This window comes from Rhinatrema bivittatum, chromosome 9 (assembly GCF_901001135.1).
Source record: "Rhinatrema bivittatum chromosome 9, aRhiBiv1.1, whole genome shotgun sequence".
NCBI classification, from domain to species: domain Eukaryota; kingdom Metazoa; phylum Chordata; class Amphibia; order Gymnophiona; family Rhinatrematidae; genus Rhinatrema; species Rhinatrema bivittatum.
In genome coordinates, this window is record NC_042623.1 from 214425763 (window position 1) to 214497851 (window position 72089).

Here is a 72089-nt window from a genome sequence, read left to right on the forward strand (position 1 = left end):
GTTGTTCAGCGAGGCGCCGGAACCCTCGCTGAACGACCTCCTGCAGTCGATCTCCTGCCGGCGCCATTTTCCGTACGGAAAATGGCGCCGGCCATATGCGTATGGCCGGCGCCATTTTCCGTACGAAAACGATTCGCGGCGGGAAATCGCTCCCTGACCCCCGCTGGACCTCCAGGAACTTTTGGCAAGCTTGTGGGGGGCCTCCTGACCCCCACGAGACTTGCCAAAAGTCCAGCGGGGGTCCGGAAGGACCTCCTGCCGTCCAATCGTGTTCGTCTATGGCCGCCGCCATTTTTCGGCGCCATTTTGGAAAATGGCACCGGCTGAAGACAACAAGATTCAGGAGCAGGAGCCCGTTCGGACCGCTGCCGTTCCGGACCGCCGCTGGACCCGCAGGTTATTTAACTCATTTGGGGGGGGTTCGGGAGGGTGGGGGATTTAATTTAAAGGGTCGGGGGGTGGGTTTTAGGGGGTTTTAATGTGCCGGTTTTGCGATTTTTAGATTTTTCACGATTTTTCACGATTTTTCACGATATTTTACCCCCCCAAACGGCAACAATACGATTCCCTCCCCCTCCCAGCCGAAATCGATCGTTAAGACGATCGAGGACACGATTCACATCCCTAGTTTATAGTTTATTTGGTTTTTTATACCGTTACATCAGTCGTTTGACCATCACAACGGTGTACATTGACATAATTCAATACATACAGTTAACTATATTAAATACATCATTTTGGTTAGTTACCTAAATTCAATGACAACTTAAAATCTTAAAAGGTTTAAAATAATAAAACTTAAAAACTTAACTACTATACTATCAAAGAACGATAAGATTAAATAGTATACTAAACTTAACTTAACTGTGTAATAAAATATCGGTTTAAAACAATAATAAATCTTAACACATTATAGTATCACGGATATAATAGTTGCATACTGTTTGGATGTCATGCTTCTGTGTATGCACACGTAAAGAGCCATGTCTTTAATTCTGCTTTAAATTTCTTAGTGTCTGTCTGCTGTCTTAAAGTAACTGGTAATGTATTCCACAATTTAGGACCCGCGAAGGATATTGCTCTGTCCCGGACTGCGCTGAGTTTTGCAGATTTAACAGTTGGAATAGATAGAAGACCTTTATTACTGGAACGTTCTCTATGTGGTACATGTAAACGTATTGAAGAGTTCAACCAGTCAATGTTATTTCCATATAAAATTTTATGTAAAATACATGCAACTTTGTACTGTATGCGATAAGTTATGGGTAACCAATGTAGCGTAATCAGAACTGGGGTTATGTGCTTGCATTTTTTTGTTCCTGTCAAAACGCGCGCTGTGGCATTTTGCAATACTTGTAGGGGGCGAGTGGTGCTGTTTGGGAGACCGAGTAGTAAGGCGTTGCAATAGTCTAAACTCGAAAAGATTAGTGATTGTAAAACAGATCTAAAATCTGACAATGCCAGCAATGGTTTTAATTTTCTGAGAGTCAGTAATTTAAAGTATCCTTCTCTTACTTTTAATGTTATGTGTTTTTTCATTGCCAGTTCCATATCTATTGTTACTCCAAGATCTCTAACAAAAGTGCAAGGTTGAATCTTTATGGAATTTTTGTGCAAAATTGGGGATAGGTCTGCTGTTGTAGCTTTTCGTTCTAATAGTAATACTTCAGTTTTGTTGGTGTTCAGAATTAGTTTCAAGGGGACTAGTAATTGATTTATCATTTCTAGGTACATAGCTACAGTTTTTTTTGTTTGATCAATTATGTTATTAATAGGAACAAGAAACTGAATATCATCTGTGTAAATATGAAAGGTAAGGCCCAAACCTGGCAAGAAATGACATATAGGTAAGAGATAGATATTAAATAAGGTTGCGGATAAAGTGGAGCCCTGAGGTACACCCGTTTTTAAGGAGATGATGTTGGAAGATGAGTTTTTTATTTTTACTTGGAAGCTTCGATTAGATAAGAAAGAGGTAAACCAGTTTAAAACTAAGTTTTTTATGCCTATTTCTCTGAGGCGTGTTAATAAAATCCTATGATCAACTGTATCGAACGCAGCAGATAAATCTAATAGAACTAGAAAATAATTTTGACCAGAATCGAAGCCCCTTAAAATAGTATCAGATAGAGAGCTTAAAAGCAATTCAGTATTAAAATTTTTTCTAAATCCGAATTGTTTCGGAAATAAGATATTGTTAGTTTCCAAGTAGATATCTAGTTGTCGTTGGACTACTTTTTCTAGCAGTTTTGCTATAAAAGGTAGATTAGATATTGGTCTGTAATTATTTACTTGAGTGGGGTCTAACTTAGGGTTTTTTAATATTGGTTTAATTAGGGCATTCTTAAGTATGTCTGGATAGAGACCTTCTGATAATGATAGATTAATTATTTCTGCTATAGGTTTCGCTATAGTGTTTGCAATTGTTTTTAGAGTGGTTATAGGAATTTGATCAAGTGGGTGTTTTGCGATATTTAGCCTAGTGAGGAAATTGCTTCAAAGGAGGACCAAGTAATGTCCGCTTTTGATGGCATCACCACATTTTGATTGGTGTGAGCTGGGAGGGAGTTTATAAGTGTATCAATTTTATTTCGAAAAAATTGAGCAACTTCATTCGATCTATTTTCACTGAGTTCAGAAGTAATTTGGCAATTATCTTTAGTTAAATTCTTAACAATGGAAAATAAAAATTTTGGATTGTGGTAATATTGTTCCATTTTACTTTTAAAATAATCTTTTTTTGCTTTATCTATACTTTTTTTGTATCGGTTAAGTGCTATTCTATAGTTACCTAGAGTGTGGGGATTTTTATTCCGTCTCCATGTTATTTCTAGTTTTTTTTAAGGTTTTCTTTTCCTGTCTTAAATTATTTGTGTACCAGGGATTTTTTAGGCTAAGCGGTTTAAGTATATTATATTACTGCTTTAGAGCTCTGAAAGATAGCCAAAATGTTTTATATATTTGCATTGTTGGGGTGTCTTTGTGGGGACTGCTCAGACTGTAGCACTGAAGGGCAGGAAGTGTGGATTGATTGTTAGCAGTGCTATAAGAGAGGATTTATTAAAAAAAAAAAACCCCTCACTTAAGTATACAGAGGATCCTACAAAATCCCTAAAACTTGGTGGGGGTGTGGCAATTTATGTCCAGGAGGGTAAAAAGTCCAACAGGATAACTATCATACAAGAGACTAAATGCTCAGTAGAATCTCTATGGGTAGAAATCCCATGTGTGTTGGGTAAGAGTATAATGATAGGAGTATACTACCGTCCACCTGGACAAAATGGTCAGACAGATGATGAAATGCTTTGAGAAATCAGGGAAGCTAACCAATTTGGCAGTCCAGTAATAATGGGAGATTTCAATTACCACAATACACTGGTGCAGGATAAATGTTTAACCACCACAAGTTCTATGGTGTATTTTAATGACAATTCCAAGTGTCAAGGAATATCAATGTTTATACTGGCAACTCCATAAACTCAAATGGAAAACTTTAAGCAGGTCCCCCGACACGGTCCCGTGTTTCGCTGGGCTGCATCGGGGGGACCAAGGGTACGTTTAAATCTAAGGTATAAAAACAAATATAAATCAAATAGAGAATGGTGAAGACGGCTACATAGTGCAATCCAGTACGATCATTTACATACCTCTGAAAAGATACCCGGAGCACGCAGGCCCTCACAGGTGTAGGACATTTAAACATAGGAAAAGGCGCGAACGTGGCAGCTCTCGCGAGAGCTGTCAAAAACAGCAGGTCTCAGCGGATCCATCCAGGCAGCTCAATAGAACAAGTTCCACTCAATTTCTCTATTAAGACCATTAGGGAGCACCGTGTTTAACATAAAAATCCATCTCTGCTCCCTCCGACCGAAGACCTCGGGGTAGTCACCGCCCCGAAGGGGGCGGCGCACCACCTCGATGACCATGAAGGAGAGATCAGAGATGGCATGGCCACATTCAATCCAGTGGGAAACTAAATTTATATTTGTTTTTATACCTTAGATTTAAACGTACCCTTGGTCCCCCCCGATGCAGCCCAGCGAAACACGGGACCGTGTCGGGGGACCTGCTTAAAGTTTTCCATTTGAGTTTATGGAGTTGCCAGTATAAACATTGATATTCCTTGACACTTAGAATTGTCATTAAAATACACCATAGAACTTGTGGTGGTTAAACATTTATCCTGCACCAGTGTATTGTGGTACTTGCTTATGTGCAAGGTTTTGCTTCTTCTTCATTTAGATTTCAATTACCCCAATATTGACTGGGTAAATGTAACATCAGGACAAGCTAGAGACATAAAGTTCCTGAATGGAATAAATGACTGCTTCATGGAGCAATTGGTTCAGGAACCAATGAGAGAGGGAGCTATTTTAGATTTCATTCTTAGTGGAATACAGGATTTGCTGAGAGAGGTAACAGTGGTGGGGCCACTTAGCAATACTGATCATAAAATGATCAAATTTGAACTAATGACTGGAAGGGGGGCAATATGTAAATCTACAGCTCTAACACTAAATTTAAAAGCTAAAAGGTGCAGCTGCAAAGGTTAAAAGTGTACAGGAGGCGTGGACATTGTTTAAAAATACAGTTTTAGAAGCACTGTCAAGATGTAGTATTTGGGTAATTGCCAGGCTCTTGGGCCTGGTTTGGCCTCTGTTGGAAACAGGATGCTGGGCTTGATGGACCCTTGGTCTGACCCAGCATGGCAATTTCTTATGTTCTTATGTATTCCATGCATTAAGAAAGGTGGAAGGAAGGCAAAAAGATTGCCGGCATGGTTAAAAGGTGAGGTGAAAGAGGCTATTTTAGCCAAAAAAAAAATCCTTCAAAAATTGGAAGAAGGATCCATCTGAAGAAAATAGGAAAAAGCATAAGCATTGTCCAGTTAAGTGTAAAACATTGATAAGACAGGCGAAGAGAGAATTTGAAATGAAGTTGGTCGTAGAGGCAAAAACTCATAATAAAGATATCTGAAGCAAGAAACCTGTGAGGGAGTCAGTTGAACGGTTAGATGACCGAGGGGTTAAAGGGGCTCTTAGGGAAGATAAGGCCTTTGCAGAAAGACTAAATGGATTCTTTGCTTCTGTGTTTACTAATGAGGATGTTGGGGAGATACCAGTTCCGGAGATGGTTTTCAAGGGTGATGAGTCAGATGAACTGAACCAAATCACTGTAAACCTGGAAGATGTAGTAGGTCAGATTGACAAACTAAAGAGTAGCAAATCACTTGGACCAGATAGTATGCATCCTAATGTTCTGAAGGAACTAAAAAAATGAAATTTCAGATCTATTAGTTAAAATTAGTAACCTATCATTAAAATCATCCATTGTACCTGAAGACTGGAAGGTGGCCAATGATCTGGGAATCTATAGACCAGTAAGCCTGAATTCAGTGCTGGGAAAAATGGTAGAAACTATTCTAAAGATCAAAATCAGAGCATATAGAAGGACATGGTTTAATGGAACACAGTCAACATGGATTTACCCAAGAGAAGTCTTGCCTCACAAATCTGCTTCATTTTTTGAAGGGGTTAATAAACATGTGGATAAAGGTGAACCGGTATAGTGTATTTGGATTTTCAGAAGGCATTTGACAAAGTCCCTCATGAGAGGCTTCTAAGAAAACTAAAAAGTCATGGGATAGGAGGTGATGTTCTTTCGTGGATTACAAACTGGTTAAAATACAGGAAACAGAGGGTAGGATTAAATGGTCAATTTTCTCAGTGGAAAAGGGTAAACAGTGGATTGCCTCAGTGATCTGTACTTGGACCAGTGCTTTTCAATATAGAACATAAGAACATAAGAAATTGCCATGCTGGGTCAGACCAAGGGTCCATCAAGCCCAGCATCCTGTTTCCAACAGAGGCCAAAACCAGGCCACAAGAACCTGGCAATTACCCAAACACTAAGAAGATCCCATGCTACTGATGCAATTAATAGCAGTGGTTATTCCCTAAGTAAAATTGATTAATAGCCATTAATGGACTTTTCCTTCAAGAACTTATCCAAACCTTTTTTGAACCCAGCTACACTAACTGCACACTAACCACATCCTCTGGCAACAAATTCCAGAGCTTTATTGTGCGTTGATCTGGAAAGGAATACGATGAGTGTGGTTATCAGATTTGCAGATGATACAAAATTATTCAGAGTAGTTAAATTACAAGCAGATTGTGATACATTGCAGGAGGACCTTGCGAGACTGGAAGATTGGGCATCCAAATGGAAGATGAAATTTAATGTGGACAAGTGCAAGGTTTGCATATAGGGAAAAATAACTCTATAGTTACATGATGTTAGGTTTCATATTAGGAGCTACCACCCAGGAAAAAGATCTAGGCATCATAGTGGATAATACTTTGAAATCATCGGCTCAGTGTGCTGCAGCAGTCAAAAAAGCAAACAGAAGGTTAGGAATTATTAAGAAGGGATTGGTTAACAAAATGGAAGATGTTATAATGCCTCTTTATCGCTCCATGGTGAGACCACACCTTGAATACTGTGTACAATGCTGGTTGCTGCATCTCAAAAAAAAATATAGTTGCAATGGAGAAGGTACAGAGAAGGACGACTAAAATAATAAAGGGGATGGCACAGCTCCCCTAAGAGAAAAGGCAGGTTAGGCCTATTCAGCTTGGAGAAGAGACGGCTGAGGGGGGATATGATAGAGGTCTTAAAAATAATGAGAGGTCTTGAATGAGTAGATGTGAATCGGTTATTTACACTTTTGGATAATAGAAGGACTAGGGGGCATTCCATGAAGTTAGCAAGTAGCACATTTAAGACTAATCGGAGAAAATTCTTTTTCACTCAATGCACAATTAAGCTCTGGAATTTGTTGCCAGAGGATGTGTTAGTGCAATTAGTGTAGCAGTGTTTAAAAAAGGTTTGGATAAGTTCTTGGAGGAGAAGTCCATTAACTGCTATTAATCAAGTTGACTTAGGGAATGGCCTCTTCTATTACTGGCATTAGTAGCATGGAATCTTCTTAGTGTTTGGGTACTTGCCAGGTTCTTGTGGCCTGGTTTGGTCTGTGTTGGAAACAGGATGCTGGGCTTGATGAACCCTTTCTCTGACCCAGCATGGCAATTTCTTATGTTCTTATATAAGCTAAAATTATAGTAGCAAATATCAACTGTTTAATTCCCTCCCAGCCTACCCCTCTACCCACCCACCCCACAGTTTGTTCTTCTAATATAGTCTGGCTGGGATACATAATTGGAAACAAGATAATTTGGTAATTCTTTAGGTGTTCTCTATCAAATCAAATGAGCAAAATGAGGACTATCCAATGTAACAATTATGGAACCTTTATCTTGAGGCAAATCATCTGGAAAGTTAGGGCTTGCCTCATTTGTTCAGAACTCTCTTCCATGAAAAAGGACTTGGCTCACCCACTTTACAGTATTCAGGAATCATTTCCTCATTACCACAGAAAATTGAAAATCCCAGAAAAAAAGTGGTTTATAGTGGGCTCAGGTAAGCTCTAGTGATGGAGATTGAAGTAGTATCTGAAAGGAAAGAAGAAACCCAGTGCACACAGAAATTCCATAATACATAATACAACCAAAAAGAAAAAGCTAATTGTGCTGGGTGACTTAATCATCAGATACACTAATTTGGAAACTCTTTTTGAGGGAAACACTATAGTTAAAAGCCTTCCAGGATCATCAGCTGGTAGAAATGCTGTTAAGATAGTCAATGCAATCAAAGAAGAAAGCAAGGACTCTGAAGTTGATATTATCATCCATTTAGGAACTAATTACCTTGTTAGAAACAATATCCAAGTGGTACAGAGATTTCCAGACTCTGGCGAAGCAGATAAGTCACATGGCGAAGACTATTGCCTTTTCTGAAGTGTTACCTGTTCATGGAAAGAGGAAGGAGAGGCTAAGCTATATAGATAACTTCAATGCATGGCTCAAAATGTGGTGTAAAGAACAACGTTTTGGATATTTTGGGGGCTGGGGCCAAGTAAGGAACAGTAAAAGACTCTTTGTCAAAGATGCCTTACATCTATCCATGGCAGGAAAAAAGATCCTAACTAAGAATACATTCAAATCCTATGCGATAAGGGTGGGGGTGGCAGAAGGAAATTGGAATGTCACCCCCAAATCTCAAAGAAATAGGTGAAAGGGATAACAAAAGTCAGCTGAATAAGACACAAAAGAAGTCCAAAAAGAGCAGTAACCTGAAGGCGAAAAGCTGGAAAGTTATGATCACAAATGCTTGTAGTCTGGGCAATAAAATCCCAGACCTGTAGGCTCTAATGGTGGAATCAGATCTGGACATCATTGCAGTTATAGAAACATGGTTTATGGAGACACATGACTGGGATAGAGCCAACCCTGGCTATAATTTATTAAGGAAGAACAGAGAGGACAGGAAAGGAAGAGGTGTAGCACTTTATGTAGAAGCAATATCCAAGCGATTGAAATGCAAGGGATGTGGGGTAGGAAAGAAGCTTTATGAGCTATCTTAAAAAAATATATCAGTGTGGTCTATAGGCATCCAATTCAGACAGAAGAGCTGGACAGTGATCTGATCGAAGAGATTGAAAAGATGGGAAAGAAGGAAGAAGTGTTGCTTGTTGGAGATTTTAATCTGCTGAATGTAGACTGGAGTATCCCTTCTGTGGAATCTATGAGAAGTAGAGATCTAGTGGATGTCCTCCAAGGAGCTATGCTCAAACAAATGGTAATGGATCCCACAAGGGATGGTGTAATCCTGGACCTAGTGCTCACAAATGGAGATAATGTCTATAATGTCCGGACAGGTGCACACATGAGTACAAGTGATCGTCAGAAGGTATAGTTTAATATTGCGAATAAGATACAAAGAAGTCACATGAAGACTCGAGTTTTGAATTTCAAATATATGGACTAACAAAATGGGGATGTACCAGGAGGAAGAACTAGAAGATTGGGAGAAAATGGGTGAGGTGGAACAACAGTAGGCTAAATTAAAAGGAGCTGTTACAAAGGCAACAAATCTATATGTTAGAAAAGTAAACAAAAGTTCAAAGAAAAATAAACTAATTTGTTTCTCAAAGGAGATGGCTGCAAAAATAAAGGCATAAAGACAGAGTTCAGGAAGTATAAAGGATCCCAAAAAGAGGAACTCAGGGAACAATACCTGGTGAAAATGAGGGAGACGAAGAAAGAAATCAAAAACGCAAAAGGTGAAGCAGAAGGATTGCCCAAGAGATAAAGAGAGTAATAAAACATTTTTCAGATATATAAGAGAAAGAAGAAAAGCCAGGCGTGGTATAGTAAAATTGAAAGGTGATGAGAAGCAATGTCCTGAGACAAAGAAATGGCAGAAATATTAAACAAATACTTCAGTTCTGTGTTCACTAAAGAAGACTCTGGAGAAGGACCATTGCTAGTTGACAAGACCGTAGAAGGGAATGGGCTAGACACAACTCCTTTTACAGAAGTATGGGAAGAACTAGGAAAACTGAATGTGGACAAGTCCATGGGGCTGGATGAGGTACATCCCAGAATACTATGAGAACTCAGAGATGTGCTGGTGGGTCCACTAAATGACCTGTTCAATAGATCCATGGAAACTGGAGTGGTGCCACAAGATTGGAGAAGAGCAGTTGTGGTCCCGCTTCATAAGAGTGGAAGCAGAGAGGAGGCTGGAAATTACAGGCCAGTTAGCCTCACTTCGGTGGTGGGAAAATTAATGGAGATGCTGCTGAAACAAAGAACACTGAACTATCTACAATCTGGTAAGTTGCTGGACCTGAGCAGCATGGATTCATCAGAGGAAGGTCCTGTCAGACAAATCTGATTGATTTTTTTGATTAGGTGACTAGAGAATTGGATCGAGGAAGAATTCTTAATGTTATCTGTTTGGATTTCAGCAAAGGCTTTTATATCATTCCAGATAAGAGGCATGTGAACAAAATGAGAAGCTTCAGAATGAGCACCAAGATGGTGAAGTGGATTACAAACTGGTTGATAGGAGATAGCGTGTAATGGTAAATGGAACTTACTCTGAAGAAAGAGCCATGTTAAGTGGAGTGCAACAGGGATTGATATTGGGACCGGTTCTGTTTAATATCTTTGTGAGTGACATTGCAGAAGAGATAGAAGGTAAAGTTTGTCAATTTGCAGATGATACCAAGATTTGCATTAGAGTGGGCAAGCCTGAAGGAGTAGAGAGAATGAAAAGTGATTTACAAAGACTTGAAGAGTGGTCGAAAATTTGGCGGCTAGGATTCAATGCCAAGAAGTGCACAGTCATGCATCTGGGATGCAGTAATCCAAAAGACTGGTATGAGGGGGGGGGGGTGGGGGGGGGGGGGGGGGGGGGAGGCTAATGTGAATGGACCAGGTTCTTGGGGTGATAGTTTCTTGCAAACTGAAGATGGCGATGCAATGTGACAAGGCAATAGCTAAAGCCAGAAGAATGCTGGGCTGCATAGAGAGAGGAATAACCAATAAGAAAATGGAGGTGGTGATGCCCTTATACAGGTCCTTGGTGAGGCCTCACTTGGAGTATTATGTTCAGTTCTGGAGCCCTTATCTCAAAAGGGATAGAGGCAGGATGGAGGCGGTCCAGAGAAGGGCTACCAAAATGGTGTGGGGGTCAGTATCAGAAAATCTATGATGAGAGACTTGAGGATATGAATACCCTGGAAGAGAGGAGGTGCAGGGGTGGTATGATACAGACCTTAAGATATCTAAAATGTTTTAATGATGTGCAAACATCAAACCTTTTCCTTTGGAAAGAAATCAGTAGAACTAGGGGTCACAAAATGAAACTCCAAGGAAAACACCTCAGAACCAATGTCAGAAAATATTTCTTCATGGAAAAGGTAGTGGATGCCTGGAATGCCCTTCTGGAGAAGATGCTGAAAACTAAAACAGTGAAAGAATTCAAAAGGGCATGGGATAAATACTGTGGATCCCTAAAGGCTAAAAGATGGAAATGAAGAAACAAGTTCATGGAGTAACTTGATGGTGAGGCGGTTATTACCCTTAACCAATAAGCCTTGATACTGATGATGCAACTCCATAATTGCTCTCTACTTCAATGGCAGGGGGAAAAGGGAAATTGGATTTGTTCAGCAACTGAGGGCCCTGACTTTTATGCTCTGGGGAAACAAATTTGGGGGTAACTTGCTGATGCGGCAATTACTACCCTTAACCAATAAGACTGATACTTTGATGCAACTCAAATATTGCTCTCTGCTTCAACAGCAATCCATAACAGAGAATTGGATTCAACAGCAATCAGCGAGGGCTAGTGTGGGAAACTGATAAGCACAAGGGTAATGGGGAGTTGGATTCAAACAGCAACTAATGAGGGCCCTAACTTTTTTTTTCTTATTACATTTTTATTGGGTTCAAAAGCCCACATTACAGTGAGAAAGATAACATTTTAAAACAAGATATTACATCATATGTCACACTGAAACAATGAAACAAAAAGCTAAACATCCGCCAATTAAACATACTTCATTGGCTTGCAGAACCTTATCCCAGCAAAAATGGAACAATACTGTCAACCCAACCAGAACAATCCCCCCACTCCATCCTGCTACTGATCTAGGTCTGCAAATTATCCCACAATTGAAACATCTCTTAGATTAGTTTAGATGTCCGTACTCCCATCAGTAATAATAGGACCTATACACTGAGCAACAGCATTACTGGCTATCCTTAGATTTTCACCAGCTAACATAGGGCAACCAAACCTGTTTAAACTGCCTATAAGTTCTACTCTTGGCAGCTGTAATTTTAAATATACAATAGACTAGTTCCAGCTGTTTGATAACATCGACCAATCGTGGTACACTAGGTTCACGCCATTGTTTCACTATAGTACACTGAGCTGCAGTACAAACATGTCGTACTAATGCTCGCATAGAGGTGTCTCCTTGCAGAATAGGAGCACTGAGAAGCGCATGTTGGGGTAGAATAATTATAGGAGAGCGAAAGATACCCCGCAACCATTTAACCACCTCCTCTCCAAAAATACGGAGACATTTACAATCCCACCATAAGTGAAAAAAGGATCCTTTACCTAAGCATCCTTCCCAGCAAATTTTTGGTAAAGATGAATTCATCTTATGTAGATACTCAGAGATCATATACCAATGGTAAAGAACCTTGTAACCATTTTCCATGATATTTGCTGATTTCAGACCTGTTGCGCTGATGATGGACCCTTGGCCCGAGGTGGGGTTAATGCTAACCGCAGCGCAAGCCCTATGGGTCCCCACCGTTGGGTTGCAGAGCAGGCTAGAAGACGGAGGCCGACTGGAGCTTCACTAATACCAGCCCACATTCCCCTTAGGTTGAGCCCTTGGGTGCCAGGGCCAGCTGGACTTAGGCAGGCCTCCATGTGACGACTCCCAGTTGATGTAGACAAGGGTATGCCAGAAACTAGCAGAGGTATTGGAAGGCCGAGGATGGTCCGGATGAAGCAGGGTTCCAAAGACCCAGACACCAACAGAAACAGGAGAGCAAGGGGTGTCCAGGTAAAGATAGGCCGAAGCCTGAAAGACCAGGACCGTAGGATACAAGGAAAGTCCAAGGCAAGCTGGAGTCAGGGCAGGTCGCAGGAAGGCAGAGCTGAGGTCAGAGCCAGGAGATCAGATCAAGCGTAGTCCAGACGAAGCAGGGGTCAATACCAGAGAATCAGTCCAAGGGTACGTGGAACAAACGAAGGGACAAGAACCAGGAACAGGAGACAGGAACGATGAAAGAAACAGGAACCAGGAGCCAAGAACAAGCAACGAGCACATGAACAATCCTGGAGACCTGTTGCCTAGGCAGGGAACAAGTGGCTGGGCCCTGCCTTTTATACAGAGGCCCAGTGTTGTCATCATCTGGGGCCGCGGTCCCTTTAAGAGTGAGCGAGTTACGCGCATGCCTAAGCCAGAGCCCAGAGGAAGCAGGGCAGCGGCATCACTCCGCAGCCCATGTGGGGAGACCCGCCAGGTGCAAGGAGGAACTGCGCAGGAGTCAGAAGTGGCAGAGATGGCTGCAGATGCTCAGGGACAGAGGCGACTGCCCACCGCCACAAGCGAAGGTGAACGGGAGCTGGCAGCTGGATTCCTGGGGTGAGTAGGCCTGGGAGTGGGCCTAGCACAGCCGGGATGCGTAACAGTAACCCCCCCTTTACGCCCCCCTCTTGGAGGTCTGGGCTTGCCCGGATGGGCATGGTGGAACTGGAGGAGGAGTCCTTTGTCCAAGATGTTACTGGCTGGTTCCCAGGAGATTTCCTCTGGTCCGTAGCCTTCCCATGAGAGAAAGTATTCCCAACGATGACCTCTTCTCCGGACATCAAGTACTTCTTGAACCCGATAGGTAGTATCGGTCTCGGTGGAAACTGGAGATGGTGCAGGGGTTCTACATGATGGCTAAGAAAGTATCACTGGCTTGAGCAAAGACACATGGAAAGAATTATGAATACCCAAAGTGGGTGGTAATCGAAGTTGGTAGGTGACTGGTCCAACACGCCGGGACACAGGGAAAGGACCAATGTACCTAGGAGCAAACCTTTGAGAAGGTAGTTTTAGCTGGATGTAATGGGTACTCATCCAGACCTTTTGCTCTGGCTGGAATTCTGGGTCCAGGCAACGATGTGAGTTGGCAGCTTTCTTGGTTGAATGACTGCTTGATGAGGATGTTTATTCATCTGATTCCAGAGAACTTGCAGTGGTCTGAGCTGCCGGGGAAGGCACCAACAACGGAACTGGTAAGGGGAGCCGCAGTTGTTTGCTGTAGACTATGGAAAAAGGTGAAGCTCCGGTTGCTGCTGCCACACGGGAATTGTGTGAGAATTCTGCCCATGGTAAGAGCTCTGCCCAATTATCTAGTTGATCGTTGGAGTAAGACCACAGGAAATTTTTGAGAGCGTGATTGGTACGCTCGGCCTGGCTGTAGGCTTGCGGATGGTATGCAGTTGTTAGGCTGATGTTTATACCAAATTTCCTGCAGAGGGAGCGCCAGTAGTGAGCGATGAATTGAGGTCCTCTGTCTGAGGTGATATCTGTGGGCAAGCCATGGAGACAAAACACGTTTTGGAAAAAGAGACATGTGAGCTCTGGGGCCGAGGGCAAGGCAGGCAGAGGCACAATCTTGGAGAAGCAGTCTATGATGATCCAGATTACAGTGTTTCCCTTAGATGGCAGTAAGTCTACGACAAAATCCGTAGAAAGATGAGTCCACGGTTCTTCAGGTGCAGGCAATGGCTGGAGAAGGCCCCAAGGTCAGCCAACAGGAAGCTTCTGCTGGGCACAGGTGACACATGAATCCACATAGGCAGGGGTGTCAGAAACCATGGTGGACCACCAACAAAAACGTTTTAGTAGCCCTAAGATCCGGGCACGACCAGGGTGACCAGCAAATTTGGAGTTGTGCGCCCAGCATAGGACACTCTCTCGAAGCTGACGAGGCACAATGGTTTCTATGACTGGGATGGTGAAGGTGGTGGAAAGGCAGATGCAAGCAGGTTCTTCTTGAATGCCATCAAGGTCAAAAGAATGAGACAGGGTCTCCGTTCAGAGATTCTTCTCTGCCGGACAGTATCGGAGCTTGAAATCAAATTGAGAGAAGAATAAAGCCCAGCGGGCCTGGCGAGCATTGAGATGCTGGGCATGCCGAAGGTGTTCGAGGTTCTTGTTGTCGATATAGGTGGTAAATTTGTGCTGAGCGCCCTCCAACCAGGGGTGCCATTCCTCGAGGGCAAGCATAATGGCCAGCAATTCTCGGTCTCCAATGCTGTAATTTTGTTCTGTACTGGAGAACTTGTGGGAAAATAAGGAACAAGGAAGAAGAGTCTCTCGAGTGGAGTGCTGACTTAGAACTGTCCCAGCTCCAATTGCCAAGGCATCTACCTCGACGACGAAGGGGCGGCTTGGATTTGGGTGGCACAGACAAGATCCAGAAAAGAAGGCTTTCTTAAGGTCATGGAAGGCAGCCAAGGCTTCAGGGGACCAATTTTTAGTATCGCTGCCCTTCATAGTCATGGCCTTGAGAGGTGCGGCCAACACAGAGTAATTCGCCATGAAATGACGGTAGTAGTTGGTGAATCCGAGAAATCTTTGGAGTGCCTGTAGGCCCACTGGTTGAGGCCAGTCGCTGATACCCTTTAGTTTACTAGGGTCCATAGTAAATCCTCATTGGGAAATGATGTAACCCAAAAAAGGCAAACTGGACTTCTCGAATAAACATTTATCCAATTTGGCAAACAAGTGGTTTTCGCGAAGCCGTTGGAGCATGGTGCAGACATTGGTCCAATGGGAATCCAGGTCCTTTGAGAAGATAAGGATATCATCCAGATACACAATGACATTGGTGTATAAAAGGTCACAAAAGATCTTGTTGATCATTCGTTGAAATACTGCGGGAGCATTGCAGAGTCTGAAAGGCATGACGAGGTATTCATAATGCCTGGCTCTCGTGTTAAATGCTGTTTTTCAAACATCCTCTGGACGAATACAGACTAAATTGTAGGTGCCCCTCAGATCCTGCTTGGTAAAGATGGTAGCACCCTATAGGCTGTCAAATAATTCATAGATCAAAGGTAACAGGTATCTGTCCTTAGGGCGTGCGCGCTGCGCGGCCCTGCTTCAAGTACCTTCTTTGGCGCGAACCTCAGGGGAGTCCCCCTGTGATGATGAGTTAGCAAAGGTTTCCTAACAGATGGGATTCGCTCTCCGTACCTAGCTACTCTGCCTTCTCCTTGGACTACTCTATTTGGGGTACCTGCTCCTCGGGGGCCCATGTTCCTGGACTTGCTACCTGGACTTCTCTTCTGCCTGGAAGATACCGCTGCCTATACCATCAGTGAGTTACCATCTCATTCTCTCAGAGCTGTTCCCTGGAAACAGGTACTCGCTCCTCGAGGGCCTGCCTTTACTTCAGCTCCTGTGCTCCATACCGAGAGACCGCTGTGTTGAGTACTATACCAACGAGGCTCTAATCCTGAACCCTGCATATATTGCTTGTAATCATGATCTCAGTTACTCTCCACTACAGCATAGCCATTGTGGGATCGCTGTTCCAGAGCCTGAGGGACTACAAGCCCAGCCGGGCTACATTCCTGCTCACTACCGCTACCTCTGGTGGCTCCTCAATACTGTTTAATAAAAGATCTAACTATGTGTGTGTCCTAAAGCTGAGTCTGACCTGTGGCCCCTCATGGGACTTCCCCCACGTCCAGGGGTCCACCCAAATCCTTACAAACAATAACAGTTCCTGGATGTAATAAATGACTGCTTAATGGAGCAATTGGTTCAGGAACCAACAAAAGAGGGAGTTATTTTAGATTTAATTTTTAGTGGAATGCAGGATTTGGTGAGAGAGGTAACGGTTGGGGGGGGGGGGGGCCACTTGACAACAGTGATCATAATATGATCAAATTTAAACTAATAACTGGAAGGGGGACAATAAGCAAATCTGCAGCTCTAACACTGAACTTTCAAAAGGGAAACTTTGGTAAAATGAGAAAAATAGAAAAAAACTGAAAGGTTCAGCTGCAAAGGTTAAAAGTGTTCAACAGGCATGGACATTGTTTAAAAATACAATCCTAGAGGCGCAGTCCCTATGTATTCCACACATTAAGAAAGGTCAAAGGAAGGCAAAACGATTACCATCATGGTTAAAAGGTGAGGTGAAAGAGGCTATTTTAGCCAAAAAAAAATCCTTCAAAAATTGGAAGAAGGATCCATCTGAAGAAAATAGGATAAAACATAAGCATTGTCAAGTTAAGTGTAAAACATTGATAAGACAGGCAAAGAGAGAATTTGAAATTAAGTTGGCCATAGAGGCAAAAACTCATAATAAAAACGTTTTTAAATATATCCAAAGCAAGAAACCTATGAGGGAGCCGTTTGGAGCATTAGATGACTGAGGGGTTAAAGGGGCTCTTAGGGAAGATAAGGCCATTGCAGAAAGACTAAATTAATTCTTTGCTTTCATGTTTACTAATGAGGATGTTGGGGAGATACCAGTTACGGTGGTGGTTTTCAGGGGTGATGAGTCAGATGAACTGAACGAAATCAATGTGAACCTGGAAGATGTAGTAGGCCAGATTGACAAACTAAAGAGTAGCAAATCACATGGACCGGATGGTATGCATCCTAGGGTACTGAAGGAACTAAAAAATGAAATTTCTGATCTATTAGTTAAAATTTGTAAGCTATCATTAAAATCATCCATTGTACCTGAAGATTGGAGGGTGGCCAATGTAACCCCAATATTTAGAAAAGGCTCCAGGGCGATCCTGGTAACTATAGACCAGTGAGCCTGACTTCAGTGCTGGGAAAAATAGTGGAAACTATTCTCAAGAACATTGTTCACAGGTTTTACATGATCGCTCACATAAATATTTCTTTGTGGTATATATGGAAATGTAATGCTAATATTGGCTCTAAAAAATGGTTGGTTTAAAAATATTGTTGCTCACACAAAAACAAATTTGCACACACCTCGTCAATCCTTGGAGGGAGCATTGGAGGGCAGTAGTAGGAACCGAGTTGAGAGGTCAGATAAAAGATATGAGGGTAGCTGGTGTTAGCTTAGATATGAGAACTGATATGCTAAAGTAAGCAAAGCTCTGAGAGATTTTCAGAGAGGCTGAGTGAACTGCCTTGATGAATGGCACAACTGCTTACACATTTCAAACGTATGCTGACTCAGCCTTTGTGTGTGTGAATAAGTGTGCATGTGTGTTACTGTGTTTCCAATATAAATATGTATTTTTTCTGATTCAAAGAACTTTTAAACCTGCCCAGATATTTTAATGCTCAGGATAAATATTTTGTACTAGCTGTACCCTGCCACACGTTGCTGTGGCTGAGCCTGGTTAAGTTGAAAAAACAGAACAGAGCCAGGGGATATCTGTAATATGTTTAATTTTGCAATGCTTGTGGGTATACGACATTTTTTATTGTTCCATCGTTAGTGCAGATATACAAATTGTCAGGTTTGCCTACTCGTGAACATGCAACATACAATTGTCCATGTGAGAAGCAATCGGTTTGTAGATGTAAACCGCAGAGGTGTAAAGATTGTCCTTGAGCTTTGTTGATGGTTATTGCAAATGCCAATCTAATTGGGAATTGCAATCTTTTAAATTGAAATGGCATATCTGTTGGAATGATAGGGATGCGAGGAATGAGTACATCTTCACCTTTGAAAGGTCCTGTCAAGATTGTAGCTTCTATGATATTGGTCCTTAAATTTTTGATAGCAACACATCCCCTTTGTTTCTCCCAGAAATTTCATAGCCTTGCAGTATGGACACACATGTGTCATAGAGCCAATGAGAACATGCCGTATGAAAGTATAATCCTGATGTGGGTTGTATCAGAAAGCAAGTCGATTATAATGTTTGGTCAGTTGATGTGGGATCCATGGCTGACGTTGAGGTGCTGTCGGTGTTAGAGGGATTTCAGCCACTGTCAGCGTTTCATGGGCATGGTGTTGTGAACGAAGGAGATTGTGAGCAGCGGAACGTGCTTGCCGTGATCGCAAGCGTGCCTCTAGCAGTCTGGATGCACGTTGCTCGGCCGCTTCCTGCTGTCTTCCTACAGCTATTTTTTCCTTGTTGTGCTGTTTTTTTGCTGCCCATTCCTCCTCCGTGCGCCTAGTTCTAAGGCGTTGTGCATCTAGCGCAGCGCGAGTACGCTGACGTAAGTTAGATTTTCTGCGAGGCATCAATTTTGTGAATTGCAAGAGATGTATGAATGGTGTGTAAAAGGATCAAGGGAAATGGGACTGTAATGTCCGAAGAGCAAGAGAAATGCACAGGGCAAAAATTAATGCCTTCTTAGGTAAGAGGATCCAGACCTTAAAAAGCAGTTACGACGCTGTTAGATAAGAAATGAATTGGTGTGTACAAACGTGGTCAGTCAGTGGGAGGTTGTGATCCTTAGGGATAAAAATAGGGGAGTGCCTAATCCACCTAGTAATGTGTCTGTAGAGAAGTTTCTTTTGGAGGGCTAATCCGCTAGCTTTCAGAGATCAGTAAAGGTTATAGTTTGTGTGTTTTGTTTTTTTTACCCCAAATGAACAGCACCAGCAAAGAATAGTTTAAATATGCAAGCACACCTTCCTGGCCCCCTCCCCCCCCCCAACCCGGCGAAATAGAGCAACCCACGCTACAGCCCCCCTCTCTGGAGATGTGGAGAATGAGTGCCCCCCCCCCCGTGAAAAACGCGCGGCGGAAAATGAGAACGGTCCCCCACCGTGCTCCTCCCCGGCTACCTGTGTAAACTGCCAGCCGGTGGCGAGGGTGTGTGCTAGGGTTTGTTCTGCCGGCTGCCATGTCGCAAAACTTCACCGGTGAAAGTGGTGCATCAGGATTCCTGATCTAGTAAGGGCAAATGTCTGCTGAGGATATGGCGCCGACGGGCTCTTGCCCTTACTATGTCACATGATGTACTGACGTCATTGTTGTCTCCGTATAGCATAGTAAGGGCAAGGTTCGCCGGCGCCATTTTAGTTGCTGGCATCCGACGGCCCTACTGAATGCAATGTGTCCTGGACAGTTCCTGTGGTGCCGGCGGAGAAGCACGGACTTGTTTCAGGTGTAGTGTGTGATCGGAGTGCAGTGCGTGGGTGGGTGGAAGAGGGTACTTTGAATTAAAATCGTAGGGTGTGTGAAATGCGTGGCTTCCCAATGTAGCAGCCAGGAATTCGTGTTTTGGTGTGTTTTGGGAGGGTGGGTGAAGTAAGTGACATTGGCAGGCATGTGGGTGGGGGTGTGTGGTGTGATGAGTGTGGATTTCTGTGTGTTATGAGGGAGTGTGAATGAAAGACAATAGCCCTGTGTGGGGGTGGGGTGTGGTGTGTGAGTGTGTGTGAAAGGTGTAAGAGGTTGCACTTGCGCCGACGGCCACCAGATGTCGCTGTTTTGTGTAAGCAATTTTTTTTTTAATTTAAATTTTATTGAGTATTAAGAACAATACACAAAATGTGAGGTAACTTATCGCATACCTATGACACATCAGCTAAACAAATAAACACAGGTAAAGCAGATGCTAGTTAGTAGTAGGTAGAGTAAAACCTCATACCACTGATACAGCAGCATGCGATATCTAAGATTAATAATAACAAAACAGTAATCATGTTTCTAAATGCTCCAAAATATTTCCCTCTTACCCTCCCGCCCCCCTCCCCTGCCCCTTAAATAATATAATCAGTGCAAAATGTGGAATGTAAGTTAAATGTCTTCCCAGTAAGCCTTGGCTACCAGACAGCGCTTAAACATTGGAGAAGGTATAAAGATCCTAACAGTCTAACAGATATAAGAAGGCAAATATCGTCAAGTACAGAGTCAAGTGGTTTGACAATGATATCAGGCAAGGAAGCAGCATAATAAGAACAACAAGTGAACAACCAAGCAACACACGTTCACTGCGCCTAGTTGGCTAGGAGAGAGTATATTGTCGCCCTATGCATCATCCCCTGAAACCCTAAGCCACCCGAAATAGTTCCCCTCCCCAAGCCACCTGGGGTAAGCTAATTCTAGATGTGTCCTATAGAACCGTAGCCTTAAATAATTTCCAAGTCTGATTGTGTGAGGCCACCCGGTTATGCAAGATAGCTGTCAGAAAGTCCAATCTTTTATGAGCTTGTAGCCTACCGACCACTTCCCCTACGTCGGGTATGTGAGCCGATTTCCAGTGCTGAGCAATAGCTAGTCTGGCCGCCATCAGAGTGTATAAGCAAAGCCTTTGTTGCGAGTTATCTAGGCCTTCTATCGATACATTTAGCAACGCAACCTGAGGGGTTAGAGTAATTGAAGTTCCCAACATCTGGGTGAGCAATCTTTTGCCAGAAAGGCGATATAAGAGTACAGTGCACCAGATATGTATGTAAGAACCTGAGTGACCACAGAGTCTCCAACATTCAGAGGAGATGCACGGAAATATTTTATGCAATTTTGCAGGACATAAATGCCAGCGATAAAGCATCTTATAATTGTGCTCTTGTAATCTAGTAGATATCAAATTTCTGCTTGCCCTTATGAAAATGATGCTACGTAATGAGTTAGGCAAAGTCTCCCCGATATCATGCTCCCATTGTACAAAATGAGGCAGGGCAGGAGTTTCGCTGAAGGTGAGCATGGAGTAGAGCTTAGAGACTACCTTGGTCAGGGAATCTGCTCTGGAGCGTCTGGGCAAAATGCCTAATTTGCGCATATAAGAGATACTCATGCGATGGTAAGTGATATCTGTCTTCCAATTGAGACAAGTCAGGAAGTCACCTCCCTGCAACAGCTGACCCAAAGTATGTATACCTGCGTCTTGCCACTTCCACCGAGCAGGAGATTGATGCCCAGACACAAACTCTTTGGTGTGAAAGATAGCAGATTGATAAAAGTAAGCAAAGGAACCGACCATTCTACCCTTCCGTTTTTCCCATAAAGAAAGGGTAGTCTTAAGAGACCACGGTATACAGGTAACCTGCAGCCACGTAGTTCTGGGTTGCCAAGCTAGTGCCCCTACCGGCATCTTGCCTATTATCAATTGTGCTGCCTCAACCCATTGTTTAGAGGTATTGGTTCTGGCCAAATCTATAATGGCTTTGAGTTGGGCTGCAGCATAGTAAGCTTCTAAGTCCGGGACCCCCAGTCCCCCTTGTCTTTTATGTAGATATAATACACGCCTCGCTACTCTGGGTGGGCGACGTCTCCAAATGAAATAAAAAAAATTTTTTTGAGTCTTACGCAAATAGGGTGGTGGCAGCAAGACTGGCAAAACCATAAATAAATAGAGAAGTCTAGGGAGGACGTTCATTTTAATTATAGCAATCTGCCCCAACCATGAAAACGTACCTTTATACCAAGTGTCAAGATCTCTATCTATTTTTTTGGAGAGGGGAATGTAGTTAATATCAAAGAGATCCTGCACATTGGCATTCAAATATACCCCCAAGTATTTCAGCGCCTTCTTTGCCCAACGAAAGGGGAATCTGCTAGAAATAGCGTCCATGTCTGAAGGAGCCAGATTAATGTTTAATAATTCAGATTTTTCGAAATTAACCTTAAAACCTGACACTTTACTGTACTGGGTTATCTCCCTTTCCACTCCTGCCAGAGATTGAATAGGGTAGGTGAGCGTGAGCATGATATCGTCAGCAAACAAGGACAGTTTAAAACTTTGATCTTTCAGAGGCACCCCCAGTATGGAATCAGACATCCATATTCTAGCTGTAAACGGCTCCAGAAAGAGAGCAAATAAAAGGGGTGAAAGGGGGCACCTCTGGCGCGTGCCTCTTCCTATCCCAAAGCTTTCCCCATAGCCCCCATTCACTTTGACCATGGCTTGCGGGTTATTGTATAGTTGGGAAAGCCATTGCATAAAATACGGGCCAAACTTCATTTTAGCTAACGTGTGGAATAGGAACAGCCAATGGACCATATCGAACGCTTTTTCAGCGTCAATGGAGAGAAGCACGGTGGGAATATTTTCCTTTTTCACCCACCAAATTAGATCTATAATTTTCCGCACATTATCAGCAGCCATTCTTTGGGGGACAAACCCTACCTGATCAGAATGTACCAAACCAGGCAGGGCTTTATTTAGCCTCAAAGCTAAAATCCGAGCAAAAAGCTTCAGATCTTGATTTATAAGTAAAATTGGCCTGTATGAGCTACACAATGAGGGATCCCTCCCTGGTTTAGGGAGGACCATTATGCCAGCGGTGTTGGATTGAGCCAGCAGACACTCACCCTCTCTGATGGCGTTGAAAAACTCCGTTAGTAAAGGTATCAAGCATTCCGACAACTTTTTATAATATTCGCCTGGCAGCCCATCAAGACCAAGAGATTTATTATTTTTCAGGGCCTGAATCGCTTTGGACACTTCCTCCTCCATAACGGGCCCATCTAACATCTCTTGTTGTTCAGGAGATAGGGAGGGATTGTCCATTGTTTGCAAATAATCCATAGGGGTAGATTTTCAAAAACGGCGCGTTGGCGTACTTTTGTTGGCGCTCCAGGCGCAAACAAAAGTACGCGGGATTTTAGTAGATACGCGCGTAGCCGCGCGTATCCGCTAAAATCCTGGATCAGCGCGCGCAAGGCTACCGATTCCGTGTAGCCGGCGCGCGCTGAGCCGCACAGCCTACCTCCGTTCCCTCCAAGGCCGCTCCGAAATCGGAGCGGCCTCGGAGGGAATTCGCTAACGCTCTCCCCTCACCTTCCCCTCCATTCCTCTACCTAATCCACCCCCCCGGCCCTGTCTAAACCCCCCCTACCTTTGTTGGGGGATTTACGCCTCCCAGAGGGAGAAGTAAATCCCCGCGTGCCAGCGGGCCGCTGGCGTGCCTAGACACGACCAGGGGGGCGGTTCCGGAGGGCGCAGCCACGCCCCCGGACTGCCCCAGGCCGAAACCACGCCCCCGGGCCCGCCCCCGAAACGCCGCATCCCGCCCCGAAAACGGTGCGCCGCTCGGCCCCGCCCCCGACACGCCCCCCTCGGAAAACCCCGGGACTTACGCGAGTCCCGGGGCTCTGCGTGCGCCGGTAGGCCTATTGAACATAGGCGCACCGGCGAGCAGGGCTCTTAAAATCCGCCCCATAATTTCTTGGTTACCAATTTGAGTATTTGAACTATACAGAGATGAATAAAATTCAGTGAAGCAGCGCCTGATTTCAACTGGATCTAAGGTCATCTGACCTTTAGAATTTTTTATTTTTGGAATTATACTCTGAGAAATTTGCTTCTTGAGCTGCCGGGCCAGGAGTTTTCCCGCCTTGTCAGAACCTTCATAATATTTTTGTCTGGTTCTTTCCATAATATAAGCAATATGAACGTTGTCCAAAGCAAGAAGCTTAGAACGAGCTTCTGTAAGTTGGCGATAGACCTTATTAGATTGGGTCCGGTAGTGGGAGCTAGCCAATTGATTGATGTTATTAAGTATCAAATTTTGCTCCCTTTCCCTCTCTTTCTTAACGGCGGTGGCTCTCGCTATACATTGGCCACGAATTACTGCCTTGGAGCAATCCCACAGGCAGCTAATGGACATGGAAGATGTGCAATTAAATTGGTAATACTCTGACAAGGAATGCTTGATACTCTGTACAAAGGTGGAGTTCCGCAGCAGGGAAGTATTAAGTCTCCAAAATATTTGTCCCCCCTGCCCTTCTCTGATCGATATCTCTATCCACACCATCCCATGATCCGACCAGATGATTGGTTCTATTTCTCTCTGGGTAGCCCGCAACAATAAACATGAGTCTATAAGGAAAAAGTCAATGCGGGAGTATGAGTTGTGAGGGGAAGAAAAAAAGGAGTAAGAGCGAGATGTGGGGTTGCGAAAGCACCAAACATCTTTCAGATTCCCTTGTGTCATAATGGAGGTAAGCACTTTTCTGGCTTTTTGCCCTGAAGTGCTAAGATTTGTGAGTTTCATCTTCGAGTTATCTTTACCAGAGTTAAGGGTGAGATTGAAGTCTCTGCCCCAAATTAGAAAGCCCTCACTATGATTATCAAGGAGGGAGCGTATTTTAGAAAAGAAAGGAGCCTGAGCAATATTGGGCGCATATATAGACAGAAGGGAATATATGACCCCCCCAGTTTTAATTTTAAGAAAAACAAATCATCCTTGATCATCAGAGATCAGCTCTAATAAATCAAATAGGACCGATGACGCAATCAAGATACCAGTTCCCGCATATCTGCAATCCTTCCCTGCTGCGGCCAAAAAGGTGTGTGGGAACCCTCGGAAACCCAGTAAGTATTCGTGCCTTTTCCGGATGTGAGTCTCCTGTAAAAAAGCAATGTTTATATGCAATCGCGACAGCTCTTTTTGAAGCAGAAACCGCTTTCTAAATGTATTCAAACCCTTGACATTTAATGATGCTACTCTGATAGACATGTCATGGTATCAACTTCGAATAAACAATAAGATAGCATTTGCCTCTGATCAAACATTGTGGTTGTGGGATCTGTTGCGGCTGAAGGTAAAGCCTTCCCTTATACATAACTTGTAAATATCTTCCCTCCACCAAGGAAAACATATCACTACAGCCAGGTGTACTGGGGCTTCCCCCCCCCCCCCCCCCCGCCTCCCCCCCTCCCCTGTTCCCTGGTTGATCCGTAGAGCTCCTACCTCGGATCCCCATCTGAGGAGCTCGCCTAAGAGAACAAGAAACCCCCCTCCCTCCCCCCTTCCCTCCTAACATTTACATAATCAAATAAGGCATACAAATTCAACACTCCAATACAGAATTCAATAAGTCCAAACACACTATAACAGAGTGGCCCCTGTAAATCGCATCTGTGGGAAGGATATAGGTCTCAGAATGCCAACCCTGTGCATTCTGATTCTAACAAATCTGACCGCTGGGCCGTTTCCACGTGCTTCTCGCACGCTCAGCCTTGGTCGGACAAGTTAGCTGAATTTGTCCCATTACGCAGTTTAGAGTGTTTTTTACCACGCTCCACTTTTTGCCACTTTGCCGGCACCGACGATCGCGGCCTGTGAGTTTTTATAGGAGGCTCCGGTAACTGAATCGGTAGGCCTGCTTCTTGAAATACTGCTGTCGCATCCGCCATACTTTCCACACCCATTGTCGCTTCCTTCTTGCAATGACTAGTATCTGCTCTTTCTGAGTGAAGCTGTTGAAATTGATGACAATGTCTCTGGCTTTATTGTCCCTACGGGTCCCCAAAGCACGATGTGCCCTCTCTATAGTGAGAGGCCCTGTTTCCATGGCGTTAGCTGTGGAGCCCTCCGGATCCAGCTCCTTTGGGGCTAGCAGGAAGAGACAGAAGGCCTGGGCTACGGCCTTCGGGTCAGCATGATCGGCTGTCTCCGGGATCCCTCGCAGTCGAATATTGCACCACCGTGACCTGTTCTCCAGGTCTTCTAATTTTTTGGAAATTGATAACAGCGCAGGTCTAGTTCTTCTACTCGGTGACCCAGTGCCTGAACATCCTCTCGCAGTTCTGCAAAGGACGCTAAAAGCTCGTTTCTGTTTGCTTTGATTTCGGAACGGAGTTCCATAAACCATTCCCTCATAGGCGCCTTGGAGGGCAAGTCCGCGAGCGTTGCTGGTGCCGCCGAGATCGCCTGTGGCGAAAGAATCGGTGCCTCGCCCTCTATGTCATTCTCCTCACCCTCCATATTGGTCATGAGATCCTCCAATTCCAGGCCTGCCTTTCGTAAATCCGAGGCAGCGCGCGTGAAGGAGAACTTTTGCAAGTCCTGTCTCCTTCTCGTAGTCATCAGAACGGCTTGCAGAGTAGCTCACAGGAATTTCGCCCCACTTACGTGGCTAATAAGCTAGGTATTCGAGTGTTTTATTCGGGGGGAGATGGGTGCTGAAAGATCAAGCGGCCATCTTGCCTCGTGGCGAACAGCGCCCCCCTTGTGTAAGCAATTTTTAAACTTGTATTACCTGTCACAGGTGTGACCTATATGTAATGTAAGTGTATAAGATCCTTCCCGTATGGGAAGTGAATGTTGTGTGCAAATTTGAACGCATTCGGTTAAGCGGTTGGCGAGATTAGCGACGAAGGACAAAATATTTAACATTTTTATTTATATAGATTTCTTTGGTGTTGCCTGATGGTTATTGGGGGTGAAACATGTGAAGACTTTACTGCAGCAGAATCAGTCAGAACTAACAATGGAATTATTTTCTCTTATTTCTAATTTGCTTTTAGTCTATAACAGGAGTGGCCAAGTGCCACAAATAGTTCTGTGTTTCAGGATATTCACAATGAATATGCATGAGAGAGATTTGCATACTTTAATGGAGACTGTGCATGCAAATCTCTCTCATCTATTTTCAGATGGATATCCTGAAAACCAGGCCTGTTTGTGGCTCTTGAGAACTGGAATTGACCACCTCTGGTTTATACAGGCAATAGAAGATGCTTGGTTTTCAATACTGGACACAATCTAAGAAAACAGAAAGATTTCAACACTACAGTGTAATGGAATAGGAGACTTACTGGCTTGCAGTCATTTAACAAAAAAGTTTACCATAGAAACAGAATATGATGACAAATCCGCAAGGCCCCGTTAGTCTTTCTAAATAAATAAAAATACATGAATAATTTCATTCCTGATGCAATGCCAAAGACCCCAATTGATCTCTGGCTTTCTCCCCTCTTTCTTTCAGCCAGGGATCTTCCAGACTCATCTCCTGCTTTCTTGAATTATGTTACTGTTTCTTAAATCATAATGAAAAGCAAATGTATTCAATATATGTATACGGCGGTTTAAAGAACAATGTTAGTTTAGTAACTAAATATAGCATGATGATTATAATAATGAGTTTAAAATCTGGTCTCTGCTTACACTTAATAGCTCTGAGGAGACCATCTTAACCCTGCAGTGGAAATATGAATAAAGTCTTAATGCTAACAACCATAAGATCCAAGAGTGACATTTTCCAGTACAATCCTAGAAAGGCAACATAAGAACTAATTAACATGACAGAGAAATAACTATTTGTCTAGTTTTATTTAAAGTTAGGATTAGATGAATAAATAAGAGAAGTGACTCAAAAAAAAAAGCCTTATTTCAGAAGTCAAAGCCTACCAAGGAAAATCAAGATGAAATCTGACATACAGTACTGTTTTGTTTATAGTAGACACTTGTCAACTGACTATCAATTTAATAGGTAAGATATTTTTAAGAACTAATTTTAGTTTCTTGCTCCTGAAATATGTGAATTAATCATTAGTCATATAGTTATGATTCCAGAAAAAAAGGCTAGTAAAGTAATTGCAATAATTACAAAATAATTGAAGCAGGCAAGGATATGTAAACATGGGAAGGTAGATATTCAAAGCTGGCCGTGTAAGTAACTTACTACTAGATTCATCAAAATGAGTTATTAATGCATTGTTAATGCCCATGTTAAGATAAAAGGGTGTGTTTAAGGAAATTTTAGAGTTACTGCACCATGTGGTAACATACTGCTTTGCATCGGTATTATTGCTTGGTGTGGAAAACTTAGCATACCCTGTGTTAATTCCTATTTTCACATCTTGTGCAGAGAGAGTGAGAGAGAGAGAGAGAGACTGAGACTATCTATAAGGCCTGTATGGACAGGCACAGCAGTTGAGGACAGAGGTCAAGCCCACGTATGGACATAAGTAGTTGCCAGCCATCCAGCATCTGTCTGATGCATGCTAGAATATTGGCTGCAGTATGGGTCTGGTCCATCAGGTGGGTGTGCAGTAAAGCCCACCTCCACCCTGATACAGCACACTGGTGGGACCTGCCTCAGCCAGGTCCCACCAGTGTGCTGTCAGGGAGAGGTAAGAGTGTGCAGCATTCATGGCGGTCCAGATATCGCAGGTGAAATGCACTCTCCCCTTTGCCTTAGCTAGCAGCCCTTGCATGTGACTGCGACACTGCTTGTATAGGCTGTGGATGACCTTTCTGATAAATGTGGTTCTGGAGGGGACTTTGTAATTTGGAACTACGACCTTCAGAAAACACTTGAAACCCACATTCTCCACTAACTGCAAGGGCTGGTCATCAAGGGCAATCATTTCCCCAATACTCCTGGTTACAACTTTTGAGGCTGCCTGCCTCCTACCCCGGGATAGCGTTACCGCACTCCACCCCATTTCCTCCAGTGTGGGTTGTCGCTTCTGCCACATGTTAGGGGGTTGCTGGCCTGCCACCTGACTGCTAGAAGGGGATAAGGGCGTGGGCTGACTCTGCTGCTTTTGAACCACTTTATGCTGCTTGGAAGGGGTCCCCTGACTGGTACTGCCACCATCCCCAGATGGCAGTAATCTTGTTGGGTGTTGCCTCTTCATATGATGCGTCATGCCAAAATTAGATAGATGTCCCATTTGCTTGCCTCTGCTAATATCCCTGGCACAGTAATTACACCGAGCAAAATGCGGGTCATCGGTCAGTTTAAAGTGGCTCCAGATCGCAGATGTCTTTCGTGATGCTCCCTTCTCTAAAGGCTTGGGGGTGGATGTTGGCACTGGAGCTGAGGTAGTGGGTGTACCCTGAGAAGCAATGCCAGGGATCTCAGTCACACTCTGTGCCTGCGCTGACTGCTCTTCCTCCTCCTCATAAGTTTCATCTCTCCCCTGCTGCACTGAAGTGGAGGCTAAGACTGGACTAACTGATCCTCTGAAAGATTTGTCACCTATTACTTCTTCCATTTCAGATGAGAATCCCACACAAGATGATTCTTCATCTGAATCAGAAGCAAACAGTGACTGCGCTACATTGTCAATGCTAAGTGTTAGTCGAAACTTCTGTCTCCCTGCTGCTTTTGGGTGTCGAAATTTTGTCTGGCATGACTCAGCCTCCCCTTCCCTCACCTCCAAAACTACAGGGCCAGAAACAGGTGGTGGCGATGGCGATGCACCATGGTCAGATTTCATTTTTTTTGGGATGGAACTGCCTGCCCCTACAAAGAGTTTAGATTGCGACAGGTGCCTTTTTAACTTTAATGGGGGAGTGTCACTAGTGTCTTTTGAAGTGCCTCCTCTGCCAGTCCCAATCACTCGACTACATCTAGCTTTCCCTGACATTATGGATTTAATGTCAATGCCTAGTGCCTACCCACTGCCCACTGTCTCGGTGCCTTGCTGTGCAATAATCTGACGTGTGTGGTGTGCTCACACATGCAGCTTGCTTGTAAGCACAAAAGAGGCAGACTGGGGATTTCACTGCACAGACCGTTCCAATAATAAAGTTCAATCTGTTAAACTACCCACTGCCCACTGCCACGGTGCCTTGCTGTGCACTAATCTGATACGTGTGGTGTGCATACACATGCAGCTTGCTTGTAAGCACAAAAGAGGTAGACTGGGGATTTCACTGCACAGACCGTCCCAATAATAATGTTCAGTCTGTTAAACTACCCACTGCCCACTGTCATGTTGCCTTGCTGTGCACTAATCTGACGTGTGTGGTGTGCCCACACACGCAGCTTGCTTGTAATCACAAAAGAGGCAGACTGGGGATTTCACTGCACATACCTTCCCAATAATAAAGTTCAGTCTGTTTAACTACCCACTGACCAATGAAGCCCAGTGCACAGAGAGACTGAGTGAGTTGAATTAAACAAACTCATTTTAAAAAAGCTGGAATTGTTGGCACAGCACGAAAATCGATGAAATATATTTTCCAATTCAAATTCTAGCAAAATTGAAGCCTAGCCCAGAGGATGAATGAAAAAAAATGGCACTGCTAGCAGCTTCTCTCCCTAGCATACAGAGACCGTCTCAGATAACCTAAATAATAAACTGCTTGAAACACAAACAGGGCAGCAAAATAAAGAATAAATAGCTTTTTTTTTTCTCTTTACTAAGTAGCATATCTCTCAGTGCAGCCTCCTTCCACAAAGCCCACCTCCTCACACCACCCCTGCAAAGAAAGTGCATGGCATGCCTTGTGCTGAAGAATATATAGTGCTGGCTCATCAGTAAAATGGTCACCGAGCACTGAATGACAGCGCGATTGGCTGCATTCAGTGCATTTCACAGAATGTAAGTGCTGATACGCTGCATTCCGGTATCCGTGCCAACCTGTCCGACCCTTTCCTGTGAGTCACTGATAACTCACAGGAAAGGGCTGGTTTTTGGCTCTGGATACTGTGAAATGGTGTCCTATGGGGCGGATTTTAAAAGGGTTACGCGCGTAGGTTACGCACGTAACCTTTAAACCCCCCCCCCCCCCCTCCTGCATGCGCAGAGCCTATTTTGCAAAGGCTCGGAGGCGCGCGCAAGCCCCGTGATGCGTGTATTTCCCGGGGCTTGCAAAAATTGGCTGTCCAGGGGCGGGGCTGCGGTCCGGGGGCATGGCCGAGTGCCCTGACACAGCGGCCTGTGTTGGGGCCTACAAGAAAGGTAGGGGGAGGGGATGATTTAGTTAGGGCTGGGGAGTGGGTTAGATAGGGGAAGAGAGAGGAAGGTGGGGGGGGGGGGGGGGGGCAAAAAAAAAGTTTCCTCCAAGGCCGCTCTGATTTTGGAGCGGCCTTGCAGGGAACAGGGAAAGCCATAGGGGCTCCCCCGGATTTTATAGGAATTAAAATTAAAATCAGCCCCTTCAAAATGGTGGCCAACGAATGCAATAGATGATAAGTTATATTCGTGGGGAGGCGCAATACGTTTCGCCTCCCCACGAATATAACGAATAGGGACATATACGTTGCGGATTGCTGATACGGCGAAAATGAATGCACACCCCTAACACCTACCATTGAGATGTTCATGCACTAATGAATAGAAGAATATATAATTACTAGCATTTGATTATTTTTATGACAGAGTGCTAAAGATTTAGATTCTAATGACACATCTTTTCAATGTGTAGAGAAACTTGTTTATTTTTATCATGCATACTGGGAGATGGAAACAAACTGGGATAGGAGTCTAACATGCATTAAGCAGCGTATATCGCGTGATGTATGCGATATTTTTCATGGCTTTACCCAAGTTCCCTCCTTTATTAGAATGAGCTGCTTTGCATGCAATTAATATGCATGAATTTTGCAAATCAATGCAAAATAGCTCATTAGTAGGCAATTCTATGTTAATGATGTATCGTGACTAACTGAGAAAATGGTCAGCTGTAACACAGGAGCCCCAGGCCTCTAATGTGATTCCTGAGGCTCCTGCTTTACATTTGAAAGGCCATGCAAGTACATGAAAAAGTCAGATGGAAAAAAAAACAAAAGTTGAGTGGGATCAAGTTTGACCCTCCAAGTGTCAAAAAAAGAATGAAGTCCATGTGCAGTGACAGGCCCCCCCAACCTGCCATCAACAATTAAACTGTGGCCCCCAGTCCCCCTTTCCAAATACTTAAAGCCTGTCACTGCCCCCTTCCTCCTACCACCACTGGAACAAAAAACATTGGGTGTGTAGTGCCTCCTCCCTCCCCCTCGCTTCCACCATACACCCAATGTATTAAAAATTCATTAGGGTTCAGTGGCACCCCCTACACTCCCAAAGTACCCCTACACTCCCAAAGCACCCTCTAACCCTCTCCCGCACCCCCTAAACCTAAAAAACAAGGATGATTCCTCAATTCCTCAATGTCTACTCTACTGCCCCTAGCCTCCAGCCCAGTCATTGCCATTTTCCACTGAACCCCAATGATTTTTTTTAATACATTTGGGGGATGGGGAGGGAGACATGTCCTCAATGTTTTTGGTTCCCTTTTGGGGTGGGGACGGGAGGAGAGGGGGTCAGTGACAGGCTTTAAGTATCTGGAAAGAAGGAATGGGATGTCCAAAATGTATTTTTTGATGACAGGGTCGAGTAAGGGATTATCTCCGTATGTGGACTTAATTCTTTTTTTTGACACAGATATCAGTGCCGCCTTGAGTGGTGGCCCTGGGTGGAACCTCTCCCACAAAAACAAATCACAGTTTAGTGGCTCTCGGTGATGTGCTATTGCTTGCAAAATATGCAGTAAAGTTAAAATTATTGAACATCCTGGGTGAGTTCAAACACCCAAGATTTAGCTGTTGAGTGTTTTATTGGAAATCACATTTTCGTCTCAAGGTTAAATGTTTTTGCATCATAGCAACAGATTTCAGATTGATAAGAGGAACATTTGTGTGGGTCATCATCTATTTTATCAAATAGCTGGGAACAGATTTAAGCAGAACTTTCTCTTATTTTGTGCTTCTGGTAAAACCATTGTAACCATGAATCTGAATGCTTGGCTCCCATAGAATTCCTTTCAAAGCAGTACAAGAGTTAGGTTTCCTTAAGTGATGGTGTCTAGAGTTTAAAATGGTGTCTTCACTTTATATTGATGATTGATGTCTACTCTACTGTTTTACTAATGGACATGCTTTTGAAAATGACCCTCCCTATGTCTAGCTGGCTTCATTTTAGCTAGCTGGATTGAGACTGATTTGTCAGCCAAAACTCTAGCCAGCTAGGTTCAGTATAAAATCAACTTAACTTAGCTGATCACTTAGTGGGCCAAAAAAACCCCTAATTCACTAAGGGGTGAATTTTCAAAGCTTTTACGTGGGTATAATTAGCATACACGCTATTTTATAAACATCATCCATTCACTATGTGAGTGGATGAAAACCTGGCTCTTTGCCCAGGCCTATCGCTGAAGAAACCCATGGTAACCACAAGGACCTCCACCCCCCGGTTAATGTCCTCTCCCAGCTGCATTAAGTATACACTATTCTAGAACCGCTTTTGTATATTAACACTGCAATTGAATCTACACTATGTAAATATGTATTTAAGTTTAACATAGAAGCAACCGTTCCTGCCGATCGACTCTTCTTTATGTTTAGAATAGTAATTATCTATCCTTTCCTTCCAACTACCATGTTCGATTTCCCTGTTTTAATGTATCTTTTTTTCACTTCCTATGTTAATTGGTTTCCCCTTGTTTATTGTAAACCGGTACGATAAGACCTTGTCTTGAGCATCGGTATATTAAAAGAACTTAAATAAATAAATAAAATAAATATGTGTACAAAAGAGGCGATCTAGGAGTGTTCTGGCTGGGGCCAAAGGATACACATGCAAGTTGCTTTTTTATAAGAGACATATATACGTTCATTTGGCAGCTTATTTGCATAATACACCTGCTAATTATCATGCATAGTTAATAGTAGACTTGTCTAATGTTGGTTTTGTGGGAGGTCTGAGTGAAATGGGGGGAGTTCAGAGTGAAGATATAGGGGGATCTCAATGACCAGGAGAAGGACTGGGTGAATTGGTTGAGATTTTGGCAAACTTGTGAATTCAATTTTGTGTGCATGTTAAAAAATATATTGACTTCTGGGTGTAAAATGGGGTTTCAGGTGAGCAAGTACATATACGTGTGCACATTTTTAAAATAGGTAGGAAAAAAGTATATGCTTCCAATGCATTGCAAATATTTGCATGTAGATAGATGTGCATTTTTTACAATCTGTATCTGATACGCGGAGGCTACAAAATATTTTCTAGCCTAGCCATATACGCCCAGCCATATACACCCATAAATTAGGCTACACGGATTTGTTTGAAAGTTACCCTCTCAACTTTTCTCCTATTCTTTCTATATGGAAAAAACAATGATGAATCCAGTCCGTAATGGGCAAAAAGCCATATTTAACTGGCCCCAAAGATTCAATATCTTTGTTTATAGTAAGTATAAATAGAAAATGTATTCAAACAAGTCTGCAAGTGATACAGGAAGAATATTCCATCTTAAGCTTTTTAAATGACTATCAAAATACTCTTATTTCTGTAGGCATATATAACGTAAACTCTATGAAACAGAACATTCAGTTTTATTTCTATTTTGATCATCAATATTTAAGTATTTGGCTCTGTGGATTAAAAGAAATGTCACTTGAATGAACAGACTAAAAGTCAGTCCCTCTGGATTTGAGAGACCACAAGCATGTGTTTTTGTAGCACGGTCTGCAGCTCTTAAAAGCAGCTGCCAAGTTTGTTGCAAAGTGATTCTGTGTTTTTATTGATTGCCAAAATAAATTGTGGTTGCTTCAAGCATGCATCATTTTGTGTGTGGGGGTTTTCGTATAATTGTAATTTGGATTTTTAGCCCATCTTTCCAAAGGATGCTGAAGGAAGCTTATAGCATTGTTAGTATTGAGGTACACTAGGTCCCTGCACAAAAGAATTTACAATCTAAGGGCCTCATTTTCCAAGCCGCTTGAACGCGATAGGGGACCTTTCACACGCAAAAAGTCCCTTATCGCGTACGATACCAGGATGGGGCGGAGTCGGACCCGGAAGAGGAGGAGTCGGGGCGTCACCGGGGCTGACTCTGCGCCGACGCTGTGGACAGCGAAAAGGTAAGGGCCTTTTCGCTGCCTATTTCGCTCCCAATAGCTACACCTCCTATGGTGGCGCTATTAGGTGCGAAACCGGCAGCGATCGCACTGCCGGCTAGCGCAGGCCTGCCCCCCGCCCCTCATCTTCTAAAGTATCGCAGGCCTGCGATACTTTAGAAAATGAGGCCCTAAGTGGGTATCTGAGGCAACAGAAGATAGTGTCTTGCCATAGGAAGAATAGGGATTTGAACACTCATTTTTAGTCCATTGTCCTAACCACCCAGCCACTTTCTTTCAGCTGGCAGGTAGAGGGTCAGTTTTATCATGTCCACGGGAGAAGCCTCATTGGTGGCAGTGGGACAGTGCATAATTTCATGAACACGGCCACAATCCCTTCACTCACCCGCCCTGCTCCTGATGAATGGAAGGATCAGGCATTGCATCGTGGGCTACTTCCTCCTTCGCAGCTGCTGATGCCTGAATGAGGTCATCAGGTGCCGACAGCCAAGGAGGAAGAAGCAGCCCATGCTACAAGACCTGGTCCTTTGATTCTTCAGGATCAGGGATGGTGAATGAGGGGATTGCATTAGCACCATGGGGTTGAGCTGTATTAAGGAAATCATGCACTGGCCACCTGCGGTGAGTGAGGGGATTGTGGGTGAGAAGGTGTGGGAGGGGTAACAAGACTTCCAAAAAGTAGGGGGGCTGGGGAGCAAGACTCCTGGGGAATGGGATCTGAGAGGAGACGGGAGCAAAACTGCTGGGGCAGTCTGAAAGGAGAGAGAGGGTTGACACCAAGAGTGCTAGGGACTGGGAGAATGGGGAGCAAGACTGTGTGAGGGAGAGAGAGAACATGTGTGTGGGAGACTGACCTCACTTCCTCTCTGCCTGCTAATCCATGACAATTTTAGGGCTTCTAGAAATCAAAAGTTCTAGATATGGATCACAGGGGATTTTTTAAAATCTGTATTAGTTTTCATGGGTGTTGTTTGATGTGTTATTTGAAATATTTTATTGATGTTTGGAAAATTTGTATGTGAGTTTTTAATTTTTGAATGCTATTCTATCATTATTTTCAAATTATTCTTTTTATTGATATGGTTTTACTAATTTTATTGTTTTTTTGAGGAATGGTAATGCTTTTGTTATTCCATTGTTGCAGCTCATATATAATTTGGCCTATAGTGGTTTCCTGTTCAGTTTTTGTCTGTACATTTCTATTTATATTTTATGGTCTCTTTATTCTGTATTTGAGGGTCTATCTGTGTTTTGCACGTGTGACTGAAGTGAGGTATTCCAATAGTGTGTAGTTTCTATGTAGGGATCTATAGCAGGTTGGCTTGTTCTTTTTTCCTAATAGAGGATGCATTGGTGTTTTAGGCCTGGTGTAATATTTGCAGTGTTATAAGAAATAAGTAGAGTTATTATTTATTTATTTGGCACTTTTATATACCAATGTTCATGTAACAAGTTACAAATCACCTCGGTTTACATTATAACAATAACCATTGCAAAAGGATGCATTATATTAAACAAAGGAAGACAAAACTTGGATCCAACTAAATGTGATTAACAAAGAGATAACTGGGATTGGGTATTGAGGAAGAAAACTTGATTAGATCGTCTGTAGTCAGAGCGGCTCGCTAGTGATGAAGTTCTACTAACAAAGCTGCATAAGGGGTTCAAATGGTCATCAGAGTTAGGCAAAGGCTTCGCTAAACAACCATGTCTTTAGTCTTTTCTTAAAGGTGATTGGGCATTGTTATTATTGTTGTTTAAGTGCTGGAAGTTAGTGTTGTTTTGACTATAGAAAGTTTATTGCATTATAATTCTGATTTTTTGTGGCTCTCTAAGGGTCATGCCCATGCCCAAGATGCATAACAGTAGGCCTAATATCATATGAATTCCAAGTACCTCTTGCTTTTTTGCAAGGTTTTCTGGTTAGCACTACAGCAGTGCATGTAAATATAAGATGCATATTGTAAGTGATATTTTCACCTCAGAAGACTGTGCTTTGAACTTCATTTTTCATTTAAAATGTTATTATAAATGCATACATTTTAATTCTATGTGATGGGGTGGAGGGCAACTAATACCCTTGCACTAGCCATGGGCATTGCTGCACAAACACTGAACAGAGTCTCCCAACTCATGGTGCCATGTGTTGTGTAATGGGCGAGGGTGCAGTTTTTCACTTGGCCATAGGCGCCACATTGCCTGGCTATGGCTCTGCACCCACCTACCCCTTTGGATGCATTACAAAGTGGAGGCAGGATGGAGTGCTCCTACCTCTTGCCCCACTGTGCTGAGATGGAAAATGGCATCCAGTAAACTCATGCTGTCTTTTATCCTTTACATATCAGACAAGCATGTGAGATTATCAGGTGCCATTTTCCTTCTCAGCATCGGTGGGGAATGCATTAGCCAATGCCATATTTCCTCCTGCTCCGAACTTGCCCTTGAAACACATCTGAAGAAGTAGGTGGGGGTGGGATGGGTCCCAGGACAGGCAGCTCCCTGGAGCTATTTGTTTTCAGTACTTGGGGACAGAGTGGGTTGAGGAGGGAGCTCAGATGGCCACATAGCTTTGATAATTAAGGAGAAGGACTTTAGCTCTGAGGGGGAGTCTTCATCTTGACCGAGAGGGTGAGGGGATCAGAGCCCCATTGGAGCTCTCATTAATCTAGCATCTGCTGGTGCCCTGAGGTAGACCCCACTGTTTCTTCCCTGGTTTTGTTTTTTGCAACCATCCCCACCCACCTGCAACCTCTCTCCTACCCTCCCCACCCCCTGAATCCACAAAACCCCAACTGGGAGCACAGTATTTTCTTACCTACTCCCAGCACTTCTATCGTCACTTTAACTGCAATGCTGGAAGCATATGCTAATAATATTGTGGTCGACAGCAACTCCCCAGGGGGGTGGGGGTGGGGGGGTGGAAGAATGGTTGAAGGGTGGAAAGAGTCGAAGAGGAACAGGAGGGATTGTGATTTTGCAGAATATATATATATATATATATATATATATATATATATATATAAATGTGGGAAGGTGTTGGGGGCAGCCTTGGGGCACTAGCGGCTGCTATTACATTTTTTAATTTAGTGGATTGCTGCATGCAGGGGAAATCAACCTTTAGTTCTGTACTTATCTTTAACTGTTTCCTAGGGTGGGGAGCTGGAGGATCAGGCTTGAAAGTTCCAAAGTTTTTTTTTATTTTTATTGTTCCAGTTTGCACTCGCTTATCCAGCTGTATTTTGAATATAGTCAATGAAGTATCAAGTTATCCAGGTACACACGGTACACATTTTAGGACTGCTCTGAGGCTGGCCGTAAGTTATCTAGCTAACTTAGAGCCTCATTGCTAAGCATTTTTCCCATAGACATAGAATGGGAGAAAAGCCTTCGTAAATCAGCCAGATATAGCTGAAAAGCAGTTAAGTTAGCTGGATAACTTAGCTTTGCCCCCAAACCCCTCTTTATTATCTGGAAAAATTTTAGCTACATAAGTGCCTTAGATATTCGAAAGTAGGAATTTAGCTGGATAAGTCACAAGTTATTCAGCTAAATGCCTTTGAACATGCACCTCACAGTTTTTAAATCATTCAAAATGTTCTTTTTGACAAATAAAATGTACACATTCTGATATGATTGATAGTGAAATACAAATAACCAGCAATAGTAACATAGTAATATAGTAAATGACATAGTAATATAATATAGTAAATATAATATAGTATATAGTAAATGACATAGTAATATAATATAGTAAATGACATAGTAATATAGTAAATGCCCAGCTAGCAGGGCTGGTGCAAGAATATTTGGCACTCTAGATGAACTTTTGATTATTCACATCCCTCCATTCCAACTTAACTATCGGTGGCAGCTCCAGCACAGCTCTCCCTCCTATTGGCAGCAATGGCTCCAGCACAGGACTCCTTTCTTTAGTGAGATTGGCTCTAGTACAGAACCACTCTGAACCTCATCCTGGCAGGATTTTGCTGCCCCCAAAATCTTGATCCTCTAGGCAACTGCCTAGTTTTCCTAATGGAAACACCAGCTCTGCTAGCAAGGTGTTTAGGATGGTAACTACCACTCCATGTTTTTTCACTGCCTTCTGCTTTCTGTTGAGGATAGTTACTGCCATGCTGTGCAGGTTATTCCCATACCTTCTGATGAGCGTAATAACTGCTGATCGGTGCAGGTTACTCCCATGTAGAAATGTTAACAACTAAAGACAACATAGATGACCCAATTTCTACATGTCTAGCCACTTGGGATCCTTTGTGTTTACCCCATGCCCTTTTCAATTCCATTACTGTTCTTCTCTTCACCAATGAAAAGCAATGCGTTATATGGCGGTATCAAATCAATATAAGTTCTGTAAGGTTACAATTTGGTTTAACTTTCTAATATAGAAGACTGAAAAGAGTGGCATATTTGTCTATAAGGATAATTGTTTTAGACTTCCATGTATGACTCAACTTAGTCATCAAATAAAATGATCAGTTGTGTGAAACCTAAAGGACCAGTGACAAAATATTAAAATAATAATAATAAAAAATCCCTGGTACACAGTCTTGAACCATTACCATCAAAAAGTGAAGTGAGTTTCCCCTGGATGGAGGCGTCTCTCTCCGTGAATTCTCTCTGCTAGAGAGACGAGCCACTTTATGAATGGATCTAGCTGTTGTGAAGGTCAATGGATCTCTGATTTCTGCTGGAGGTTCAAAACTTCCTATTAGGGATGTGAATCGTTTTCCATATCGTCTTAACGATAGAAATCGTGTGGCAGGGCAAGAAAATCGTCTTAGGCACGATTTTTTAGTTAAAAAATCGTTAAAAATCGTTTTTTCCGATTAGTGCGCACTAACTGGGAGTTAGTGCGCACTAACTGAAAATGATACAATTTGACACTTTTCAGGTCAGTTAAGGTCAGTTTAGGAATGAATATGTATTCCTATTGGCTGCCCTCTTATTTATTCATGTTACCAAGTTTCCTACTGACAGTATATGGGGGATGGGAAATGGAAACAGTTGGTAGCTTGACAAAACAAGTAATGTGATCAGTCAATGTGACTAGAACTTGTGCCCTAACCCTGATACCAGGGGTATTGTGATCTTCCTGCACACAGTGCCCTATCCCTATTAATACCAGGAGTGTTGTGATCTTCCTGCACACAGTGCCCTATCCCTAATACCAGGGGTGTTGTGATCTTCCTGCACACAGTGCCCTATTCCTGATACTGGGGGTGTTGTGATCTTCCTGCACACAGTGCCCTATTCCTGATACCGGGGGTGTTGTGATCTTCTTGCACACATCCCGATATCAGGGATAGGGCACTGCGTGCAGGAAGATCACAACACTCCTGGTATTAATAGGGATAGGGCACTGCATGCAGGAAGATCACAACACTCCTGGTATTAATAGGGATAGGGCACTGCATGCAGGAAGATCACAACACCCCTGGTATCAGGGATAGGGCACTGTGTGCAGGAAGATCACAATACCCCGGAGGAGTGAGGGTCAGGCAGCTCCCCCCTGTCTGTGAAGCCAGCCTCTCACTAGTAATGCAGGGAGAGAGCTGTCTCAGACTTCACCATCCACCCCCCCCCCTCACCCACACACCATTCACTAGCTGGGACATGGGGGAAGTCAGGAGTGAGGGACAGGCAGCTCCCCCCTGTCTGTGAAGCCAGCCTCTCACTAGTAATGCAGGGAGGGAGCTGTCTCAGACTTCACCATCCTCCCCCCCCCCCCCTCACCCACACACCATTCACTAGCTGGGACATGGGGGAAGTCAGGAGTGAGAGTCAGGCAGCTCCCCCCTGTCTGCGAAGCCAGCCTCTCACTAGTAATGCAGGGAGGGAGCTGTCTCAGACTTCACCATCCTCCCCCCCCCTCACCCACACACCATTCACTCGCTGGGACATGGGGAAGTCAGGAGTGAGGGTCAGGCAGCTCCCCCCTGTCTGTGAAGCCAGCCTCTCACTAGTAATGCAGGGAGGGAGCTGTCTCAGACTTCACCATCCACCCCCCCCCCCCCTCACCCACACACCATTCACTAGCTGGGACATGGGGGAAGTCAGGAGTGAGGGACAGGCAGCTCCCCCCTGTCTGTGAAGCCAGCCTCTCACTAGTAATGCAGGGAGGGAGCTGTCTCAGACTTCACCATCCTCCCCCCCCCTCACCCACACACCATTCACTAGCTGGGACATGGGGGAAGTCAGGAGTGAGAGTCAGGCAGCTCCCCCCTGTCTGCGAAGCCAGCCTCTCACTAGTAATGCAGGGAGGGAGCTGTCTCAGACTTCACCATCCTCCCCCCCCCCCTCACCCACACACCATTCACTAGCTGGGACATGGGGGAAGTCAGGAGTGAGGGTCAGGCAGCTCCCCCTGTCTGTGAAGCCAGCCTCTCACTAGTAATGCAGGGAGGGAGCTGTCTCAGACTTCACCATCCACCCCCCCCCCCTCACCCACACACCATTCACTAGCTGGGACATGGGGGAAGTCAGGAGTGAGGGACAGGCAGCTCCCCCCTGTCTGTGAAGCCAGCCTCTCACTAGTAATGCAGGGAGGGAGCTGTCTCAGACTTCACCATCCTCCCCCCCCCCTCACCCACACACCATTCACTAGCTGGGACATGGGGGAAGTCAGGAGTGAGGGTCAGGCAGCTCCCCCCTGTCTGTGAAGCCAGCCTCTCACTAGTAATGCAGGGAGGGAGCTGTCTCAGACTTCACCATCCACCCCCCCCCCTCACCCACACACCATTCACTAGCTGGGACATGGGGGAAGTCAGGAGTGAGGGACAGGCAGCTCCCCCCTGTCTGTGAAGCCAGCCTCTCACTAGTAATGCAGGGAGGGAGCTGTCTCAGACTTCACCATCCTCCCCCCCCCCCCTCACCCACACACCATTCACTAGCTGGGACATGGGGGAAGTCAGGAGTGAGGGTCAGGCAGCTCCCCCCTGTCTGTGAAGCCAGCCTCTCACTAGTAATGCAGGGAGGGAGCTGTCTCAGACTTCACCATCCTCCCCCCCCCCCCCCCTCACCCACACACCATTCACTAGCTGGGACTTGGGGGAAGTCAGGAGTGAGGGTCAGGCAGCTCCCCCCTGTCTGCGAAGCCAGCCTCTCACTAGTAATGCAGGGAGGGAGCTGTCTCAGACTTCACCATCCTCCCCCCCCTCACCCACACACCATTCACTAGCTGGGACATGGGGGAAGTCAGGAGTGAGGGTCAGGCAGCTCCCCCCTGTCTGTGAAGCCAGCCTCTCACTAGTAATGCAGGGAGGGAGCTGTCTCAGACTTCACCATCCTCCCCCCCCCCTCACCCACACACCATTCACTAGCTGGGACATGGGGGAAGTCAGGAGTGAGGGTCAGGCAGCTCCCCCCTGTCTGTGAAGCCAGCCTCTCACTAGTAATGCAGGGAGGGAGCTGTCTCAGACTTCACCATCCTCCCCCCCCCTCACCCACACACCATTCACTAGCTGGGACATGGGGGAAGTCAGGAGTGAGGGTCAGGCAGCTCCCCCCTGTCTGTGAAGCCAGCCTCTCACTAGTAATGCAGGGAGGGAGCTGTCTCAGACTTCACCATCCTCCCCCCCCCCCTCACCCACACACCATTCACTAGCTGGGACATGGGGGAAGTCAGGAGTGAGGGTCAGGCAGCTCCCCCCTGTCTGTGAAGCCAGCCTCTCACTAGTAATGCAGGGAGGGAGCTGTCTCAGACTTCACCATCCTCCCCCCCCCCCCCTCACCCACACACCATTCACTAGCTGGGACATGGGGGAAGTCAGGAGTGAGGGTCAGGCAGCTCCCCCCTGTCTGTGAAGCCAGCCTCTCACTAGTAATGCAGGGAGGGAGCTGTCTCAGACTTCACCATCCTCCCCCCCCCCCCTCACCCACACACCATTCACTAACTGGGACATGGGGGAAGTCAGGAGTGAGGGTCAGGGCAGCTCCCCCCTGTCTGTGAAGCCAGCCTCTCACTAGTAATGCAGGGAGGGAGCTGTCTCAGACTTCACCATCCCCCCCCCCCCCTCACCCACACACCATTCACTAGCTGGGACATGGGGGAAGTCAGGAGTGAGGGTCAGGCAGCTCCCCCCTGTCTGTGAAGCCAGCCTCTCACTAGTAATGCAGGGAGGGAGCTGTCTCAGACTTCACCATCCTCCCCCCCCCCCCCCTCACCCACACACCATTCAATAGCTGGGACATGGGGGAAGTCAGGAGTGAGGGTCAGGCAGCTCCCCCCTGTCTGTGAAGCCAGCCTCTCACTAGTAATGCAGGGAGGGAGCTGTCTCAGACTTCACCATCCTCCCCCCCCCCCCCCCTCACCCACACACCATTCACTAGCTGGGACATGGGGGAAGTCAGGAGTGAGGGTCAGGCAGCTCCCCCCCTGTCTGTGAAGCCAGCCTCTCACTAGTAATGCAGGGAGGGAGCTGTCTCAGACTTCACCATCCTCCCCCCCCCTCACCCACACACCATTCACTAGCTGGGACATGGGGGAAGTCAGGAGTGAGGGTCAGGCAGCTCCCCCCTGTCTGTGAAGCCAGCCTCTCACTAGTAATGCAGGGAGGGAGCTGTCTCAGACTGGTATCAGGGTTAGGGCACTGTGTGCAGGAAGATCACAACACTCCTGGTATTAATAGGGATAGGGCACTGTAAGAGATGACTGTAGTAGATTGAATAAAGATCTGATGTTTCTGCTCTCCTCACACCAAACAAAAACAACACACAAGCAGAGAAGCCCTTCTTACAAAGCTGAGCTAGTGAGTTAAGTAGGAGGAAAAGTAAACATACTGGTGCCAGTGTGGCTACTTAAAAAATACACTTACCAACAATCAATTACATATATTTGAACTGTGTACAGTTCCAGCCAGGACCACCTTTCTAAAATGCACAGTGATTGGCAAATTCAACATGCACTAGCATTTCAGGTGCCTGCTAACAAAAAATAATAAACAAACAAGTTCTAGTCACGTGAGTGCTGATCATTACATTACTTTTTTTGTCAAGCTTCCAACTGTTTCCATTTCACATCCCCCCAACCATATTGGTAACATCAATAGATAAGAGCACAGCCAGCCAATAGGAATACATACATACATATTCATTCCTAAGTGACCTTTACTGACCTGGGAAGTGTGAACACTTTGTTTCATTTTCTGTTGGTGTTCGTTAGTTTCCAGTTCCATTTCCCATCCCCCCAACCATCACCTCAGTGGTAACCTTGGTAATATCAATAGATAAGAGGGCAGCCAGCCAATAGGAACACATATTCATTCCTAACTGACCTTCAGTGACCTGGAAAGTGTTTATTTGTATCATTTTCAGTTAGTGCGCACTAAATCGAGTTAGTGCGCACTAACGGGGAGTTAGTGCGCACTAACTCGAGTTAGTGCGCACTAACACGATTTAACGATTTTTAACGATAAATCGTTAGAATTTCTATTGTATCGTGTTCTATAACGATTTAAGACGATATAAACATTATCGGACGATAATTTTAATCGTTGAAAAACGATTCACATCCCTACTTCCTATATCACAAAGATGCGTAAGGAAAAATGCACTGGGGAGTTTTATGCTCAAAAACTTATTCAGGCCTATGAGAGTCTTTGAAAATGACTTCCTCCTATTCTATGCCTATACATACCTTTTTGATCGTAAGTCCACATCTAATACAGTAGTTGTATTCTCGCTTAGTTTTGTATACATTTTTATTTCATTAGCCTTAAATTCACCCATCCATTATTTCTGCTTTAGGATGTTCTGTTGCATGTCTCTCCTTAATTCTGCTCTGCTGAAAAAAACATTGACTGTTTTGGTACTATTTAATTAAAGAATTGTGATCACAACGTTCTATTTAATGATGTAGTCATTCATTTTCTGCCAGCAAATAGGCTGTTCTCATGCAACAATTTGTTCATTCCCTTCTGTAAACATAGAATTTACTAAACTTTGATTAAACAATGCACATCTGCTTGGCCAGTCTATGAGGCACAGTCTAACTTTAACAATGCTTCCTAGAAAAGTAAATTCATTAAACTTCCTACACACTTTTCATAATAAAGGCCTGTATAACTGGATAATCGCTGCTTGTGCTTATTGGTTTACTTTTAAATTCTCATTTGTGAAACACTGGTGCTGCTTATATATTTACATTAATATTCATTATCAATTAATTAAAAATATTATAACCTTTAAACAACTGGATCTAGGGAGTGTTTTTGGGGTTGGGGGAGGGGGTTTGGGTTGGAGAAGGGCAAAAGAACTTTGCCATTAGAAAATAAGAAGTTGCTATACTGGGTCCATCAAGCCCAGCATCCTGTTTTCAACAGAGGCCAAGCCAGGCCACAAGAACCTGGCAATTACCCAAACACTAAGAAGATCCCATGCTAATGATGCAACTAATAGCAGTGGTTATTCCCTAAGTAAACTTCTAATCCAAGAATTATCCAAACCTTTTTTGAACCCAGCTACACTAACTGCACTAACCACATCCTCTGGCAACAAATTCCAGAACTTTATTGTGCGTTGAGTGAAAAAGAATTTTCTCCGATTCGTCTTAAATGTGCTACTTGCTAACTTCATGGAATACCTCCTAGTCCTTCTATTATTCGAAAGTTCAAGACCTCTCATGATCTTAAAGACATCTATCATATCCCCCTCAGCCGTCTCTTTTCCAAGCTGAACAGCCCTAACCTCTTCAGCCTTTCCTCATAGGGGAGCTGTTCCATCCCCTTTATCATAAGAACATAAGAATATGCCATACTGGGTCAGACCAAGGGTCCATCAAGCCCAGTATCTGTTTCCAACAGTGGCCAATCCAGGCCATAAGAACCTGGCAAGTACCCAAAAACTAAGTCTATTCCATGTTACCATTGCTAATGGCAGTGGCTATTCTCTAAGGGGCAGATTTTAAATACTTGCGCGATCGCGTACTTTTGTTCGCGCACCAGGCGCGAACAAAAGTACGCTGGATTTTATAAAATACACATGTAGCCACGCGTATCTTATAAAATTTGGGGTCGGCGCGCGCAAGGGGGTGCACATTTGTGCAACCTGTGCGCGCCGAGCCCAGCGCGGCCTGCCAATTCCCTCCGAGGTCACTCCAATTTCGGAGCGGCCTCGGAGGGAACTTTTCTTCGCCCTCCCTTCCCCTCCCTAACCCCCCCCCCCGGCCCTATCTAACCCCCCCCCCCTACCTTTGTCGGCAAAGTTATGCCTGTCGGCCGGCAGCCTCGCTCCATCCTCCTGTCCCGGGGGCTGGTCCGGAGGCCTCGACCACGCCCCCGGGCTGGCGCCATGCCCCCGGGCCCACCCCTGAAATGCCGTGACACGCCCCTGAAACGCCTTGTCGTTTCGGGAACGCCCCCGGACACGCCCCCTCCCTCCCCTTTTCAAAAGCCCCGGGACTTACGCGCATCCCGGGGCTTTACGCGCGCCGGCGGCCTATGCAAAATAGGTGCGCCGGCCCTGCGTGTGTAAATCCAGAAGGATTTACGCGTGCGGGCCTTTTAAAATCTGCCCCTAAGTGAACTTAATAGCAGGTAATGGACTTCTCCTCCAAGAACTTATCCAATCCTTTTTTAAACTCAGTTATACTAACTGCACTAACCACATCCTCTGGCAACAAATTCCAGAGTTTAATTGTGCGTTGAGTAAAAAAGAACTTTCTCCGATTAGTTTTAAATGTGCCCCATGCTAACTTCATGGAGTGCCCCCTAGTCTTTCTATTATCTGAAAGAGTAAATAACCGATTCACATCTACCCGTTCTAGACCTCTCATGATTTTAAACACCTCTATCATGTCCCCCCTCAGTCGTCTCTTCTCCAAGCTGAAAAGTCCTAACCTCTTTAGTCTTTCTTCATAGGGGAGTTGTTCCATTCCCCTTATCATTTTGGTAGCCCTTCTCTGTACCTTCTCCATCGCAATTATATCTTTTTTGAGATGCGGCGACCAGAATTGTACATAGTATTCAAGGTGCGGTCTCACCATGGAGCGATACAGAGGCATTATGACATTTTCCGTTTTATTCACCATTCCCTTTCTAATGATTCCCAACATTCTGTTTGCTTTTTTGACTGCTGCAGCACACTGAACCGACGATTTCAATGTGTTATCCACTATGAGACCTAGATCTCTTTCTTGGTTTGTAGCACCTAAATATGGAACCCAACATTGTGTAATTATAGCATGGGTTATTTTTCCCTATATGCATCATCTTGCACTTAACCACATTAAATTTCATCTGCCATTTGGATGCCCAATTTTCCAGTCTCACAAGGTCTTCCTGCAATTTATCACAATCTGCTTGTGATTTAACTACTCTGAACAATTTTGTGTCATCTGCAAATTTGATTATCTCACTCGTCGTATTTCTTTCCAGATCATTTATAAATATATTGAAAAGTAAGGGTCCCAATACAGATCCCTGAGGCACTCCACTGTCCACTCCCTTCCACTGAGAAAATAGTCCATTTAATCCGACTCTCTGTTTCCTGTCTTTTAGCCAGTTTGCAATCCATGAAAGGACATCGACACCTATCTCATGACTTTCTACTTTTCCTAGAAGCCTCTCATGAGGAACTTTGTCAAACGCCTTCTGAAAATCCAAATATACTATATCTACCGGTTCACCTTTATCCACATGTTTATTAACTCCTTCAAAAAAGTGAAGCAGATTTGTTAGGCAAGACTTGCCCTGGGTAAAGCCATGCTGACTTTGTTCCATTAAACCATGTCTTTCTATATGTTCTGTGATTTTGATGTTTAGAACACTTTCCACTATTTTTCCTGGCACTGAAGTCAGGCTAACCGGTCTGTAGTTTCCTGGATCGCCCCTGGAGCCCTTTTTAAATATTGGGGTTACATTTGCTATCCTCCAGTCTTCAGGTACAATGGATGATTTTAATGATGTTACAAATTTTTTTACTAATAGGTTTGAAATTTCATTTTTTAGTTCCTTCAGAACTCTGGGGTGTATACCATCCGGTCCAGGTGATTTACTACTCTTCAGTTTGTCAATCAGGCCTACCACATCTTCTAGGTTGCCCTTCTCTGTACCTTCTCCATCGCAACAATATCTTTTTTGAGATGCGGCGACCAGAATTGTTCTCAGAATTCAAGGTATGGTCTCACCATGGAGCGATATAGAGACATTATGACATTTTCCGTTTTATTAACCATTCCCTTCCTAATAATTCCTAACATTCTGTTTGCTTTTTTGACTGCTGCAGCACACTGAGCTATCGGTTTCAATGTATTATTCACTATGATACCTAGATCTTTTTCCTGGATGGTAGATCCTAATATGAAACTCCCTCACAGGTTTCTTTTTTTGGATATATTAAAAAAAAATTTTATTATGTGTTTTTCCCTCTATGGCCAAATATATTATAAATTTCTCTTAGCCATCCATCAATGTTTTATACTTAACTTGACAATGCTTATGCTTTTTCCTATTTTCTTCAGATGGATCCTTCTTACAATTTTAGAAGGACATTTTTTTTTTTTTGTTAAATAGTCTCTTTCACCTCACCTTTTAACCATACCGATAATTGTTTGGCTTTCCTTCCACCTTTCTTAATGCATGGAATATATCTGTACTGCGTTTCTAAGATGGTATTTTTAAACAATGTCCATGCCTGTTTGTATACTTTTAATCTTTGCATTTGTTCCTTTCAGTTTTTTTCTAATTTTCCTCATTTTATCAGTGTTAGAACTGTAGATTTACATATTGACCCCTTCCAGTCATTAGTTCAAATTTGATCATGTTATGATCACTATTGCCAAGTGACCCCCATCACTGTTACCTCTCTCACCAAATCCTGCATTCCACTAGAGATGTGATTCGGGTGAACCTTTTGGTTTGGCCATTATCGGCCTGCCGTGGGAAATTTCATTTTCCCGCAGTTTGGGCCGATTTTTTAGGCCACCCCGAATTTCAATGTTAGTGCGCACTAATTTCGGGAAAATCCGCTTTGTTTTTCAGGGTAGCCGAACCAGGATGAATGCACATCCCTACATTCCACTAAGAATTAGCTATAAATTGCCCCCTTTCTCGGTTTCAGAAACAATTGCTCCATGAAGCAGTCGTTTATTCCATCCAGGAACTTTACGTCTCTTGCATGTTCTGAATTAACATTTACCCAGTCAGTATTGGGGTAATTGAAATTTTTCATTATTACTGCACTCCCAAATTGGTTAGCTTCCCTGATTTCTCTTAGCATTTCATCATCCGTCTCATCATTTTGGCCAGGTAGATGGTATAATACTCCTATCATTATACTCTTACCCAACACACATGGGATTTTTACCCATATAGATTCTACCATGCATTTAGTCTATTATAGGATCTTTATCCTGTTGGACTCTATGCCCATCCAGATATAAAGCACCACCCCACCACCAAGTTGATCCTCCCTATCATTGCGATTATAAGTTGTACCCTGATATAGCACTGTCCCATTATTTATCCTCCTTCCACCAGGTCTCTGAGATGCTGATTATGTCACTCTCATCATTCGCTGCTATACACACCGGCGTGCAAGGCCCTGCTCGCGTAAATCCGGGCAGATTTACGCGAGCAGGGCTTTTAAAATCTGCCCCATTGGACATTAGTATTTAAAGAAAACATGGAGGTGTTTGGAAGTTTATGATTATATCACAAACTATTATGGTGCTGGGGGCACTAATAATTATATGAAACCTACAACCCCTTCTATAAAAAATTAATGTTTGAATATTCTTAAAATTTTAGAATAATATTAGAACCAGGTTTTCTGGTATGGTACAAAAGTTCATATCAATTAATGCAAATATTAGTATAATATAGTGGTGTCGGTACATTCTTGTCCAATTTAATATAATTTGAAGATCACTGCAAGTGGTGGAGTGAATTAGGTAAGTCTGAATATCAGCATTTATCCAGCTAAATGGTGACCACTGAACATTGCTGGATATTCAGTGGCTGTCACTTAGCTGGATAAGTTACTACTTATCTGGCTAAATAGCTCTGAATATTGGCCTCAAAGGTGTATGATTATATCATTGGATGCTTAGCTACCAGTGTTTGGTGGCCATGAAAATCCATTTGTATTATATGATACCTTACTTAAATTTTTTTTTATAGTTTAGACACACTACTTGATGTTTTTTGTAAATTGTTGATGTAGATGTGTTTGCATGTGTGGGTTTTTTTTTTGTTTGTACAAAACTGCAAGGGGCTGTGTGCATAAAAGTATGTGAATAACCTGATTTGCATATACTTTGGATGTGCACAAAAATAGATGCTCCATGGAATTGGGATTTACATGCATTCTTTTCATTTTAAAAGGTATCAGGTAAATTTTCAGAAGCTTACGTGCTCAAGAAAGTGCATATATGGGTGTATATGATGTATCTGCATGCAATCTGTATTTTCTAAATATGTAATATACTCACGTATATGAGCCTTCATGTGTAAACGTATGTGCAAATAAAGGGGGCATGTTAGGAGCATGTCAGGACGTGGTTAGCATGACACATGTCATGAACTATTTTAAAAGTAGCTTGTGTGCAAAAGTCATCAAAACTATGCGAATACATTTATCCACACAACTTCAAACTTTCATGCTATTTTGCAACTTGGTGTTTGGCAGGCTGGCTTCTCCAGGTGAATGGACACCGCAGTATGCTAGGGGATTGCATTGAGTGCTCCTAGGACAGTCAAAGCTATACTGGGGACAGATTTGGTTATACTGGGGGGTGTGACTGAGTGTACCTGGGACAGACAGGGATAAACTGCGGGGGTGGGGGGGAGGGGAGGGGATAGGAGTAAGTGTATCTAATACAGTCCTGAAGGTTGGGAATCAGTGGTAGATAAACCCTATTCAGAATTTCTCTAATGGGCTTATGGACATTCATGGCACAACAGCTAAGGAGGGAGAGAGAACAGCGAAGGAGGAGGAGGTAGCCCTAACAAAGAGTATACAGGACTAGGACATAGATTTTGGATTTGTCAGAAGAACAAATTTTATGCAGGTTCAGATTTTATGCCAAAATACAACAAAAAAAAATGGTGTTTACAATATTAATTGTTTCATTATAACATACATCACATGACATAAATATCACACCATTATACATCAACCCTAAACAATCACCCCTTTATTATAACATATATCACACCATTATACATCAACCCTAAACAATCACCCCTTTATTATAACATTTATTTATTTTATTTATTTAAGTTTTTTATATACCAACATTCAAGACGATAGTCCCATCATGCAGGTTCACAAGAAACAGGGGTGCAATTAAAATAAACTTTACAATTTGAACAATAGTGCAGAAAAGCAGTTACATGTAACAGGGAATCAATAACTTGGAGTAAGAAGGAAAATGAAGATCAGATAATTATATATATATATAATAACATTATAAGGGGTGGCTATTAATGCTATTACTAGCGAAGTATGTTGATTGAAGGGAGTTAAGTAATGTTGGAGTTAGGAAAGGCCTGCGTGAACAGCCACGTCTTGAGTCTTTTCTTGAATGTTGAGATGCTGGGTTCCATTCTAAGATCCGGGGGAATGGAGTTCCATAAAGTTGGACCAGCTGTGGAGAAGGCCCGATCTCTAAGCGTGATGTGTCTGGTAGTTTTGGCTGGAGGTACTTGAAGTGATCCTTTGTAAGCATCTCTTGTTGGTCTTGTTGAGTAGTGTAATCGGAGGGGGATATGGAGATCAATTGGGGCTAATTGATGGATGTTTTTGAAAATGGTGAGAATGGCCTTGTAGATTATTATTATACATTATATTATTATACATTATACATCAACCCTAAACAATCACCCCTTTATTATGACATATATAACACTGTTATACATCAACCCTAAACAATCACCCCTTTATTATAACATATATCACACTGTTATACATCAACCCTAATCACCCCTTTATTATAACATACATCACATGACATAGAATATCACACTGTTATACATCAACCCTAAACAATCAATCCTTTATTATAACATATATCACACCATTATACATCAACCCTAAACAATCAATCCTTTATTATAACATATATCACATCGTTATACATCAACCCTAAAAAATCATGCCAACTAGGCCTAGTTTCGACAACCCTACTTGTCTTCTTCAAGGGGCATCCAATTAAAAACACACATTACACATGAAACATACAGACTTTTACATAATATCTGAAAAATAATCACAAAAAAAAAAATTACCAGATCTTATGCCACCAGTTAGAGCAGGACCTGTACCCTTCCACCTGCAGGGACCACACCTTGGCAGTACACATCAAGGTCACTATTGCTCTGGCATTTTTCTCCACTGGCACCTTTCAGGCACTTCTAGGGGTCATGGCTGGAAATAGCCAGTCTGCCAGCTAATGTGTATAGAACAGTTCCTGGCAGCATTTCTCAGGAAAACTCACCAATATATACAGTATCTTTTCCTCAGAGCAGATAATAACAACAACAATTAATGACTGATTTCTATAATACTACAAGCTTCCCCTCTCCTTTGGGGACTATCGATTGCACTCACATTCCTATAAGAGCACCAGGGGGAAGCAAGAACATATACCCAAACATGAGGGCTTCACTTCCTAAATATGCAAGTGATATGAGATGCCAAGGGCATCATTTTGGATGTAGTGCCCAGGTTTCCAGGTTCCAGTCATAAATGCCTACATCCTTTTGCAGTCAGGATTTCATGACTGCTTCCAGAAAGGACATATCAGAAGCTGGCTTCTAGGTAAGAATGCACTCACCAGTACCACCACAAAGCTACTAACCTCTACTTTTGGTCTCCCTCATATCTAGGTGGTCTTACAACATTGGTCCAAGAAGATTACTTCAACCTCAGCCAGGGTACTACCATCCTGCCCAACACTAAACAATATCTAAATCTGCACTGTGTTCTCCCCTACAGGTGATAGAGGATAACCACTTAAAACCTGGCTCAAGATTCTGCTAGCTAACCCATAGACCACTGCAGAGGCTTACTACAACAGGGCCCAGCAGCAGACCAGGGCAATTGACAGAACCTTTGGCCTTCTCAAAATGTGTTTCTGCTGCCTAGACAGATCTGGGGGATACCTTCTCTACAATTCCCCTAAGGTCCGTGAAACCTTTCTAGCCTACTGCTTGCTTCATAACCTGGCCAAAACCAGATGCCTGCCTCCTCCAACGGGACTAGAAGATCGTCTAGATGAAAAGGAGGAGGAGGAAACAGATGACCTGAGTAGGAGGAACTGCAGGACATTGCCAGACAACAGCAGGCTAAATAGGAAAGGAACATTCTAATGACCCTATGATCACACTACCAATAAGTCCTGTGTCAGCTAGATCAGTGCAGGATAGTTGTAAGGGGCAGGTACCATTCAAATACAGCCCCTCCCTCTGAGGGTGCTGGAATGGCCATCCCCCTGGGAAAAGATTTATAGTAGCACTCTGGCTAGAGCTCTGGGGGCAGTGTGAGTAGATTTTTGGAGTTAGTGGAGGTGAGAAGAGTGTTTGCCTTGATTTGGATATTTGGGCTTGCTCTGAAAACTTCAGCAGATCCTGCTAATTAAGAGTTGGATCGGGGATTATGCCTTTCCTATCCATTCCTTGATGGGTAAGGTTTGTATCCTATGAATATTGTAGGCTTAAAAAAAAAGACTTTACTTTGCAGGAAACTTGGTGAGACCCTGTGCAGCACTTGGATTCCGGGAATGAGGAACCCTGTTTTGGGGGCTGTACAGGTTAGGGAAGACCTGCCCCTCTTTACCCTCAATGAGGAAGGTGGTGATCTGGTGCCAGGACATTCCGGTGTTAACTTCATTTTTGGGAAGAAGATATTACTTTGAAAAGATCTGGGAGGAAGTATTTAGCTGCCCCTCTGTGGGGAATTATGAGCTTTGCCAGCAGGCCATGTCAGGGGTTAACTCTAACTTCCCTTCTCTTCACTTCCCTTCTTGCCATGAATCCTGCCTGATGTGTCTTCATTGCCGCAATATCTGGTGACCCGCGACGTGAAAGCCCCTGCTCACTCGGCTGGAACAGCCTAGGTGGCCACCACAACAGCAGACTTGCTCCCGTAATCGTAAGTAAATTTTCAGCAAGTCTGCTCCCAACAATCATGAATATGGGGGGGAAACTGTCAGCTAAGCAGACGTGTCATGCAAGAAAGCTGCAGAAAATAATAAAGAATCATTATTTCATCACCAAGGGAGAAATAGCACAAGCCAGACTAGGGGACTTAGAAAAATTGATAGGTGAAATAGCCTGCCTTTGCCCATGGTACCCAGAGGCTGGAACTCTGGATGTCCAAGATTGGATTAAGATAGGCAACAGCCTGCATACACCCCACGAGCTCCTATAAGGCAATTGTTGCTCTTGCAAAAATGCACAGAAGCGATAGAATATTTGGGGACATCACCGTCCCCTACCACGACTCCCATGGCTTCCTCTGCGTCCACCTCAGAGAAAAAACCCCAGGAAACTAAAGACACTGAAATCAGAGAAGCTAGCCTCCCTCCACCTTACCCTCAAGCCCTTCCCCCACCAACCACCAGCTCCCTGTACCCACAGCTGCCATTGCCTGCGACAGTCGTTGATTCTGCATCACCGATTTGTCTAGGTAAATTACCATCTCAAATCGCCACTCCCTGTAACGATTTATGTGCTGTGGTCAGCATGGGGTTTCACCTAGAACAAGTGAATGGAAATCTCACAAGGGAGGAATTATTGAAAGGGATTCAAGCCTCTCCCATTACAGAAAGGACCAAAGAACTAGGTGGGACAGAATATAGTTGGTCCGCCCTTCCCTATAGTGTTCTTAGAGAACTCTGCACAAGTATCAAGGAGACAGGGTTCCACTCCTCTTACACCCAAGGGTTGCTAGAGGGATCCCTGACAGCAATAGAATTGAATACCGCCCGGAGTGCCATAAGCAGTAACTATGCCCCCAGGTCTTCAAAGAAATTAGCATATATGACCTTGGGCCAGGCAGCCGCACTCCTGATATTGCAGCAGCATTACAGACAAAACCAGTATCAACATGAAAGAAATGATCTAATGAGACAATACAATGCTCTGTTGCAAACCAGATTAAACCAAGTGATTGAGCAAACAAAGGAAACCTGGAAGGAATGTTTATCTTGGGCTTTGATATTCCGTTACAGAAAGTCTGCATACTTAGAGAGCATTTCCCCACAGAAAGTGTATGCAGAGCCTTATGTTGTAACTGTAGTGAAACTTGGACAGGACACTATGTAAACTTAATGTGAAATGTTCCGCTTTGACAAAGTTAAATAGGACCAGATTTAGGATGACTCTGTTTCTCTGAGCCTTAATTTTTATAGCAATTGCTTGCATTGCCAGTGCACAGAACTTGTATTTTTACTGCAATATTCGTTTTAGGGCAAAGTTAGTTAAGATAGAATCTGTTTACAAGAGTTCAGCAAATCCTTGCCAGTCTCATTGTCACAGCATGTGACTGCCTTGAGCGCCGAAAGCAGCCGGCAGCGGCAGCCGAAAGCAGCCATCAGCGGCGAAAGCAGCCGGCTCCTCCGCCTGGATGAATGAATTCATTCACTGCCGCAGCCCCCACCGGCAGCCCCCAGCGCCGAATCGCAGGGGTCGCACAGGCGCTGTGGGCCTGTGCGCGCATTCATTCACTGCCGGTGGGGGCTGCCGAGGCAGCCCCCACCGGCAGTGAATGAATGCGCGCCTGTGCGACCCGGCCTAGATTTAACACGCGACCACCCGCCGCCCGCCGGCTGTCTCGAACTAACGCGCGTCCACCCGCCCCCCCCCCCCCCCGCCGCCACCGCCGCCACCTGGAACAAGCGCCCCACCCGCCCGCGGCCTAGATTTAACACGCGACCACCCAGCTCACGCGGCCCTCCGACAGGTATTTAAAAATAATTTTTTTTGAACACTCAGGTTTTTTTTCCAATATAAGACATACCCTGAAAGTAAGACATAGTGGGACTTTTGGGGGTAAAAAGAAAGTAAGACGCTGTCTTGTATTCGGGGAAACATGGTAGTTATGTAATCAGTTGCTGGCACATTTCTTGTATAAGGATTATAATTTAACTAAGTTAATGTTATACTGTGCTGCCTTTCAGTACCTCTAGACTTGATTCATTGAATGAAGTTCTCTCCTCTGTTTACTTTCTCTTGAGAAACACTGTTCTGCATCCCTACACTAGTCCTCCTCCTCATTCTGTCTTTCTGTTGTTAACTCTTAATTGCCATTCGTAAGGGGAAGGGAGAACTTTTGAAAAGAAAAAACTGGACTTAGTACTGCAGTTTCTCTCCCTAATTTCTGTATCTGTTATATCTCTGATACATTTCTTTATCACAACACGTACTCTATACCTCTCCTTCCTAAATTATCTGCCCCAACTGTGCGTTGCAGCTTTCAAAGGAGGGCCCGAGACAGATCAGATCTCCTGCTGATCCAAACCTCCTTCTCCCTTAACCTTCAATACTGAACCTTTTTAATACTTTCAAACTTCTTTAATACTGAACTGAGGTTACTGACAAGGACATTTAATAGTAGTAACAGTTGCTTTAGCATGTAGCAGACAGAGCTGAGCGAACAGCGTGTTTAAGTTCCTATTCTAATAATTCATTGATATTGTATTCTGATATTCCACATTGAATTTAAGCTCAGAGTATTATTGATTGAATTTATTGTTCCAGGTTGCAATCTATAAAGTAATGATGGTGCCTCCACTAGGAGGCGCTATGCTATTCTACCAGTTGTACTATATTATTATTTTAATAATTCTGTTGTATACTAGTTTTTATTTTTCAGGTCTACAGTCCTCCTGTCTTAAGGAAACTTCAGTTTTATTTTCTTTTTCTAAATTTTATACAGAATTCTGAACCTTAAAAGTTTTACTGACAGAGGTTGCTACATCTAAAGCAATCCCTCCCAAGCCTTTTCTTGCAAATCCAAATTGATTTTATTAAATTGAATAATAGAATTGATTCTCCAAGGTTAAAAAAGTAAAAATTTCACTTTAATCATTACCTTAATAATTTTTTGCTGTGTGCCAGTTTTTAATATTTTCCAGATTGACAGCCTTCCTGCCATGAGAGATGTGAAGATGAACACTGCAGCTTATTTTAACATTTTTCAAACATTTCTCACACACCTTTTTGATTTTTGATCTTTGATCTAAATTTATTTCTGATACATCTTGATATGACACTTAAGTTGTTTCTTCATTGTTTTAATAATAAAGTAGGAAAACTATATAAGATTAGTAATAGAAAAGTTATAGTCATGATGAAATCTCCTCATTAATTAATTTGAATTTCAGTTCTTTTCCTATATTAGGTACTCGAAGCCATAAGAAACACATATCACAATTAGGCCTTGATGAATGAAAAATTGATACACCTTGCTGAAGGATTGACTACGACATTTATGGAACTTACTCCAGCCCTCAAATCCCACAGCTAAAAGTGAATGATACCTTTACATACATATAGCTGCAGTCATTCTCGCTTTGCAATGTTTTATGAATGCTGATTTAAACATTATTTCTGATAGCCAGTATGTTTGTAATGTTGCTTCTTCTCTTCCTGGAGCATATGTAACCGCTTCCTTAGATGAGAGAACAAGCCCGAACCATTGTACAGCAATGCCCCCAGTATTCACAAGTCACCTCTGCCCCTTCCATGGGCGTGAACCCACGAGGCTTACGTGCCAACGAAATCTGGCAGATGGATGTTACCCAATACCCTCCCCCCCCTTTTCCCCCTGGAAGTTTTTGCATGTAACCATTGATACTTTCTCACATTTTCTATGGACCACACCCCAAAAAGGAGAAGCTACCAAACATGTTATTAATCACTGCATAAAAACTCTCTCGATAATGGGGTTACCCTCTGTTCTGAAAACTGATAATGGCCCTGCCTACAGCAGCCATTTCTTTGCTGAATTTTGTCAACAATGGAACATTAAACACGTATTTGGCATTCCCTACAACTCCACAGGTCAAGCCATTGTGGAGCGAACCAACCACACCCTAAAAATTGCCCTTGACAAACACAAATAAAAAGCAGGGATTGCCCCTGGACTTCCCCCTAAGCAGGACTGGCTGAACAAAGTATTGTTCATGTTAAATAATCTAAACATATCAAATTCAAATCAGACCACAGCCATGGATAATCATTATGGGACTAGGGTTAGTCACCCACAACCGTCAGTTTTGTATAGAATGTTACTTAACCCTGTCTGGCATGGTCCCATTCCCTTGTTAACATGGGGACGAGGATATGCTGCTGTGCTTGCTCCCACAGGTTCACTTTGGGTTCCGAGCCACTGTGTGAAGCCGTGTAAAGATGGCATAGCATCAAGGTCTACAAAACCCGATCCCAAACTTCTCCCTGAGCCTCCACAGCCCTCAGAAGGACAGAGACTGGACTCCCCACAAAAAGTAGCACCACATGACCTGGGGACAGATCAAAGCGCTATCTGACCAACCTGCACAACTCTTGGAACAGCAAGGTCTTGAGAAAACTCCAGAGAACTTATTAGCTGCCTTTTCTTGCCTGAATGCCAACTCATTAACAATTGTGTTCTGCACCCTCCTCTTTTGCTTTATTTCTCTCTCCTGCCATGGCGATTTCTGAACAAGGTCTATGGCGGAACAACATGTACATCCTCGATGCACAGAACTTTTCACACCTGTTGAATCGAACAGACTGTTGGATCTGCACACACATGCCAACCCATACCCGTGGAGGACTAATGATGCATGCCGTGCCATTTAATCTTACAGGATGGATGAATTTCCCGTGGCTGGGAGGTTATCCCCTTAACTCTCTAGTTGGTAATACCATAATACCCATCGGCAGCCGTATTCAAGAGACTGCCGCTCTTTGTTGGGACTATGATCCAGGGGATGGGAAGGGACTTCAGGTGGGAAAATATCCATATTGTAACCAAACCTTTGTATTACAAGAAGCCATGAATAGAACACATTTTAACGCACGCACATAATCACTGAACACTTTCATAATTATACCACATATATGTGCAATTGGCAGATTTCAGGATGTGCAGTGGGAGACCCAAGCAAGTGCAGAAAGTATAGAGGGGATGGGGGATTTACCCTTTGTAGTTATGTAGCCCAAATGATAACACAAATTAAAAATACCAATGACATGTCAACTAATCTTTTAGGAAACATTTGGATGTTATGCGGGTGTAGAGCATATATGCGAATTCCCCCCAATTGGACAGGCAGATGCACTCTAGGCTACATCCTCCCCTCATACTATGCAGTCAACAGTTTACCTAAAGCAAGACTCCGTAACAAAAGGGAGGCGATCAAGAGTCCCATAGATAATTACAGGGACTTACACATCCTAGCTAACTGGACGACTGCCCTATTTAATCAGACAGTCCATGCATTAAAACTACTCACAACAGAAGTCTCTCAAATGAGAGAAGTAGCATTACAGAACCGCTATGCCTTAGACACCGTTTTAGCTCAAAAGGGTGATTCCTATTATAATGATTGTAATTGTCTAATTATTTGCCTGTGCTGCTGTATTCAGTGCATACCCAACCTCATATCCATACTGAAACCTTGCTTTCAGCCTGGATACAAAGATGTCTTGTATGCTGCTTAATAGGGAATCATGAGCCCTGCAGCAGTTGGCACACCACGCTGCACCAGCTCTGGGTGATGTGGAGACTCAAGAGCTCTGCGGCAGCTGGCACACCACGCCGACTGAGCTTTTCTCTCCATTTCCCCCTTCCCCTATCTCCAGTCCATACGCAAAGCATAGCAGGTTTCAGTAGGGGTCTAAAGCATGGATACAGAGATATTCGTTATGCTGCTTAAATAAAAACAGAAAAGGTGAGATGTGGGGAATTATGAGCTTTGCCAGCAGGCCATGTCAGGTGTTAACTCTAACTTCCCTTCTCTTCACTTCCCTTCTTGCCATGAATCCTGCCTGATGTGTCTTCATTGCCACAATACCCCTCTTCCTTCCCATCCAAAGGACATTGGAGCTGCTTTTCCAGGCAGCATTCCTCCCATAAGGGATCCAAGCAACAACAGAGTCTAAGGGAACTATGAACTGTGAGTAACAAACTAATTGAGAGTACTGAGGACACCAGTCAAAGGAGTCTTCTCCCTGAGTTGAGAGAATATTTAAGCTCTCTGTGCAGAGACAAGAACAGTTAACCAGTTTGTAAGGGATTTCCCACCTATCCAAAGGATTCATGGCCCATCTGGGAACTCTTTTTGTCCACATCTTGGTGGATAGATGCTCCCTTGCCTGGTTTAAGATATTTCTGCATAGATAAAGAAGAGAAATTGTTAAAAGGGCTAAATCCAAGAATTGTGGGGTGCTGCAGTTTGTTAATTGTACCATAATCGATCAGTGATTTCAACAGTAAAGATTTTATTTTTGGACACTGAGTCCAATGATTTTATTTCGTGCCTTCAGCACTCATTGGGACGTACAGGTACTCCTCTCCCAGAGACAAGAACAAAGATATCAAGGGTCACCATTAGCACTTGGAGTCTTGGAAGTAATCCCCCCCCCCCCCCACACACACACACACTCAACAGACCCTGGAAGTAAGAGACAGTGTTCAAGCTAGTATGGTAAGGTTCCAGCCCCAAAGAGTCAATACAAATTCTTTTTTAGCACTATGAGGTAGCAATCCACACCCAGGAACAGGGTTATATGATACAAAGTCATTTTAGACTCTGAAGATGCTTTTATTTTATAGGGTATGCAAAGATAATGTAGAAGGTGAAGGTGCCTTGTCCTGGCCCCATCTGGTGCTCCTCCACAGTGGTGTCCTATCACAGCTAATGTTGCCCTCAGAGGGTGCAGCCTCTGCAGCATCTTCCTCCACACTGCTATCTGGGCTTGTATTTCTTCACAGATGCCCCTTAACTCCTGCTGTACACCCTGCATCTCCTGTTGCAGACCCTGCATCTCTTCTTGGACCACATCCATCAGGCCTTGCATGTCTTGCCTAAGGCCTCTGATCTCCTACACCACTTGGGCATTCAGGTCCATTATATGTCTCTCCGCTTAAGTGGCCTGCACCTCCTCACCCTTGTGAGAGCTGAAGTCCTCCTTGTTGCCATCAAAACACAGTCCATCTCCTTACCTACATCCTGTATAAGGCTTTGGCTGGTCAGAGTGTCCTCAGTATGAGATTGGTAGCCTTTATGGCAATTAACAAACTGCAGCACCCCTCAATTTTTCTAGCCTTTTTGGATCCACAGTGTTTATCCCATGCCCCTTTGAAATCCTTCACAGTTTTAGTCTTCACCACTTCCTCCGGAAGGGCATTCCAGGCATCCACCACCCTCTCTGTGAAGAAATACTTCCTGACATTGGTTCTGAGTCTTCCTCCCTGGAGCTTCAAATCGTGACCCCTTGTTCTAGTGATTTTCTTCCAACGGAAAAGGTTTGTTGTTAACCATGGATCATTAAAACCTTTCAAGTATCTGAAAGTCTGTATCATATCACCCCTGCTCCTTCTCTCCTCCAGGGTGTACATATTTAGGTCCTTCAACCTTTCCTCATAAGTCATTTGATGGAGACTACCCACCAATTTGGTGGCCCTTCACTGGACAGCCTTCATCCTGTCAATATCCCTTTGGAGATACGGTCTCCAGAACTTAACACAATACTCCAGGTGAGGCCTCACCAAGGACCTGTAGAAGGGGATTATCACTTCTTCTTAATAGTTATTCCTTTGTCTATGCAGCCCAACATTCTTCTGGCTTTAGCTATCACCTAATCACAGTGCTTCTCCATCTTCAGATCACTAGACACTATCACCCCGAGGTCCCTCTCTTGCTCTGTGTACATCAGCCCTTCACCTCCCATCAAATACAGCTGTTTTGTATTATCACACCCCAGATGCATGACTCTGCACTTCTTGGCATTTAATCCCAGCTGCCATATCTTCAACCACTGTTCAAGCTTCCTTAAATCATGTCTCATTCTCTCTATTCCTTCCAGTGTGACCACTTTATTGCAGATCTTAGTATCATCTGCAAATAGACAAACTTTACCTTCTATCCCCTCTGCAATGTTGCTCACAAAGATATTGAACAGAACCAGTCCCAACACTGATCCCTGTGGCACGCCACTTGACACAGCTCTCTCTTCAGAGTAGGTTCCATTTACCATCATACATTGTCTTCTGTTTGTCAAACAGTTTTTAATCCATGCCACCCTTGGTGCTCACTCCCAAGCTTCTTCTCATTTTATTCACAAGTCTCCTATGCAGGACCGTGTCAAAAGATTTGCTGAAATCCAAGAAGATCACACTGAACACTCTTCCTTGATCCAATTCTTTAGTCACCCAATCAAAAAAAGTGTATCAGATTTGTCTGACAGTACCTTCCCCTAGTGAATGCATGTTGCCTTGGTTCCAGCATAATTGGAACAATGCAGCCATGGTTACAGCCCTATCATCATGATATGGCTGCAATTGACTTGCAAGAATTCTGGGCTGACCTTCATGGAGTGTTCATGATTAAAATCCTAACAATGAGTGTGAATAGAGCACTCACAAGAGCAGGATTAAGAGAAGAGTTGATGCTACTTTAAATATGGGAATTTATATGCTTATCTTCCAAAGTGCTAAAAACCAAAGATGAAGATAATTAGGCAGATCATTTGAATCAATTGATCTTTATGTGCTTTCATTTACTGTGTTATTGTGTTTCCTAGGCTGGTAGCAAATATTCATAAGAAATCACAAAGGACAGATGAAATATTCTTGACATGGAATTCTAATGTACTCATTTATGATAAAATGTACTTCAAAGCACCCTTCCATTTCTCCTCTACTTTTCAGAACGTCTGCTGTGAGACATTCACAGTTTTAAAAATAGTACCATTGAATTATTTTTTTTTACTCTAACTCTTACACTTGTAAAGTAAAATACATACTGTGGATTTCAATTTTGGCAAGTATTGACTTTTTAATATAGAAACATCTGGCAGGTTGATGAGTTTTGCTATAATCTTGTTTTTCTGGTCTGGCCTTCTGAGAGGTGAGTAGGCGCCCATGGACACATAAGGGAGTACTAGATAAGATCTTAAAAGAAAACTGGACATTTGCAGTAAATGCTATTCCCAGGATGAGATTTCTTTGAAAGAAGAGACAATTAGATTTACAGACCTTGCTAAAACTCATCTACAATGTCAGGATTGTTTTTGGAAACGGGATCAAGAGAAGTTCATAAAAACAGACTGACTTTTATCAAATGAAAAGACCTTTAGTTAAATTCTGAATTAAAAAACAACAAATGGTTTATAAATCAATAATAACTTATAAATTGTAGGACATGACTATTTTTCTTTATTTAATAATCTTATATTCTGCAACTTCCCAAAAATTCCATCCAGTGTGGATCACAAATAAACAGTCATAAAATACATAAAAAAATTATATACAAATGAAAAAAATAAAACATTAATTAGCAAGTACTAACATATAAAATATATGTCTATGAGCTGTACAAGGCCTACTTTTCCGCAAGCTAATGTGACCAGCTCTGGGAAAGATATGGAGGAAATGGCAACTTCTATTCCCTCATCTCTCTGCAATGGAGAGAGCTGTGCTGTGGGAGACATTGATTTTGTCTCCCCTAAAGATGTTGAAGCTCTTGGCCACCTTGAGCTTCCTAGCCCTGCAGTTGATACCCTAGAAGCATTGTGAACTGTTCTATCCAATCTGGGGAAATTGGTTTCTTCTTAATTGGATTCAGTGACTAACACTATGGGAGGAATTCCTACTGAAGTAAAGGATCATGATAGAATAATCCAGGAACAAAGTGGGAAGATTTCTGAAAATAAAACAAAAATCCTACAAATGTATGAAGCGAATGTTGCTCTTATCAAAGACAAATTTTGCATAGAAAGCTGGAGAATATTGCTAATTATCTATGAAGATTAAATGTAAGATTTCTACATTTTCCATGTAGTCCTTTTTTATCACTTTTAGAAATGTTTGAATTTCCCTCAATATTCTGTTTCCTCTATTAATAAGGTTTATTATTTTTTTTGATAGGGTTAAACCTGAAACAACTGATATTAACGAAGCTCCTCAAGAATTATTTAATTTAATATCTTTTTTGAGTTATCTCAGTCTAATATTGTTGATAGGACTACATTACTGGTAGTTTATAAACAAGAAACAGATAACTAGATATGAGGCTATTCTTTTGTACTTACCGTCGGTAATCATCATGAGGGGATTATTTTCACAGTTTTATTTCAGTGCCTTATTCTGTTGTCTGTATACGTTTCTGATGTTAAACTTTAAAATAAAAGTTACAAAAAAACCCCAACTTTTCTTTTTTAGTTCAGAAAATATTTCCTGATGTTGTAAAAGAAACTCAAAGGAGGAGGTTGTTTCTTCTAAAAAGACAGAGGGTTCCGGATATGGGAGCAACACTCACGTTAAAATATCTGTGGAAATATTTGATCAAAGTTTAAGGGGGTCAATTATTGCTTTTTTTGACCCTATACAATTGGAAAGGTTTTTGATAAACTGTAGTGTCCCAGAAGGAGAAACGCCACAGAATTTGAATAGGCTTGAAATGTTGAATTTGTAATATTTCTTGGTTCAATATTTCTTTGTTTCTGCTCTCTCCATGTGTGGATTAGTTGAGGCTGTTATTTTTCCTTATTGTATTTTATTTTCTTATTTGTTTTAGCATTGCCTTCATTTTCTCTATCAAGGTACTCTTGAAGTAAATTTGTTTTTAAAATAATAAAGAGATTAAAAAAAATATATATAAAATACAGATAAAACACACAAGAATAAAATGAACTCACCCAAATGCTTCTCTAAAAAACATAGCCTTAACCAACCAAAGCTTTTAGTTGTTTTACAGAGATCAGAGTTTTGCATATCCTCCAAAGTCAATACTTTTTAATTGTTAAAGATCTCTAAACCAGGGGTGTATAACTCTATGGCCTTCATTGTGTACAAATCTGTTTCAGTCAAATTTATTAGGGATATCCAGAAACCAGACCTGTTTGTGTTGTGAATCTGCCCACATGCCGCGGGTAGACTCCCCACTTACCAGCTCAGTTTCGCGACAGGCCACCATTGCCACCATTCCCTGCAGCCTGGAGGCTGCAGCAGCTCCTGCCCTGCTCAGCAGGGCCGGTTCCGCCGAGCAGCCACCTTTGCCGATGCCGTTGGGAGCCTCCATCTTCGTGGCCCTGTCTAGGGCACCGCCAGATCGCCATCGGTATGTGGCCTGGAGGCCGCGCCCACCTGCACCTTCTTCTTGCAGCCTGCACCACCACTGAATCACCGCCCTCGCAGAGGGAGCCACTGTCCTGGATCCTCTTCGAGAGGCAGGGAAAGCCTGCTGCTGCTCCGACGTCATCGAGGCCTGGTTGCCGTCCCAAAGCCTGCCGGCTCCTCTCTGCTCCTGCGTGCAGCTTGCCGCTGTCCATGGTGCTGCTTCATCAGGGCCTTCCCTTAGGCGCCGGCACGCGCCTCTTCACAATATTTAAAGGGCCAGTGACAGGAAGTGTTGCTGGCTCCACCTTATGACAACTTCCTGCTTCAGCCCTATAAAAGGGATTCCTCTTCAGTCTCTCGTTGCCTTTGGATTGGATTCCACAGTTGTCTGTTTCTTCTGACTGGTCCAGGTATTCCGTGGTCTTCTTCTGCTTTGACGGCTTCGTCTCCATGTTCCAGATGTCCTTCGTCCAGGTCTTCAGTCGTCTCCATGTTCCAGATGTTCTTCGTCCAGGTCTTCAGTTGTCTTCAGGTTCCTCATATCCTCTGTCCCTGTCATCAGATGTCTTCGTGGTCCCGGTGCCTGATGTTCTAGTCTTCTGTTCTCTCGATGTTCCTGATGTCCTTGCCTTCGTCTCTGCCTCCATGCCTTTGTTCCCAGATGTCCACCTTCCTGGTGTACCGCTGTCGTGGTCCGTGACCAGTCCCACAGGTGGGCTGTGTAGGGCACCTCACGGTACAAGGCCATCCTCATCTCCGCAGCGCATCCCTCTGGAAGACTTCCTGCTTCAGTCCTTTGTTTTTAATCCTTGAGAATCGAATCCTGCTTCAGTCTTGTCCCAGTCTACAGAGCCTATTGCAACCCTGCGTCCGTCCATGTCAAGTTCTGTTTGAACCTGCTCTGAGCCTGGCGTGGTCCGCGACCAGTCCCGGGGTGGAACTGTGTAGGGCGCACTGCGTCGCAGTCTCGAGCCAGTTCTTGACCCTTGCTTCAGCCCTCATCTACAGTGTCTCACTTCAGCCCTCATCTGTGATGTCTTCACTTCATCCCTAATCCATGTGTTCTAAGGACTCTATCTGCCCTCGTCCTCTATCTGGCCTGCCGCCTATTGCTGTACCCAGTGGCAGGTCCGAAAGGGCTTGGAACGGTCGGAGGACTGTTCATTGATCTATATTGCGTTGTTGGTCATTCTGGGGCGTGCAGGTCTGGTAGAGGGTCAGACCTAGGACCCCTGTTCTTGCCTCAGCCTTGTCCTGCCCTTGTTACTCATGCTAGCACAGCTCACCTCCCGCAGTGTGTCTTGGGGCTCCTCCCTGGGTCATGCCATGGCCCAAGGGCTCACACCACCTGCTTAAGAGACGACCGTGCCCCCGTGCCTATAACCATAGCTGAAGGCCTCCCAGCCCTTGGTTCATAACAACTGTGGAGGGCGCGTTCTTAACAGAATCCGAAGGCCTCCGTACCTCGGAGTGTAACAGTTTGTGTGCCTTGAGGATGGGACTTGGACAATCCTGCTCTATTGCTTACCTAATGAATACAGTACTATGCTTTATTGCCCTTATTTTATGCTCCTAATTGAATAAAAATAACTCATAAGTGTTGCGCTCTGCTAGGGGGCATTCCCGATTCTGGGAAGATGGGCCCAGTTCTAATTAGGGCCATCGCCAACTAGTGCAGATCAGCGGGGACGAGAGAAGTGTGCCACTGCGGTGAGAAGGACCTTGTCTGGGAGGCGGGAACAGGCAAGGAAAGTCCTTGAAGACTTGGAGCAGGCGAGGAAAGTCCTTGAAGACTTGGAACGTAGACATAGACACAGAGGTGGTGAGCAAGACCCTCAAGCGCTCTACATAGCCCGGAGGCTGGTCGTGGACCACACTGTCCCGAATGCACCCTACACAGCCAGATGGCTGGTCACAGACCACGTGGGGAATGGGATGGGCTCAGGAAGTCTCAGAGCACAGGAGTGAAGCAACCCCTCAGATCCTCTGGAGTCGGAACTGGATTCAGGAGCCGATAAAACGTGGAACTTGGAACTCGGATTAAAAGCAAGGAATATCCGGAGGCACGGGTTGTTCAGGACCTGGAGTATCAGGACCAGGATGGAACATCGAGACATCAGGACTGGAACGGGACATAGAGACATCAGGACTGGAGTGGAACATTGAGACATCAGGACTGGAACAATGAGGACCAGGCAGAAGCTGAGATGAGAAGTCCACAGGAGACCAGCTCAGGGAGAGCTAGCTCCAGCAAGGAACTTGCTCCTTGCCAAGGCCCTGGAGGAATGACTGAAGAAGCCTTTTATAGGGCAGTAGAAGCAACTCTCTGGGAGGAGTTCCAGGAGGACCACACCTATGCTGGCCCTTTAAGTCCAGGAAGAAGCTGCGGGTCCGCCCCTAAGAGGAAGGGGCAGGACCATGGACAGCAGCCATGCTGCCGCTTGCAGCAGAGGAGCAGGAGGAGCCGGAAAAGGGCCAAAGGCAGGCCCCGATGTGGAGTGGCGTGATCCAGCTGCCGAAGAAAGAGCTGGAGGCGGCCTCAGCCGCAGCAAAGGTCAGGGATGGGGCATTCCCGGGCTGCGGAACGCCGAGGATGTCGGCGGCTTCTGCCGCGGAGGCAAGAAGCTGAAGGGAGAGCAGCGGCGGCCCAGACCGCATGGGAAAGGAGGTGGCCCCAGCCGCGGAGGTAAGCAGTAGGGATGTTCAGAGGGACGCCATACGTTGCATTCATGATTCGGATTCGTCGGGGAGCAGATACGTTGCATTCAGCCATATGGCGCCTCGATGCGTTAATATGGTGATTTCTATTCGTGTCCCAGCTAAAATTAAAATTAACTACAACCCCCCACCCTCCTGACCCCCCCAAGACTTACCAAAACTCCCTGGTGGTCCAGCGGGGAGTCCGGGAGCCATACCCTGCACTCTCACACTCTCGGTGCCGGTTTCATCATGGCGCCGGTGCCATTGGTAAGCCCCTGTCACATGGTCATTGGCGCCATCTTGTGCTCCTACCATGTGACAGGGGCTGACCAATGGCACTGGTAGCCCCTGTGACATAGTATGGGCAAAGGCTATCGGCGTCATTTTGAGTACTGGCATCGGACGGCCGGAGTGCAGGAGGTCAATCCCGGACCCCTGCTGGACTTTTGGCAAGTCTTGTGGGGGTCAGGAGGCCCCCCCCCAAGCTGGCCAAAAGTCCCTGGGGGTCCAACAGGGGTCCTGGAGTGACCTCCTGCACTCCGGCCATCCGATGCCAGTACTAAAAATGGCGCTGATAGCCTTTGCCCATACTATGTCACAGGGGCTACCGGTGCCATTGGTCAGCCCCTGTCACATGGTAGGAGCACAAGATGGCGCCAATGACCATGTGACAGGGGCTGACCAATGGCACCTGTAGCCCCTGTGACAAAGGCTATCGGCGCCATGATGAAACCTGTACCGAGGGTGTGAGAGTGCAGGGGCAGGGGATGGTTCCCGGGCTCCCCACTGGACCACCAGGGAGTTTTGGTAAGTCTTGGTGGGGGGGGGGGGGGTCAGGAGGGTGGGGGGTTGTAGTTAATTTTAATTTTAGCTGGGACACAAATAGAAATCGCCGTATTAACGCATCATGGCGCCATACGGCCGAATGCAACGTATCTGCTCCCCGACGAATCCGAATAACAAATGCAATGTATGGCGTCCCTCTGCACATCGCTAGGCTGGACAAGACTGGATAGGATATTAAGCAAATGTACACCTGATTTTGTAACATGTGTGCGCTGCCACGCGCATGTTATAAAATCCAAGGTTGGTGCGTGCAAGGGGGTGCACACACTTGTGCACCTTGCACACACCGAGCCCTAGGGGAGCCCCGATGGCTTTCCCCGTTCCCTTCGAGGCTGCTCCGAAATCAGAGCGGCCTTGGAGGAAACTTTCCTTCCACTCCCTCCCACCTTACCCTCCCTTCCCCTATCTAACCCACCCCCCAACCCTATCTAAATCCCCACCCCTACCTTGTTGTCAATAGTTACGCCTGCCTCTGGCAGGCGTAATTTGTGAACATTGGCCGGCTGCTGGCGTGCTATCCCCTGGCACAGCTGCTGTGCCAGAGGCCTCAGTCCCACCCCGGACCACCCCCAGACCGCCCCTGGACCTGTGCCACTCCCACGACCCCGCCGCCTTCACTCCCCTTTTCAAAGCCCCAGGACGCGAGAATGCAAAATAGGCTCAGCGCGCGCAGGAGGGGTTTTAAAGGGTTACGCGCATATATTATGCGCATAACCCTTTGAAAATCTCCCCATAGGTGTAGATTTTAAGAAAAGTGCGCATGGGGTACATATGTGCATGCTCCCTGGTGTGCAGAAATGTACACCCAATTTTATAACATGCGCGCGCTGCCGCACACATGTTATAAAATCCAGGGTCGGCGGATGCAAGAGGGTGCACACTTGTGCACCTTGCGTGCGCCAAGTCCTAGGGGAGCCCTGATGGCTTTCCCCGTTCCCTCCCCCCACCTTCCCCTCCCTTTCCCTATCTAACCCACCCCCCAGCCCTACCTAAATCCCCCTCACCTTTGTTTCAGGAGTTACGACTGCCTCTGGTAGGCGTAAATTGTGTGTGCCGGCCAGCTGCCAGCACGCCTTCCCCTGGCACGGCCTCTATGCAAAATAGGCTTGGAGTGCGCAGGGGCAGATTTTCGGGGTTACGCACGAAAATCTGCGTAACCCCGAGAGAGGCAGAGAGAGAGCCTCTCTCTGCCCTACGGGGTAACTGCTAACCTGGGTACCCGCTCTTCAGGGGCCCTCTGCTTTATTTCATGTGCCTTACAGGGAACAGGTACTCACTCCTTGAGGGCCTGCTGTCCCTGCTTTGGTGCCTGTACCTTCTTCTACAACCTGGTGGAATCACATACTTACAGCAAACACCTAGTGAGTACTCAATCTCATCCACAGTACTTCCTTGCTGGGAAACCTGCTTCGGAACCTTCCAATACCAACGGGGCTCCCTCTGCCGAGGTCACTGAGACTACAACTACCAGACTGCCTCACTACTGCCACCTCTGGTGGTACTCTTCAAGCTGTATAATAAAGAACTAACTGTGTTTGTGCATTCTGAATCTAGCCTAGTATCTAGCCTAGAATCTAGCCTAGTACTGTGGCTCCTCATGGGGCTCCTCCCCATGTGCGTGGTCATCTACCAAAGTACCCAACGATCCACCCAAAACACCGCTCAACCATAGCAGATTGCTAACTCCGTGGATCTGGCTCAGCTCACCGCATTGCAGGCCATTCCAGGCCTAGCCCAGCGAATCTCCGAACAACAGAATGCACTGGAGGGATTGACCGCTGCATTCAACATACTGCACACACAGATGAACTCACCTACCACCACAGGTAAAGAAGCTACATCATCTGAAGTGACGGTCAAGACTTTTGTACCTCTATCTGCTCCTACCCACTTCTCGGGGGAAGTTTGGAGATGCAGGGATTTCATTAACCAGTGCTGCATGCACTTTTCCCTGCAACCCAGCCATTTCCCCACAGATATAAGTGGTCTTATGCCAAGACCACTTATATCTTGTCGTATCTAGATGGACGAGCATTGTCTTGGATCTCTTCACTGTGGGAGTGCGAGGATCTGATCTTTCATGACCTTGAAGGATTCTTCGAGCTGTTTAAATCAGTTTTCGATGACCCTGCCTGGTATACCACTGCAGGATATTCTTTGGTTCACCTGAAGCAAGGTAATAAACCATTAGCTGACTTCGCTATTGAATTCAAGACACTGGCGTCTGAATTATTCTGGGACCCAAAATGCATGAAGACCCTCTTCTTTGAAGGACTGAACTCTCGTCTGAAGGACGAGCTCGCCGCTCGTAAGATGCCTGAGACCTTGGCTGAACTAGTGAAGTTGGCAACTAGGATTGATTGCCGACTTCGTGACAAGGTTCAAGAGACCAAGACCCCCAGAAGACCCTTTCAGGGTGAAGCATGAGTTAAGTCCATACCCAGGCCTGTTCCCTCGGTCCCAGTTGCTGGCGAGGAGGAACCTATGCAATTAGGGCGCATCCATCTGACATCCAAAGATAGAACACGGAAGAAATTGGGGCTGTGCATGTACTGTGGACAAGCTGGCCATGCTGTTCAAACATGCCGTATATGTCCGGGAAACTGGTAGACCTAAGTCCTGCGGGAGGAGTCTTCTTAGGTCTTACTGCTCCTCCTCCGCTCTCTCTTCCTGTATCCTTGATCTGCAGACTCTTAGAGTACCAGACTCTTGCCCTAGTGAACTCAGGGGCAGGAGGCAATTTTATTCTACGATTAGTGGAGCACCTGCAGATCTCCACTACCACTATGAAGTCTCCACTACTTCTATCGTCCATTCATGGACAGCCCTTACCGGGTGAAGTAACGCAACTCACCGAACCAGTATGTCTATGGACCGATGCTCTCCATTCTGAAACTATCTCCTTCTTTGTTTTAGAGAAGGCCATGCACCCTAAAGTACTGGGATTACCGTGGTTGCAGCAGCATATGCCTCAATTCAATTGGTGTCCAGACTGCCATGGTAAATGCCTGATGGAAGTCAGTCCTATACCCTGCATGCCAAACACCTCAGTAATGCCTGGGTTGCCGCCTCATTATGCATCTTTCCAAGATGTCTTTTCAAAAGAAGATGCGGACATACTACCGCCACACAGACCCTATGACTGCACTATTAATCTGAAGCCTAACACTGAACCACCCAAGGGACGGGTGTATCCTCTCTCCGTGGCAGAGAATAAAGCCATGTACGAATATATTCAGGAAAACCTCCCAAAGGGCTTCATAAGACTCTCCAAGTCTCCTGCTGGTGCAGGCTTCTGTGGGGAAGAAGGACAGAACATTGCGTCCATGTATAGATTGCAGGGGTCTCAACGAGATAACAGTGAAAGATTGATATCCCCTGCCTCTGATCTCAGAGCTATTGGACAGACTACAGGGAGCCAAGATCTTCTCCAAGCTTGATCTGAAAGGATCCTACAACTTACTTCACATTCGAGCTGGCGATGAGTGGAAAACAGC